Below are 65,837 nucleotides of genomic sequence, written 5' to 3'. Positions count from 1 at the left end.
GCGTTAAAATTAGAATTAAAAATCACAATAAACTCACCAATACCTCAACGCCAGAAATATCACAATAAACTCACCAATACCTCAACGCCAGAAATATCACAATAAACTCACCAATACCTCAACGCCAGAAATATCACAATCACAATAAACTCACCAATACCTCAACGCCAGAAATATTACAATAAACTCACCAATACCTCAACGCCAGAAATATCACAATAAACTCACCAATACCTCAACGCCAGAAATATCACAATAAACTCACCAATACCTCAACGCCAGAAATATCACAATAAACTCACCAATACCTCAACGCCAGAAATATCACAATCACAATAAACTCACCAATACCTCAACGCCAGAAATATCACAATAAACTCACCAATACCTCAACGCCAGAAATATCACAACCACAAACTCACCAATACCTCAACGCCAGAAATATCACAATAAACTCACCAATACCTCAACGCCAGAAATATCACAATAAACTCACCAATACCTCAACGCCAGAAATATCACAATAAACTCACCAATACCTCAACGGCAGAAATATCACAATAAACTCACCAATACCTCAACGCCAGAAATATCACAATAAACTCACCAATACCTCAACGCCAGAAATATCACAATAAACTGACCAATACCTCAACGCCAGAAATATCACAATAAACTCACCAATACCTCAACGCCAGAAATATCACAATAAACTCACCAATACCTCAACGCCAGAAATATCACAATAAACTCACCAATACCTCAACGCCAGAAATATCACAATAAACTCACCAATACCTCAACGCCAGAAATATCACAATAAACTCACCAATACCTCAACGCCAGAAATATCACAATAAACTCACCAATACCTCAACGCCAGAAATATCACAATAAACTCACCAATACCTCAACGCCAGAAATATCACAATCACAATAAACTCACCAATACCTCAACGCCAGAAATATTACAATAAACTCACCAATACCTCAACGCCAGAAATATCACAATAAACTCACCAATACCTCAACGCCAGAAATATCACAATAAACTCACCAATACCTCAACGCCAGAAATATCACAATAAACTCACCAATACCTCAACGCCAGAAATATCACAATCACAATAAACTCACCAATACCTCAACGCCAGAAATATCACAATAAACTCACCAATACCTCAACGCCAGAAATATCACAACCACAAACTCACCAATACCTCAACGCCAGAAATATCACAATAAACTCACCAATACCTCAACGCCAGAAATATCACAATAAACTCACCAATACCTCAACGCCAGAAATATCACAATAAACTCACCAATACCTCAACGGCAGAAATATCACAATAAACTCACCAATACCTCAACGCCAGAAATATCACAATAAACTCACCAATACCTCAACGCCAGAAATATCACAATAAACTGACCAATACCTCAACGCCAGAAATATCACAATAAACTCACCAATACCTCAACGCCAGAAATATCACAATAAACTCACCAATACCTCAACGCCAGAAATATCACAATAAACTCACCAATACCTCAACGCCAGAAATATCACAATAAACTCACCAATACCTCAACGCCAGAAATATCACAATAAACTCACCAATACCTCAACGCCAGAAATATCACAATAAACTCACCAATACCTCAACGCCAGAAATACACTCACACACACACACACACACTTTTGTCTTGCACTCTACACACAGCTTCGTCCCAGATTCACCAGCTGAAAATCATTCCCACCAAACAATAACACCTGATTTATCTAACTATATATAGAGACAGTTCATCATTTACCAATAATTTACATAAAAAACACCATTTATATAAACATCAACATTGCACTTCTGATTTAAACGACGGCTGTTTAAACTAGATGTTGGTTGAGAGTGTGTGTGTTTTCTGTGTGTGTCTGACCATTTTTACAATATTGTCCAATAAACGAGTGTATACTTAACCCCCCACACACACACACACACACTACTACTGTCCACACACACTACTACTGTTCCCACACACACACTACTACTGTTCCCACACACACACACTACTACTGTCCACACACACACACACACTACTACTGTCCACACACACACACACACTACTACTGTTCCCACACACACACACAACTACTACTATTGTTCCCACACACACACTACTACTGTCCACACACACACACACACTACTACTGTTCCCACACACACACACAACTACTACTATTGTTCCCACACACACACACTACTACTGTCCACACACACACACACACTACTACTGTCCACACACACACTACTACTGTCCACACACACACACACACTACTACTGTTCCCACACACACACACAACTACTACTATTGTTCCCACACACACACTACTACTGTCCACACACACACACATACTACTACTGTCCACACACACACACACACACACACTACTATTGTTCCCACACACACACTACTACTGTCCACACACACACACAACTACTACTATTGTTCCCACACACACACTACTACTGTCCACACACACACACACACACTACTACTGTTCCCACACACACACACAACTACTACTATTGTTCCCACACACACACACTACTACTGTCCACACACACACACATACTACTACTGTCCACACACACACACACACACACACTACTATTGTTCCCACACACACACTACTACTGTCCACACACACACACACACACTACTACTGTTCCCACACACACACACAACTACTACTATTGTTCCCACACACACACTACTACTGTCCACACACACACACAACTACTACTATTGTTCCCACACACACACTACTACTGTCCACACACACACACACACTACTACTGTTCCCACACACACACACAACTACTACTATTGTTCCCACACACACACACTACTACTGTCCACACACACACACACACTACTACTGTCCACACACACACACACTACTACTGTTCCCACACACACACACAACTACTACTATTGTTCCCACACACACACACTACTACTGTCCACACACACACACACACTACTACTGTCCACACACACACACTACTACTGTCCACACACACTACTACTGTCCACACACACACACACTACTATTGTTCCCACACACACTACTACTGCCCCCCCCCCCCCCCCCCCCCCCCCCCCCCCCCACACACAGATGTTCCGAGAAGTGTAAAAATAAAGACCATTTCCATATTCAGAGTCATAGACAGGAGGAGTGTTTATCTAACCCTGGGGAACAGCCCCGACACACACACACTACTACTGTCCCCCCTACACACACTACTGTCCCCCCCTACACACACTACTGTCCTCCCCCCCCCCACACACACACACACTACTACTGTCCCCCCCTACACACACTACTGTCCCCCCCCCCCCCCCCCCCCACACACACACACACACTACTATTGTTCCCACACACACTACTACTGTCCCCCCCTACACACACTACTGTCCCCCCCTACACACACTACTGTCCCCCCCCCCCCCCCACACACACACACACTACTACTGTCCCCCCCTACACACTACTACTGTCCCCCCCTACACACTACTACTGTCCCCCCCTTACACACACTACTGTCCCCCCCTACACACACTACTACTGTCCCCCCCTACACACACTACTGTCCCCCCCTACACACACTACTGTCCCCAACCACACACACTACTGTCCCCCCCTACACACACTACTGTTCCCCCCTACACACACTACTGTCCCCCCACTACACACACTACTGTTCCCCCCTACACACACATACACACACACACTACTACTGTCCCCCCCCTACACACACTACTGTTCCCCCCTACACACACATACACACACACACTACTACTGTCCCCCCCTACACACACTACTGTTCCCCCCTACACACACATACACACACACACACTACTGTCCCCCCCCCCACACACACTACTGTTCCCCCCCTACACACACTACTGTCCCCCCCCTACACACACTACTGTCCCCCCCTACACACTACTACTGTCCCCCCCTACACACACTACTGTCCCCCCCTACACACACTACTGTTCCCCCCCTACACACTACTACTGTCCCCCCCTACACACACTACTGTCCCCCCCTACACACACTACTGTCCCCCCCTACACACACTACTGTCCCCCCCTACACACACTACTGTCCCCCCCTACACACACTACTGTTCCCCCCTACACACACTACTGTCCCCCCCCTACACACACTACTGTTCCCCCCTACACACACATACACACACACACTACTACTGTCCCCCCCTACACACACTACTGTTCCCCCCTACACACACATACACACACACACACTACTGTCCCCCCCCCCCACACACACTACTGTTCCCCCCCTACACACACTACTGTCCCCCCCCTACACACACTACTGTCCCCCCCTACACACACTACTGTCCCCCCCTACACACACTACTGTCCCCCCCCCCACACACACTACTGTTCCCCCCTACTCACACTACTGTCCCCCCCTACACACACTACTGTTCCCCCCCTACACACACTACTGTCCCCCCCTACACACACTACTGTCCCCCCCCCACACACACTACTGTCCCCCCCCCCACACACACTACTGTTCCCCCCTACTCACACTACTGTCCCCCCCTACACACACTACTGTTCCCCCCCTACACACACTACTGTCCCCCCCTACACACACTACTGTTCCCCCCCTACACACACTACTGTCCCCCCCCCCACACACACTACTGTCCCCCCCTACACACACTACTGTTCCCCCCTACTCACACTACTGTCCCCCCCTACACACACTACTGTCCCCCCCTACACACACTACTGTTCCCCCCCTACACACACTACTGTCCCCCCCCTACACACACTACTGTCCCCCCCCTACACACACTACTGTTCCCCCCCCCACACACACTACTGTCCCCCCCTACACACACTACTGTTCCCCCCTACACACACTACTGTCCCCCCCTACACACACTACTGTTCAACAGCTTTCTCTGGCTCTGACACACACACACACACACACACACACACGTCAGTTCTACCACTATACAACGTGTCAGTTCTACCACTATACAACGTGTTAGTTCTACCACTATACAACGTGTTAGTTCTACCACTATACAACGTGTCAGTTCTACCACTATACAACGTGTCAGTTCTACCACTATACAACGTGTTAGTTCTACCACTATACAACGTGTCAGTTCTACCACTATACAACGTGTCAGTTCTACCACTATACAACGTGTCAGTTCTACCACTATACAACGTGTTAGTTCTACCACTATACAACGTGTCAGTTCTACCACTATACAACGTGTCAGTTCTACCACTATACAACGTGTCAGTTCTACCACTATACAACGTGTCGTGTTAGTTCTACCACTATACAACGTGTCGTGTTAGTTCTACCACTATACAACGTGTCAGTTCTACCACTATACAACGTGTCAGTTCTACCACTATACAACGTGTCAGTTCTACCACTATACAACGTGTCAGTTCTACCACTATACAACGTGTTAGTTCTACCACTATACAACGTGTCAGTTCTACCACTATACAACGTGTCGTGTTAGTTCTACCACTATACAACGTGTTAGTTCTACCACTATACAACGTGTTAGTTCTACCACTATACAACGTGTTAGTTCTACCACTATACAACGTGTCAGTTCTACCACTATACAACGTGTCAGTTCTACCACTATACAACGTGTTAGTTCTACCACTATACAACGTGTCAGTTCTACCACTATACAACGTGTTAGTTCTACCACTATACAACGTGTTAGTTCTACCACTATACAACGTGTCAGTTCTACCACTATACAACGTGTTAGTTCTACCACTATACAACGTGTCAGTACTACCACTATACAACGTGTCAGTTCTACCACTATACAACGTGTCGTGTTAGTTCTACCACTATACAACGTGTTAGTTCTACCACTATACAACGTGTCAGTTCTACCACTATACAACGTGTCAGTTCTACCACTATACAACGTGTCAGTTCTACCACTATACAACGTGTCAGTTCTACCACTATACAACGTGTCAGTTCTACCACTATACAACGTGTTAGTTCTACCACTATACAACGTGTCAGTTCTACCACTATACAACGTGTTAGTTCTACCACTATACAACGTGTTAGTTCTACCACTATACAACGTGTCGTGTTAGTTCTACCACCATACAACGTGTTAGTTCTACCACTATACAACGTGTCGTGTTAGTTCTACCACTATACAACGTGTCGTGTTAGTTCTACCACTATACAACGTGTCGTGTTAGTTCTACCACTATACAACGTGTTAGTTCTACCACTATACAACGTGTTAGTTCTACCACTATACAACGTGTCAGTTCTACCACTATACAACGTGTCAGTTCTACCACTATACAACGTGTTAGTTCTACCACTATACAACGTGTTAGTTCTACCACTATACAACGTGTCAGTTCTACCACTATACAACGTGTTGTTAGTCCTACCACTATACAACGTGTTAGTTCTACCACTATACAACGTGTTAGTTCTACCACTATACAACGTGTTAGTTCTACCACTATACAACGTGTCAGTTCTACCACTATACAACGTGTCAGTTCTACCACTATACAACGTGTCGTGTTAGTTCTACCACTATACAACGTGTCGTGTTAGTTCTACCACTATACAACGTGTCGTGTTAGTTCTACCACTATACAACGTGTCGTGTTAGTTCTACCACTATACAACGTGTTAGTTCTACCACTATACAACGTGTCAGTTCTACCACTATACAACGTGTTAGTTCTACCACTATACAACGTGTTAGTTCTACCACTATACAACGTGTTAGTTCTACCACTACAGAGGTGACTGAAGACAGACAACAGAAAACACACACAACTACAAAAACTAAACCTCTGGATAAAAAAAAAACTTCTAATAAACAAAAATATAAAAACGCAACATGTAAAGTGAAATAAAAGACCCCAGAAAATTAACATACGCACAAAAAGATTGTTACTCTGACGTTTTGTGCCGACATTTGTTGACATCCTTGTTAGTGAACATTTCTCCTTTGCCCAGATATATCGATCCACCTGACAGGTGTGGCATATCAAGAAAGCTGATTTAAACAGCATGATCATTCCACAGGTGCACCTTGTGCTGGGGGGGGGGGGGGGGGGGGGGGAACAATAAAAAGGCAACTCTAAAAAAAATTTGCAGTTTTGTCACACAACACACAATTGCCACAGATGTCTCATGTTTTGGGGGAGCATTGAAATTGACTTTGCTGACTTGCAGGAATGTCTGCCGGAGCTGTTGCCCGGATAATCGAATGTTCATTTCTCTACCATAAGCCGCATCCTAACATTGTTTTAGAGAATTTGCCAACTACGTCCCACTGGCCTCACAACCGCTCATCACGTGTTTGGCATCGTGTGTGGGCGAGTGATTTGCTGAACAGGGAGCCCCACGGTGGAGGTGGAGTTATGGTATGGTGGTTGCTGATGTCAACGTTGTGAACAGGGGGCCCCACGGTGGAGGTGGGGTTATGGTATGGTGTTTGCTGATGTCAACGTTGTGAACAGAGGGCCCCACGGTGGAGGTGGGGTTATGGTGTTTGCTGATGTCAACGTTGTGAACAGAGGGCCCCACGGTGGAGGTGGGGTTATGGTGTTTGCTGATGTCAACGTTGTGAACAGAGGGCCCCACGGTGGAGGTGGAGTTATGGTATGGTGTTTGCTGATGTCAACGTTGTGAACAGGGGGCCCCACGGTGGAGGTGGGGTTATGGTGTTTACTGATGTCAACGTTGTGAACAGGGGGCCCCACGGTGGAGGTGGGGTTATGGTGTTTGTTGATGTCAACGTTGTGAACAGGGGGCCCCACGGTGGAGGTGGGGTTATGGTGCTTGTTGATGTCAACGTTGTGAACAGAGGGCCCCACGGTGGAGGTGGAGTTATGGTATGGTGTTTGCTGATGTCAACGTTGTGAACAGAGGGCCCCACGGTGGAGGTGGGGTTATGGTATGGTGGTTACTGATGTCAACGTTGTGAACAGGGGGCCCCACGGTGGAGGTGGGGTTATGGTGTTTGCTGATGTCAACGTTGTGAACAGGGGGCCCCACGGTGGAGGTGGGGTTATGGTGTTTGCTGATGTCAACGTTGTGAACAGGGGGCCCCACGGTGGAGGTGGGGTTATGGTGTTTGTTGATGTCAACGTTGTGAACAGGGGGCCCCATGGTGGAGGTGGAGTTATGGTGTTGTCAACGTTGTGAACAGGGGGCCCCACGGTGGAGGTGGAGTTATGGTATGGGGGCAGGCGTAAGCTACGGACAACGGACACAATTGCATTTTATCGATGGCAATTTGAATGCACAGAGATACCCGTGACGAGATCCCGAGGCTCATTGTGAGGCCAATTTGTTTATTTTTACGGTATCTGTGACCAACAGATTCATATCTGTATTCCCAGAGTCATGTGAAATCCATAGATTAGGACCTAATTCATATATTTATTGCAATTTAAACTGCTTTCCTTCTATGAAACTGTAACTCTGTAAAAATCTATTAAATTGTTGCGTGTTTCATTTATATATTTTTTTGTGTTCGGTATAAATATCAAACTACAAAACTAAACAGTGGATAAAAAAAAAAAAACGAAATAAACGAAGTAACATTGTAGTAGATTATTAGACGTGCTACAAAACAGCTTGTTCATGAAGGAGCTTGAACAACATTTTTTTTAAACAATTAAATCAATTACATTTCCACGGTGAATCTTTTAAAAGAAGATAATAATAATAATAATAATAACAGATAATCAAAGATATATCATGTGTGTGGACAGACGGATGTCTGTAAAAATCTAAAAATGTCTCTTGCTCGGTAATCAAACGGTCTGAAGAAATAACTATCGACACGGTGAAGGACTCTTTATGGGATCGTCAATATTTCTGATGGGGGGGGGTTTAATGGGTCTAATGGGTTTAATGGGTCTAATGGGTTTAATGGGTCTAATGGGTTTAATGGGTCTAATGGGTTTAATGGGTCTAATGGGTTTAATGGTGGGGTTTAATGGGTCTAATGGGTTTAATGGTGGGGTTTAATGGGTCTAATGGGTTTAATGGTGGGGTTTAATGGGTCTAATGGGTTTAATGGTGGGGTTTAATGGGTCTAATGGGTTTAATGGGTCTAATGGGTTTAATGGGTCTAATGGGTTTAATGGTGGGGTTTAATGGGTCTAATGGGTTTAATGGTGGGGTTTAATGGGTCTAATGGGTTTAATGGTGGGGTTGAATGGGTCTAATGGGTTTAATGGGTCTAATGGGTTTAATGGGTCTAATGGGTTTAATGGGTCTAATGGGTTTAATGGGTCTAATGGGTTTAATGGTGGGGTTTAATGGGTCTAATGGGTTTAATGGGTCTAATGGGTTTAATGGTGGGGTTTAATGGGTCTAATGGGTTTAATGGGTCTGTAGATCCTGTTTGACGTGTCTGAACGAGTGATCAGTTGATAAAGGAGACAAACTCTGTGTGGGTTTTTATTACATTTAAAACGCTGATTTAAAAAATAAAATCTTATTTCAAACTTCTCTTGAATGATTACGTTTTTTATTTTTTTAAACACAGATTTAAAAAAATGTTTTTATTTATTTAATGTCAAACATAGTCTGTCGTGGGAAATATTGTATTAAATATTAATTAATTAAATATTATAGCAAAATGAAGACGGCTTTTAACAGATAAAAAATTATAGAAATTCCAATCTGAAATCTCTCTAAACACCTTGAAATGCCATTCAGATTATTTTCTCTTTGATTCGATATGAAGTAAATATCTTCCTGGTGTGAGGATCCTCTGTTATCTGTGTTGCCCAGGGCCACACGAGGTGGAACTGTCCCTACCCATACTACCACACAGCGTGTTTAAACAGGCACCCCCCCCCCCCCCCACACACACACGCCTCCTCCCGCACCTAACCACCCACACACACACACGCCTCCTCCCTGCACCTATCCTCCCACACACATGCCTCCACCCTGCACCTAACCGCCCACACACACACACGCCTCCTCCCTGCACCTATCCTCCCACACACACACACACACGCCTCCACCCTGCACCTATCCGCCCACACACACGTACAAAGCCCCCTACCTAAGCTTCCAGCAACCCCACTCCCCCTCCATAAACACACACAACTACCAACCACGTCCCCTATCCTAATCTCATCACACCAATCCAATGCCCGACACACACACAGACACACACAGGTCTGACAAACCCCTTGCTTGCTGGTGAGTGTTTCCAGTCAAATGACAGTTAGGAAGCAGGTTCTGTTTCTGCTGGGGAGAAACGGGAGGTGGTTGGATTAAAACCAGGTGAGAGAGAGAGAGAGAGAGAGAGGGAGAGAGGGAACAAGAGAGAGAACGAGAGAGAGAGAGGGAACAAGAGAGAGAACGAGAGAGAGAGAGGGAACAAGAGAGAGAACGAGAGAGAGAGGGAGGGAACGAGAGAGAGAGAGAACGAGACAGAGCGAGGGAGAGCGAACGAGAGAGAGAGAGGGAGAGCGAACGAGAGAGAGAGAGGGAGAGCGAACGTGAGAGAGAGGGGGAGAGCGAACGAGAGAGAGAGAGAGGGAGAGCGAACGAGAGAGAGAGAGAGAGGGAGAGCGAACGAGAGAGAGAGAGGGAGAGCGAACGAGAGAGAGAGAGAGAGGGAGAGCGAACGAGAGAGAGAGGGAGAGCGAACGAGAGAGAGAGAGAGAGAGAGAGAGAGAGAGAGAGGGATGAAAAGATAGAAAGGGATAAGTGAAACCTGGGTGTAGGAAAAGGGGAAACAAGGAAAGGGGCAGAGCTGTAGGAAGGGTAAAGTTTTGAGAGGCAGGATAGGAGAGGAGATAAGCCCAGGACCCAACACCCTGCCTGGGTCCAAACTAGGCCTCTAGCCCCTACTACTACCAGAGAACCAGAGGAGAGAGGAGAGGACCCACCCTGCCGGGGTCCAAACTAGGCCTCTAGCCCCCTACTACTACCAGAGAACCAGAGGAGAGGACCCAACACCCTGCCGGAGTCCAAACTAGGCCTCTAGCCCCTCCTACTACCAGAGAACCAGAGGAGAGGACCCAACACCCTGCCGGGGTCCAAATTAGGCCTCTAGCCCCTACTACTACCAGAGAACCAGAGGAGAGAGGAGAGGACCCACCCTGCCGGGGTCCAAACTAGGCCTCTAGCCCCCTACTACTACCAGAGAACCAGAGGAGAGGACCCAACACCCTGCCGGAGTCCAAACTAGGCCTCTAGCCCCTCCTACTACCAGAGAACCAGAGGAGAAGACCCAACACCCTGCCGGGGTCCAAACTAGGCCTCTAGCCCCTACTACTACCAGAGAACCAGAGGAGAGAGGACCCAACACCCTGCCGGGGTCCAAACTAGGCCTCTAGCCCCTACTACTACCAGAGAACCAGAGGAGAGAGGAGAGGACCCAACACCCTGCCGTGGTCCAAACTAGGCCTCTAGCCCCCTACTACTACCAGAGGAGAGGACCAACACCCTGCCGGAGTCCAAACTAGGCCTCTAGCCCCTACTACTACCAGAGAACAAGAGGAGAGAGGAGAGGACCCAACACCCTGCCGTGGTCCAAACTCTACTACTACCAGAGAACCAGAGGAGAGAGAAGATGTCTTACCTTTCTCCCCTGTAAGTGAGTGAAGAGAAACATTTTCCCCCCCAAAACGCTCGCAGGAAGACGAGACACAGATCCGCTCGCCCACCCCGACAGACGCGGGCAGACGCGGCCTTTAAGCCTCAAACAAAGTTTGGTGTGCACAGGACCAAGACCAAGGGGACAACAAGAGGGTGAGAGAAAGAGGAGGGAGAATAGAGGAGAGAAAAGGAGAGAGTCTGAACCCCCCCCCCCCCCCCCCCAGTGACTGCTGGGGTTTTATTATCCAGTTCCATCTGGCTGCTGCTGGAAGAGACAGACACACCCGGGTTCTCCGATTGGGCTGTGTGTGTGTGTGTGTGTGTGTGTGTGTGTGTGTGTGTGTGTGTGTGTGTGTGTGTGTGTGTGAGACAATGAGAAGTTCGTCCTTCGTCGGACTCTGAGTACAAATAGAATACTGAAGCGACTGGGCCTTTTCATCTCCACCTCCCCCCCGCCTCCCCCCTTACCCCTCCACCTCCTCCCCCTTACCCCTCCACCCCCCTTACCCCTCCACCTCCTCCCCCTTACCCCTCCACCCCCTTACCCCTCCACCTCCTCCCCCCGCCTCCCCCCTTACCCCTCCACCTCCTCCCCCTTACCCCTCCACCTCCTCCCCCTTACCCCTCCACCCCCTTACCCCTCCCCCCTCTACACCTCCCCCCCGCCTCCCCCTTACCCCTCCACCTCCTCCCCCCTTACCCCTCCGCCGCCTCCCCCCTCACCCCGCCTCCCCCCTGTCCTTGTTCCTGCCCAAACACCAAACTACAAGACAGTGGACTGGCAGAACCACTGTGTGTGTGTGTGTGTGTGTGTGTGTGTGTGTGTGTAACATGTTTTCACAGAGCGACTAATAGTATTTAAATGCTTAAAAGTCTCACAGCAAAAAAAACACTAAATCAACCTTCACTATACTCACTGTGGAGACCTCTGTCTATATTCAGACCTCATTCACTATACTCACTGTGGAGACCACTGTCTATATTCAGACCTCATTCACTATACTCACTGTGGAGACCTCTGTCTATATTCAGACCTCATTCACTATACTCACTGTGGAGACCTCTGTCTATATTCAGACCTCATTCACTATACTCAGTGTGGAGACCTCTGTCTATATTCAAACCTCATTCACTATACTCACTGTGGAGAACTCAGTCCTCCTCCTCTCTGTCTATATTCAGACCTCATTCACTATACTCACTGTGGAGACCTCTGTCTATATTCAGACCTCATTCACTATACTCACTGGGGAGACCTCAGTCTATATTCAGACCTCATTCACTATACTCACTGTGGAGACCTCAGTCCTCCTCCTCTCTGTCTATATTCAGACCTCATTCACTATACTCACTGTGGAGACCTCTGTCTATATTCAGACCTCATTCACTATACTCACTGTGGAGACCTCAGTCCTCCTCCTCTCTGTCTATATTCAGACCTCATTCACTATACTCACTGTGGAGACCTCTGTCTATATTCAGACCTCATTCACTATACTCACTGTGGAGACCTCTGTCTATATTCAGACCTCATTCACTATACTCACTGTGGAGACCTCTGTCTATATTCAGACCTCATTCACTATACTCACTGTGGAGACCTCTGTCTATATTCAGACCTCATTCACTTTACTCACTGTGGAGACCTCAGTCCTCCTCCTCTCTGTCTATATTCAGACCTCATTCACTATACTCACTGTGGAGACCTCAGTCCTCCTCCTCTCTGTCTATATTCAGACCTCATTCACTATACTCACTGTGGAGACCTCTGTCTATATTAAGACCTCATTCACTATACTCACTGTGGAGACCTCAGTCCTCCTCCTCTCTGTCTATATTCAGACCTCATTCACTATACTCACTGTGGAGACCTCTGTCTATATTCAGACCTCATTCACTATACTCACTGTGGAGACCTCTGTCTATATTCAGACCTCATTCACTATACTCACTGTGGAGACCTCTGTCTATATTAAGACCTCATTCACTATACTCACTGTGGATACCTCTGTCTATATTCAGACCTCATTCACTATACTCACTGTGGAGACCTCTGTCTATATTCAGACCTCATTCACTATACTCACTGTGGAGACCTCAGTCCTCCTCCTCTCTGTCTATATTCAGACCTCATTCACTATACTCACTGTGGAGACCTCTGTCTATATTCAGACCTCATTCACTATACTCACTGTGGAGACCTCAGTCCTCCTCCTCTCTGTCTATATTCAGACCTCATTCACTATACTCACTGTGGAGACCTCTGTCTATATTCAGACCTCATTCACTATACTCACTGTGGAGACCTCAGTCCTCCTCCTCTCTGTCTATATTCAGACCTCATTCACTATACTCACTGTGGAGACCTCAGTCCTCCTCCTCTCTGTCTATATTCAGACCTCATTCACTATACTCACTGTGGAGACCTCTGTCTATATTCAGACCTCATTCACTATACTCACTGTGGAGACCTCAGTCCTCCTCCTCTCTGTCTATATTCAGACCTCATTCACTATACTCACTGTGGAGACCTCTGTCTATATTCAGACCTCATTCACTATACTCACTGTGGAGACCTCAGTCCTCCTCCTCTCTGTCTATATTCAGACCTCATTCACTATACTCACTGTGGAGACCTCAGTCCTCCTCCTCTCTGTCTATATTCAGACCTCATTCACTATACTCACTGTGGAGACCTCTGTCTATATTCAGACCTCATTCACTATACTCACTGTGGAGACCTCAGTCCTCCTCCTCACTCAGTCCTCCTCCTCTCTGTCTATATTCAGACCTCATTCACTATACTCACTGTGGAGACCTGTCTATATTCAGACCTCATTCACTATACTCACTGTGGAGACCTCAGTCCTCCTCCTCTCTGTCTATATTCAGACCTCATTCACTAAACTCACTGTGGAGACCTCTGTCTATATTCAGACCTCATTCACTATACTCACTGTGGAGACCTCAGTCCTCCTCCTCTCTGCCTATATTCAGACCTCATTCACTATACTCACTGTGGAGACCTCAGTCCTCCTCCTCTCTGCCTATATTCAGACCTCATTCACTATACTCACTGTGGAGACCTCAGTCCTCCTCCTCTCTGTCTATATTCAGACCTCATTCACTATACTCACTGTGGAGACCTCAATCTATATTCAGACCTCATTCACTATACTCACTGTGGAGACCTCTATCTATATTCAGACCTCATTCACTATACTCACTGTGGAAACCTCAGTCCTCCTCCTCTGTCTATATTCAGACCTCATTCACTAAACTCACTGTGGAGACCTCTGAATATAGACAGAGAGGAGGAGGACAGACATTCACTATACTCACTGTGGAGACCTCTGTCTATATTCAGACCTCATTCACTATTCTCACTGTGGAGACCTCTGTCTATATTCAGACCTCATTCACTATACTCACTGTGGAGACCTCTGTCTATATTCAGACCTCATTCACTATACTCACTGTGGAGACCTCAGTCCTCCTCCTCTCTGTCTATATTCAGACCTCATTCACTATACTCACTGTGGAGACCTCTGTCTATATTCAGACCTCATTCACTATACTCACTGTGGAGACCTCTGTCTATATTCAGACCTCATTCACTATACTCACTGTGGAGACCTCTGTCTATATTCAGACCTCATTCACTATACTCACTGTGGAGACCTCTGTCTATATTCAGACCTCATTCACTATACTCACTGTGGAGACCTCTGGCTAGCCTGTCTATATTCAGACCCCGCTCCCTTTACTCTGGCTAGCCGTTCTATATTCAGACCCCGCCCCCTTTACTCTGGCTAGCAGTTCTATATTCAGACCCCGCCCCCTTTACTCTGGCTAGCCGTTCTATATTCAGACCCCGCCCCCTTTCCTCTGGCTAGCCGTTTTATATTCAGACCTCGCCCCCTTTCCTCTGGCTAGCCGTTCTATATTCAGACCCCGCCCCCTTTACTCTGGCTAGCCGTTCTATATTCAGACCCCGCCCCCTTTTCTCTGGCTAGCTGTTCTATATTCAGACCCCGCCCCCTTTCCTCTGGCTAGCAGTTCTATATTCAGACCCCGCCCCCTTTACTCTGGCTGGCCGTTCTATATTCAGACTCCACCCCCTTTCCTCTGGCTAGCCTGTCTAGCCTGCCCCTTTCCTGTTGCCTTTCCACTCCCAAAACGTAGCTACAGCCTTCTCCTCCCCCCCCCCGTGACCCCCGTGTGCAGACATGAGGTCAAGCTCCAGAGATCACAGGGGGTGGGGGTAAGATCAGCCCAAACATACAGCACCATACCAGCTCTTGAACCTCTCCCTCCACCCTGTGTGTGTGTGTGTGTGTGTGTGTGTGTGTGTGTGTGTGTGTGTGTGTGTGTGTGTGTGTGTGTGTGTGTGTGTGTGTGTGTGTGTGGTGTGTGTGTGTGTGGTGTGTGTGTGTGTGTGGTGTGTGTGTGTGTGTGTGGTGTGTGTGTGTGTGCGTGTGTGTGTGTGTGTGTGTGTGTGTGGTGTGTGCAGGGGCACTCTTGCAGAAACCTCAGCCCAGGGAAATTCAAATGAGGGAGTAACAGAGTGAGAACAAGAGAAAGAGAGAGAGAATGGGAGAGAGAGAGAATGGGAGAGAGAGAGAATGGGAGAGAGAGAATGGGAGAGAGAGAGAGAATGGGAGAGAGAGAGAGAGAGAGAGAGAATGAGAGGGGAGAGAGAGAGAGAAAAAAAGAGATAGAATGAAGGGGAGAGAGCGATAGAATGAAGGGGAGAGAGAGACAGAGAGAATGAGAGGGGAGAGAGAGACAGAATGGGAGAGATAGAATGAGGGGGTAAGAGAGAGAATGAGAGGGGAGAGAGAGAGAGATAGAATGAAGGGGAGAGAGAGACAGAGAGACAGAATGGGAGATAGAATGAGAGGGGAGAGAGAGACAGAATGGGAGAGATAGAATGAGAGGGGAGAGAGGTTGCTGAGGTTGCAGGTTTGCTAATGTGTAGATCTGAAGAGATTTGCAGAGAACATTTTTACTCTCTTCCCTCTCCCTCTCTCTCTCTCCCTCTTGGTGTATCTGTTGTTAGTTTATGGCATTAGCGTTACGAGCAGTGTGTGTGTACATGCTGATTAGAATCCAGTTCTCCACACACATCAACACAACACTAACAGGTAGATGGGATGTTCTGAACCAACACAACACTAACAGGTAGATGGGATGTTCTGAATGTTGTCGACCAACACAACACCCTCCCTTTAATGTCTCCTTCTCCCTCACTCCCTCCCTTTAATGTCTCCTTCTCCCTCACTCCCTCCCTTTAATGACTCCTTCTCCCTCACTCCCTCCCTTTAATGTCTCCTTCTCCCTCACTCCCTCCCTTTAATGTCTCCTTCTCCCTCCCACCCTCCCTTTAATGTCTCCTTCTCCCTCACTCCCTCCCTTTAATGTCTCCTTCTCCCTCCCTCCCTCCAATGTCTCCTTCTCCCTCCTTCCCTTTAATGTCTCCTTCTCCCTCCCTCCCTCCCTCCAATGTCTCCTTCTCCCTCCCTCCCTCCCTCCAATGTCTCCTTCTCCCTCCCTCCCTTTAATGTCTCCTTCTCCCTCCCTCCCTCCCTTTAATGACTCCTTCTCCCTCCCTCCCTTTAATGTCTCCTTCTCCCTCCCTCCCTCCCTTTAATGTCTCCTTCTCCCTCCCTCCCTCCCTTTAATGTCTCCTTCTCCCTCCCTCCCTTTAATGTCTCCTTCTCCCTCCCTCCCTCCCTTTAATGTCTCCTTCTCCCTCCCTTTAATGTCTCCTTCTCCCTCCCTTTAATGTCTCCTTCTCCCTCCCTTTAATGTCTCCTTCTCCCTCCCTCCCTCCCTTTAATGTTCCTTCTCCCTCCCTCCCTCCCTTTAATGTCTCCTTCTCCCTCCCTTTAATGTCTCCTTCTCCCTCCCTTTAATGTTCCTTCTCCCTCCCTCCCTCCCTTTAATGTCTCCTTCTCCCTCCCTTTAATGTCTCCTTCTCCCTCCCTCCCTCCCTTTAATGTTCCTTCTCCCTCCCACCCTCCCTTTAATGTCTCCTTCTCCCTCACTCCCTCCCTTTAATGTCTCCTTCCTCCTCACTCCCTCCCTTTAATGTCTCCTTCTCCCTCACTTTAATGTCTCCTTCCTCCTCACTCGCTCCCTCCCATGTCTCCTTCTCCCTCCCTCATTCCCTCGTTTCCTCCCTACCTTTAATGTCTCCTCCCTCCCTTTCCTCCCTCCCTCCCTCCCTCCCATGTCTCCTCCTCCCTCCCTCCTTTCCTCCCTACCTTTAATGTCTCCTCCCTCCCTCCATCCCTACCTTTAATGTCTCCTCCCTCCCTCCATCCCTACCATTAATGTCTCCTTCTCCCTCCAGGTTCAGTATGATGCCCTGGTCTCCATCTTGTTTCCCGCTGTCTAGAATCATCCAGCTCTCCAGACTGTCAGAATCAGAGTCCGATCCAGACTTCGCTCCGGATCCTGAGTCCAACACCACCACCGAGTCAGAGCCCACACTGGACCTCCCCTTCTTTGGGGCGGGGTTTCTCTAAGGGGGAGGGGACAACATAATAAATGGTATTATTCATTGATGACTGTTAGTCGGCTAGTTAATCAGAACCAGCGTGGAGTTGGTTGTGGACCATGCTGTATCTGGGTCTGGAGTACTGCCACCTAGGCTGCCTTTACACAGGCCGTCCAATTCTGATATCGCCTCTTAATTGCTCTTTTGACCAATCACATCAGATATTTTTCAGAGCTGATCTGATTCTAGAAGGGGTTGGTGTTTCTAGAGATCAATACTGTCCCCGGGGGGGGGGGTCGTTATGTTACTGTCTAGAAGGGGTTGGTGTTTCTAGAGATCAATACTGTCCCAGAGGGAGTCGTTATGTTACTGTCTAGAAGGGGTTGATCAATACTGCCCCAGAGGGAGTCACTATGTTACTGTCTAGAAGGGGTTGGTGTTTCTAGAGATCAATACTGCCCCAGAGGGAGTCACTATGTTACTGTCTAGAAGGGGTTGGTGTTTCTAGAGATCAATACTGTCCCAGAGGGTTGTTATGTTACTGTCTAGAAGGAGTTGGTGTTTCTAGAGATCAATACTGTCCCAGAGGGAGTCGTTATGTTACTGTCTAGAAGGGGTTGGTGTTTCTAGAGATCAATACTGTCCCAGAGGGGAGTCGTTATGTTACTGTCTAGAAGGAGTTGGTGTTTCTAGAGATCAATACCGTCCCAGGGGGAGTCGTTATGTTACTGTCTAGAAGGGGTTGGTGTTTCTAGAGATCAATACTGTCCCAGAGGGGAATCGTTATGTTACTGTCTAGAAGGGGTTGGTGTTTCTAGAGATCAATACTGTCCCAGAGGGGAATCGTTATGTTACTGTCTAGAAGGGGTTGGTGTTTCTAGAGATCAATACTGTCCCAGGGGGGAGTCGTTATGTTACTGTCTAGAAGGGGTTGGTGTTTCTAGAGATCAATACTGTCCCAGGGGGGAGTCGTTATGTTACAGTCTAGAAGGGGTTGGTGTTTCTAGAGATCAATACTGTCTCAGAGGGGAGTCATTATGTTACTGTCTAGAAGGGGTTGGTGTTTCTAGAGATCAATACCGTACCAGGGGGTCGTTATGTTACTGTCTAGAAGGGGTTGGTGTTTCTAGAGATCAACACCGTTCCAGGGGGAGTCGTTATGTTACTGTCTAGAAGGAGTTGGTGTTTCTAGAGATCAATACTGTCTCAGAGGGGAGTCGTTATGTTACTGTCTAGAAGGGGTTGGTGTTTCTAGAGATCAATACCGTCCCAGGGGGAGCCGTTATGTTACTTTCTAGAAGGAGTTGGTGTTTCTAGAGATCAATACTGTCCCAGAGGGTCGTTATGTTACTGTTTCTAGAGATCAATACCGTTCCAGGGGGTAGTCGTTATTAAGATTTTTGGTACAACGTAACGTGGCCACTAGGAAGAAGCCGAAGACACACTCTGTCGTCGTACCTGTTGTCCCGGGGTCGAGGCCTGCAGGGGTCCTTTCTTTAACCTCTGACCTTTCAAGCTACACACCCCGTCATCTTCCTCCGTGTTGTCTGACACCGTGATGACGTCATCTTGACTCGAGTCGATGACTATGACCTCCTGGAACAACCTTTGACGTCTGGGGTCACCTTCGGGAACGATAGAGGAGAGTTATGGGGTTGTTTGTTTTTTTGCAACGCAGGAAATGGACACCAAAATAATGAGTGATAAACCCGTTGCAACAATGATTATGCATCATAATTAGGGCTATAGAGGTATTTACACCGAACCGTTCAGGGACCTCGATTCAGTCCGCTGTGAACCCCAATGAATGAATGAATATATATGTATGATGGGACTAGAATGACGGAACTAGAATGTTGGAACTAGAATGATGGGACTAGAATGACAGAACTAGAATGATGGAACTAGAATGATGGAACTAGAATGATGGAACTAGAATGTTGGAACTAGAATGATGGGACTAGAATGTTGGAACTAGAATGATGGGACTAGAATGTTGGAACTAGAATGTTGGAACTAGAATGATGGGACTAGAATGATGGGACTAGAATGACGGAACTAGAATGTTGGAACTAGAATGATGGGACTAGAATGTTGGAACTAGAATGTTGGAACTAGAATGACGGAACTAGAATGTTGGAACTAGAATGACGGGACTAGAATGACGGAACTAGAATGTTGGAACTAGAATGACGGGACTAGAATGACGGAACTAGAATGTTGGAACTAGAATGACGGGACTAGAATGACAGAACTAGAATGATGGAACTAGAATGATGGAACTAGAATGTTGGAACTAGAATGATGGGACTAGAATGATGGGACTAGAATGATGGGACTAGAATGTTGGAACTAGAATGATGGGACTAGAATGATGGGACGAGAATGACGGAACTAGAATGTTGGAACTAGAATGATGGGACTAGAATGTTGGAACTAGAATGTTGGAACAAGAATGACGGAACTAGAATGTTGGAACTAGAATGACGGGACTAGAATGACGGAACTAGAATGTTGGAACTAGAATGACGGGACTAGAATGACGGAACTAGAATGTTGGAACTAGAATGACGGGACTAGAATGACGGAACAAGAATGACGGAACTAGAATGACGGGACTAGAATGTTGGAACTAGAATGTTGGAACTAGAATGACGGAACTAGAATGTTGGAACTAGAATGACGGAACTAGAATGACGGAACTAGAATGTTGGAACTAGAATGACGGGACTAGAATGTTGGAACTAGAATGTTGGAACTAGAATGACGGAACTAGAATGACGGAACTAGAATGTTGGAACTAGAATGACGGGACTAGAATGACGGGACTAGAATGACGGGACTAGAATGTTGGAACTAGAATGTTGGAACTAGAATGACGGAACTAGAATGTTGGAACTAGAATGTTGGAACTAGAATGACGGAACTAGAATGTTGGAACTAGAATGTTGGAAGTATATTGTACAAGGAACAAGAGCCAACGTGTGGCTGCTAGTTATTCATCTGAATGGAGGTGGTGTTATTTGTAACTGTAGAACAGGAAGAAAGTCACGCAGACTCCATTAGTCTCGCTAGCCGGCTAGCTCACTACAAGGTAGTTAGTTTTACAGAAGGGATTACATCAACGGTGGACTGACTAGTGGACAAAATACTACAAGGTAGTTTTACAGACGCAGACAGTGAGTGGACGTCCACGCACCTTTGGATAAAGCCCTGTGTAAACAAACACACCGTAGTGGTCTGTCTGTTCTCCTCCACTCACCTTTGGAGAGACCTCTCTGCAGTTTCCTACCCTGTGTAAACAAACACACAGTAGTGGTCTGTCTGTCTGTTCTCCTCCACTCACCTTTGGAGAGACCTCTCTGCTGTTTCCTACCCTGTGTAAACAAACACACAGTAGTGGTCTGTCTGTCTGTTCTCCTCCACTCACCTTTGGAGAGACCTCTCTGCTGTTTCCTACCCTGTGTAAACAAACACACAGTAGTGGTCTGTCTGTCTGTTCTCCTCCACTCACCTTTGGAGAGACCTCTCTGCAGTTTCCTACCCTGTGTAAACAAACACACAGTAGTGGTCTGTCTGTCTGTTCTCCTCCACTCACCTTTGGAGAGACCTCTCTGCTGTTTCCTACCCTGTGTAAACAAACACACAGTAGTGGTCTGTCTGTCTGTTCTCCTCCACTCACCTTTGGAGAGACCTCTCTGCCGTTTCCTACCCTGTGTAAACAAACACACAGTAGTGGTCTGTCTGTCTGTTCTCCTCCACTCACCTTTGGAGAGACCTCTCTGCTGTTTCCTACCCTGTGTAAACAAACACACAGTAGTGGTCTGTCTGTCTGTTCTCCTCCACTCACCTTTGGAGAGACCTCTCTGCTGTTTCCTACCCTGTGTAAACAAACACACAGTAGTGGTCTGTCTGTTTGTTCTCCTCCACTCACCTTTGGAGAGACCTCTCTGCTGTTTCCTACCCTGTGTAAACAAACACACAGTAGTGGTCTGTCTGTCTGTTCTCCTCCACTCACCTTTGGAGAGACCTCTCTGCTGTTTCCTACCCTGTGTAAACAAACACACAGTAGTGGTCTGTCTGTCTGTTCTCCTCCACTCACCTTTGGAGAGACCTCTCTGCTGTTTCCTACCCTGTGTAAACAAACACACAGTAGTGGTCTGTCTGTTCTCCTCCACTCACCTTTGGAGAGACCTCTCTGCTGTTTCCAACCCTGTGTAAACAAACACACAGTAGTGGTCTGTCTGTTCTCCTCCACTCACCTTTGGAGAGACCTCTCTGCCGTTTCCTACCCTTGTGGGTTTTCAGTTTGACTTTCTGTTGTTTCTGCTCTGTGTCCCCCAGCAGGTTTTGCCGTAGATCTCTGTTACTATGATCATTTGACAGGGGTGGCCGCTGTCGTTTGGCCTTGCTCCCATCTTCCTCCTCCTCCTCCTTCTCTCCGTGGCTGGAGGAGAGGCGCCTGTCTCCCACCTCCTCCTCCTTCTCTCCGTGGCTGGAGGAGAGGCGCCTGTCTCCCACCTTCTCCTCCTTCTCTCCGTGGCTGGAGGAGAGGCGCCTGTCTCCCACCTCCTCCTCCTTCTCTCCGTGGCTGGAGGAGAGGCGCCTGTCTCCCACCTTCTCCTCCTTCTCTCCGTGGCTGGAGGAGAGGCGCCTGTCTCCCACCTTCTCCTCCTTCTCTCCGTGGCTGGAGGAGAGGCGCCTGTCTCCCACCTTCTCCTCCTTCTCTCCGTGGCTGGAGGAGAGGCGCCTGTCTCCCACCTCCTCCTCCTCCTCCTCCTCCTCTCCGTGGCTGGAGGAGAGGTGCCTGTCTCCCACCTCCTCCCTCTCTCCGGGGTTAGAGGAGTAGTGGAGTTGGCTGTAGAGTCTGAACTCTAGTTCACTGTCGTCACCCTCTGACCCCTCGGACTCCTCCGCGTACAGCTCATCCTCTAGCTCCGCCCTGTCCGCGTAGCCCCCGAACATCACCACGGAGGTCACAACACCCTGCGGAGAGGAGGAAGAGACAGAGAGAGAGAGAAACAGAGAGAGAGAGACAGAGAGAGAGAGAGATACAGAGAGACAGAGAGAGACAGAGAGAGACATAGAGAGAGAGAGAGAGACAGAGAGAGACAGAGACAGAGAGAGAGAGAGACAGAGAGAGACAGAGAGAGAGACAGAGAGAGAGAGAGAGAGACAGAGAGAGAGAGAGAGAGACAGAGAGAGAGAGAGAGACAGAGAGAGACAGAGAGAGAGACAGAGAGAGAGAGAGAGACAGAGAGAGAGAGAGAGAGAGAGAGAGAGAGAGAGAGAGAGAGAGAGAGACAGAGACAGAGAGAGAGAGAGAGAGAGACAGAGACAGAGAGAGAGAGAGAGAGAGACAGAGAGAGAGAGAGAGAGAGAGGATCTTTGGATCTTGTGTGAGTGTAACATTTACTGTTAATTATTTTGTTATTGTTTATTATCTATTTCACTTGCTTTGGAAATGTTTACATATGTTTCCCATGTCAATAAAGCCCCGACATCTGAGAGAGAGGAGAAAATCTGGCATTATCATCAAACTAATGTGAACTCCACCCTACTCATTATCATCAAACTAATGTGAACTCCACCCTACTCATTACCATCTAAACTAATGTGAACTCCACCCAACTCATTATCATCAAACTAATGTGAACTCCACCCTACTCATTATCAAACTAATGTGAACTCCACCCTACTCATTATCATCAAACTAATGTGAACTCCATCCTACTCATTACCATCAAACTAATGTAAACTCCACCCTGCTCATTATCATCAAACTAATGTAAACTCCACCCTGCTCATTATCATCAAACTAATGTGAACTCCACCCTGCTCATTACCATCAAACTAATGTGAACTCCACCCTGCTCATTACCATCAAACTAATGTGAACTCCACCCTGCTCATTACCATCAAACTAATGTGAACTCCACCCTGCTCATTACCATCAAACTAATGTGAACTCCACCCTACTCATTATCATCAAACTAATGTGAACTCCACCCAACTCATTATCATCAAACTAATGTGAACTCCACCCTACTCATTATCATCTAAACTAATGTAAACTCCACCCTACTCATTATCAAACTAATGTGAACTCCACCCTACTCATTATCATCAAACTAATGTGAACTCCATCCTACTCATTACCATCAAACTAATGTAAACTCCACCCTACTCATTATCATCAAACTAATGTGAACTCCACCCTGCTCATTACCATCAAACTAATGTGAACTCCACCCTGCTCATTATCATCAAACTAATGTGAACTCCACCCTGCTCATTACCATCAAACTAATGTGAACTCCACCCTGCTCATTACCATCAAACTAATGTGAACTCCACCCTACTCATTATCATCAAACTAATGTGAACTCCACCCAACTCATTATCATCAAACTAATGTGAACTCCACCCTACTCATTATCATCAAACTAATGTGAACTCCACCCTGCTCATTATCATCAAACTAATGTGAACTCCACCCAACTCATTATCATCAAAACTAATGTGAACTCCACCCTGCTCATTATCATCTAAACTAATGTGAACTCCATCCTACTCATTATCATCAAACTAATGTAAACTCCACCCTGCTCATTATCATCTAAACTAATGTAAACTCCATCCTACCTCCTGTCACCTATTTGTGCTCAATGTCAGGTGGTGTGTGTGTGTGTGTGTGTGTGTGTGTGTGTGTGTGTGTGTGTGTGTGTAAGAGAGAGAGGGAAAGGGGTTGTGAGGTCCATTGCCCTGGCCAGTGCTGCGTATCTGTGCCATGATGGCCAGAGATGATTGGCTCCTAGACCGCCATTGCCCTGGAAACGCCACGCTGACCGCTCACAGACTGCCACCCAGGGAATAAGGATAGAGGACAGAGCGTGTGTGTGTGTGTGTGTGTGAGAGAGAGAAGAGACCTAGGACGGAGAAACGATGAGGTGTGTGTGTGGAGAGAAGAGACCTAGGACAGAGAAATTATGAGGTGTGTGTGTGGAGAGAAGAGACCTAGGACGGAGAAATGATGAGGTGTGTGTGTGGAGAGAAGAGACCTAGGACAGAGAAATGATGAGGTGTGTGTGTGGAGAGAAGAGACCTAGGACGGAGAAATGATGAGGTGTGTGTGTGGAGAGAAGAGACCTAGGACAGAGAAATGATGAGGTGTGTGTGTGGAGAGAAGATGGGGGGTGGGGGGGGGGGGGGGGGGGATTCCTTTACATTTCAGTGTTAATCGTTATCTCCTGATCAACGGTCGGGTGTGTGACAGATCATCTGAAAAGTCTGGAGGGTTTCTACCAGCAGCCCAGGGTGATTCATGACTCATTATGTACTGATACTGTAGGGGACTGGAGAGGTGAAAACCACCTGAACACGGCTGACTAACATCACCCACCTGAACACAGCTGACTAACATCACCCACCTGAACACAGCGGACTAACATCACCCACCTGAACTACCTGAACACAGCTGACTAACATCACCCACCTGAACTACCTGAACACAGCTGACTAACATCACCCACCTGAACACAGCGGACTAACATCACCCACCTGAACACAGCGGACTAACATCACCCACCTGAACTACCTGAACACAGCTGACTAACATCACCCACCTGAACACAGCGGACTAACATCACCCACCTGAACACAGCTGACTAACATCACCCACCTGAACACAGCTGACTAACATCACCCACCTGAACACAGCGGACTAACATCACCCACCTGAACTACCTGAACACAGCTGACTAACATCACCCACCTGAACTACCTGAACACAGCTGACTAACATCACCCACCTGAACACAGCGGACTAACATCACCCACCTGAACACAGCGGACTAACATCACCCACCTGAACTACCTGAACACAGCTGACTAACATCACCCACATGAACACAGCGGACTAACATCACCCACCTGAACACAGCTGACTAACATCACCCACCTGAACACAGCGGACTAACATCACCCACCTGAACACAGCGGACTAACATCACCCACCTGAACACAGCTGACTAACATCACCCACCTGAACACAGCTGAATAACATCACCCACCTGAACACAGCTGAATAACATCACCCACCTGAACACAGCTGACTAACATCACCCACCTGAACACAGCTGACTAACATCACCCACCTGAACACAGCGGACTAACATCACCCACCTGAACACAGCGGACTAACATCACCCACCTGAACACAGCGGACTAACATCACCCACCTGAACACAGCGGACTAACATCACCCACCTGAACACAGCTGACTAACATCACCCACCTGAACACAGCTGAATAACATCACCCACCTGAACACAGCTGACTAACATCACCCACCTGAACACAGCTGACTAACATCACCCACCTGAACACAGCTGACTAACATCACCCACCTGAACACAGCGGACTAACATCACCCACCTGAACACAGCGGACTAACATCACCCACCTGAACTACCTGAACACAGCTGACTAACATCACCCACCTGAACTACCTGAACACAGCTGACTAACATCACCCACCTGAACACAGCTGACTAACATCACCCACCTGAACTACCTGAACACAGCTGACTAACATCACCCACCTGAACACAGCGGACTAACATCACCCACCTGAACACAGCTGACTAACATCACCCACCTGAACACAGAAGACTAACATCACCCACCTGAACTACCTGAACACAGCTGACTAACATCACCCACCTGAACACAGCTGACTAACATCACCCACCTGAACTACCTGAACACAGCTGACTAACATCACCCACCTGAACTACCTGAACACAGCTGACTAACATCACCCACCTGAACACAGCGGACTAACATCACCCACCTGAACACAGCTGACTAACATCACCCACCTGAACACAGCTGACTAACATCACCCACCTGAACACAGCTGACTAACATCACCCACCTGAACACAGCTGACTAACATCACCCACCTGAACTACCTGAACACAGCTGACTAACATCACCCACCTGAACACAGCTGACTAACATCACCCACCTGAACTACCTGAACACAGCGGACTAACATCACCCACCTGAACACAGCTGACTAACATCACCCACCTGAACACAGCTGACTAACATCACCCACCTGAACTACCTGAACACAGCTGACTAACATCACCCACCTGAACACAGCTGACTAACATCACCCACCTGAACTACCTGAACACAGCTGACTAACATCACCCACCTGAACTACCTGAACACAGCTGACTAACATCACCCACCTGAACACAGCTGACTAACATCACCCACCTGAACACAGCTGACTAACATCACCCACCTGAACTACCTGAACACAACTGACTAACATCACCCACCTGAACTACCTGAACACAGCGGACTAACATCACCCACCTGAACTACCTGAACACAGCTGACTAACATCACCCACCTGAACACAGCTGACTAACATCACCCACCTGAACACAGCTGACTAACATCACCCACCTGAACTACCTGAACACAGCGGACTAACATCACCCACCTGAACTACCTGAACACAGCTGACTAACATCACCCACCTGAACACAGCTGACTAACATCACCCACCTGAACTACCTGAACACAGCTGACTAACATCACCCACCTGAACACAGCTGACTAACATCACCCACCTGAACTACCTGAACACAGCGGACTAACATCACCCACCTGAACACAGCTGACTAACATCACCCACCTGAACTACCTGAACACAGCTGACTAACATCACCCACCTGAACACAGCTGACTAACATCACCCACCTGAACTACCTGAACACAGCTGACTAACATCACCCACCTGAACACAGCTGACTAACATCACCCACCTGAACACAGCTGACTAACATCACCCACCTGAACTACCTGAACACAGCTGACTAACATCACCCACCTGAACTACCTGAACACAGCTGACTAACATCACCCACCTGAACACAGCGCACTAACATCACCCACCTGAACACAGCGGACTAACATCACCCACCTGAACACAGCTGAATAACATCACCCACCTGAACACAGCTGACTAACATCACCCACCTGAACTACCTGAACACAGCTGACTAACATCACCCACCTGAACACAGCGGACTAACATCACCCACCTGAACACAGCTGACTAACATCACCCACCTGAACACAGCGGACTAACATCACCCACCTGAACACAGCTGACTAACATCACCCACCTGAACACAGCTGAATAACATCACCCACCTGAACACAGCGGACTAACATCACCCACCTGAACACAGCTGAATAACATCACCCACCTGAACACAGCTGACTAACATCACCCACCTGAACTACCTGAACACAGCGGACTAACATCACCCACCTGAACACAGCGGACTAACATCACCCACCTGAACACAGCTGACTAACATCACCCACCTGAACACAGCTGACTAACATCACCCACCTGAACACAGCTGACTAACATCACCCACCTGAACACAGCTGAATAACATCACCCACCTGAACACAGCGGACTAACATCACCCACCTGAACACAGCTGAATAACATCACCCACCTGAACACAGCTGACTAACATCACCCACCTGAACTACCTGAACACAGCGGACTAACATCACCCACCTGAACACAGCGGACTAACATCACCCACCTGAACACAGCTGACTAACATCACCCACCTGAACACAGCTGACTAACATCACCCACCTGAACACAGCTGACTAACATCACCCACCTGAACTACCTGAACAACATCACCCACCTGAACACAGCTGACTAACATCACCCACCTGAACACAGCGGACTAACATCACCCACCTGAACACAGCGGACTAACATCACCCACCTGAACACAGCTGACTAACATCACCCACCTGAACACAGCTGACTAACATCACCCACCTGAACACAGCGGACTAACATCACCCACCTGAACACAGCTGACTAACATCACCCACCTGAACACAGCTGACTAACATCACCCACCTGAACACAGCTGACTAACATCACCCACCTGAACACAGCGGACTAACATCACCCACCTGAACACAGCTGACTAACATCACCCACCTGAACACAGCTGACTAACATCACCCACCTGAACACAGCTGACTAACATCACCCACCTGAACACAGCTGACTAACATCACCCACCTGAACACAGCTGACTAACATCACCCACCTGAACACAGCTGACTAACATCACCCACCTGAACACAGCGGACTAACATCACCCACCTGAACACAGCTGACTAACATCACCCACCTGAACACAGCTGACTAACATCACCCACCTGAACACAGCTGACTAACATCACCCACCTGAACACAGCTGACTAACATCACCCACCTGAACACAGCAGACTAACATCACCCACCTGAACTACCTGAACACAGCTGACTAACATCACCCACCTGAACACAGTGGACTAACATCACCCACCTGAACACAGCTGACTAACATCACCCACCTGAACTACCTGAACACAGCTGACTAACATCACCCACCTGAACACAGCGGACTAACATCACCCACCTGAACACAGCTGACTAACATCACCCACCTGAACACAGCTGACTAACATCACCCACCTGAACACAGCCGACTAACATCACCCACCTGAACACAGCTGACTAACATCACCCACCTGAACTACCTGAACACAGCGGACTAACATCACCCACCTGAACACAGCTGACTAACATCACCCACCTGAACACAGCTGACTAACATCACCCACTGGTGACCAGATCTGTCCAGCCTCCTGAACTACCTGGTGACCAGATCTGTCCAGCCACCTGAACTACCTGGTGACCAGATCTGTCCAGCCACCTGAACACAAACTACCTGGTGACCAGATCTGTCCAGCCTCCTGAACTACCTGGTGACCAGATCTGTCCAGCCACCTGAACACAAACTACCTGGTGACCAGATCTGTCCAGCCTCCTGAACTACCCGGTGACCAGATCTGTCCAGCCTCCTGAACAACCTGGTGACCAGATCTGTCCAGCCTCCTGAACACAAACTACCTGGTGACCAGATCTGTCCAGCCACCTGAACTACCTGGTGACCAGATCTGTCCAGCCTCCTGAACTACCTGGTGACCAGATCTGTCCAGCCACCTGAACTACCTGGTGACCAGATCTGTCCAGCCACCTGAACTACCTGGTGACCAGATCTGTCCAGCCAGCTGAACTACCTGGTGACCAGATCTGTCCAGCCACCTGAACTACCTGGTGACCAGATCTGTCCAGCCTCCTGAACTACCTGGTGACCAGATCTGTCCAGCCACCTAAACTACCTGGTGACCAGATCTGTCCAGCCTCCTGAACTACCTGAAAACAGCTGACATTAACGTGGCCCACCTGTGAATCTCTGGAGCGGGGAGAAGACAGCTTCAGGTGTCCCTCTTTAAGAGCGTTACATGGGAACGGCCCAAGTGGCTTCGCTAACACAATAACAAACGGCCAAACGGAGTTCAGAAACAGATCAGAAGTCTGTTTCAATACATATGACATCTCTGCTGTTGAGACATGATTATACATATGTGATTTGACGACTGCAGTCCATATATATATATGTATAACTGGTTACAAAACGGAACACAACGAGCTTGTCAGTAAACTTGCCAATAAAGGCACATTGTGGGATACAGACACACAACATTAACACGTGTAGCCCGGACCCCAGATTTTGGTGAGAGTCCTGAAGCAGACTGGCCCACAGGTTACTACTAAACCTGTATGTACTGTAAACATGACCATCTAACGTTACCGGCTACAACAAACAGCCAGGTTTGACAGGCACAACATAACATAACAAGGCATGCTCACATTGTAGCTAGCTAACTGGCTAACAAACCTCTACTAAACATCCACTAACACTAAAAGTGGGACATCTGAACGGAGATGTTATACAACGTGATGTTCAACTAGCCTGTAATTTCAGTTACGACAAGCGGACGTACTTATTAAATTAGTTTGATGCTATCGAAAGTGTAGTTGGCTAATGTGTTAGCATCGGTCTCTGTGCACCCCACGTGTTTATGAAATGCCGACGGTATGTAAACAAAGCACTCTCGCGACGGATTCACACTCAACCGGCACCTCTCTGGTTCTCTTAAACTACGGCAACAAAAAAAATGTACATGCACATATCTCGTTGGTTCCAACGGATGAAAATCAACTCACCTGTTTATAACTTAGCAGGACTCACGAGAGGACTTTGCTCGCACGCTAACCACTTCCGGGGTTGTCGAGAGAGAAATGGTTTGGGCCAACCGTGACCTTTCCCAGGGAGCCGACTGTGGCGTGTCTGCGTTCAGACAGTGTCGAGACATTTTGATGAACGGTCTACAGTAGCCTAGTAAACTTTGATTCGATGTCGCCCGAAAATATATGTGGAGTCTTCATGTTTAATATAACGTCACCGTTGATCAATTTATTAATATTTATCATAGACTATTCTATACTACTATTCATATCACATTAAACCCCTATAAATATCCGTTTGTTTTTTTAAACAAGGGTTCTTCAAAGATCCTAACTCAGTGCTAGAGATGTCACTACAGACCCTGGTTCAATTTCTAGGCTGTATCACAACCCGACCGTGATTGGGAGTCTCATAGGGTGGAGACACAATTGGCCCAGCGTCATTCTGGGGTTTGACCAAGGCAGGCAGCCATTGCAAATAAGAATTTGTTCTTAACTGACTTGCCTGGTTAAATAAAATAAATTAAGAAATAACTGTAGGTTTCTTGGCACTGAAAAATGCTTGGCTGTGTGAACCTTCACCCCAGTCTGAGGTCCTGAGCGCTCTGAAGCAGGTTTTCATCAAGGATCTCTCTGTACTTTACTCCGTTCATCTTTCCCCTCGATCCTGACTAGTCTCCCAGTTCCCTGCCGCTTGAAAATCATCCCCACAGCATGATGCTGCCACCACCTTCCTTCACCGTAGGGATGGTGCCAGGTTTCCTCTAGACGTAAGGCCTGATTGTTGGAGTGCTGCAGAGATGGTTGTCCTTCTGGAAGGTTCTCCCATCTCCACAGAGGAACTCTGGAGCTCTGTCAGAGTGACCATTGGGTTCTTGGTCATCTCCCTGACCAAGGCCCTTCCCCGATTGCTCAGTTTGGCCGGGCAACCAGCTCTATGAAGAGTCTTGGTGGTTCCAAACTTCTTCCATTTAAGAATGATGGAGGCCACTGTGTTCTTGGGGATCTTCAATGATGCAGAAATGTTTTGGTACCCTTTCTCGGATCTATGCCTCGACACAATCCTGTCTCTGAGCTCTACGGACAATTCCTTCGACCTCTTGGCTTGGGTTTTTGCTCTGACCTGCACTGTTAACTGTGTGCCTTTTCAAATCACGTCCAATCAATTGAATTTACCCCAGGTGGACTCCAATCAAGTTGTAGAAACATCTCAAGGATGATCAATGGAAACAGGATGCACCTGAACTCAATTTAGAGTCTCATAGCAAAGGGTCTGAATACATACGTAAAGAAGGTTTGATATTTGTTTTTATACATTTGCTAAAATTTCTAAAAAAAACTGTTTTCGCTTTGTGATTATTGGGGTATTGTGATGTCATTATGGGGTATTGTGATGTCATTATGGGGTATTGTGATGTCATTACGGGGTATTGTGATGTCATTATGGGGTATTGTGATGTCATTACGGGGTATTGTGTGTAGATTGATGAGGAAAATGTTTAATTTAATCGATTTTAGAATAAGGCTGTAACGTAGAAAAATGTGGATAAAGTGTAAGAGGTCTGAATACTTTTCCGAATGCACCGTATGTGTCTGCCTGTGTCTACGGGTATACTGACCAGCAGACACACAACGGTACAATCGGTATTAGTTTGTCTCATAATGTTATACGGCATCATCTACAGTGGATTGTAATGAACGGTCTCTCTAGAACCTTCCAGGACTCAGTCACAGCAGCCATTTTTCCTCGTCCCTGTTTAATGAAGATCCCAGAGTCCTTTTCATTACGGACAAGGTGTGAAAACAGTTTTTCATTCACATCATTTTTACCACACAAAAAAAAAACAGAACAAATATGCATATTTTGTTAATTATTTGTATAATTATATATGTTTTGTATTCACAGACTTCCCCCTCCATACGCCTCTGATGAATATAACAGGAAACCTATTTGGTCACCAGGCTCTGCCATAGTATTCTGTCTACGGACGGCCTATAGATGACACATCAACACATCAACATCAACACGACAGACCTACTGAACTTGGGGCTGGGAGTTTACCTCATTTTTACGATTTTATGAATTCTGCTTTGCCACTAAAATCATAATAAACACCGACAACTAAAATATTGGTGTTATTGTTATTATTTTTGTTAATATTATTATTGTTGTTGTTGTTGTTGTTGTTGTTATTATTATTGTTATTATTATTATTATTATTGTTGTTGTTATTATTGTTGTTGTTATTGATATTGTTATTGTTGTTGTTGTTGTTATTATTATTATTGTTATTGTTGTAATTATTATTGTTGTTGTTATTATTATTATTGGTATTATTATTGTTATTATTATTGTTGTTGTTATTATTGTTGTTGTTATTGATATTGTTATTATTGTTGTTGTTATTATTGTTGTTGTTATTGATATTGTTATTATTGTTGTTGTTATTATTGTTGTTGTTATTATTGTTATGCTGATTATTATTTATAATTATGAGGGGGACAAATATTTACCCCCCAAAAGTTTTTTTTTTTTGAGGAACCATTAATGGGGGTTCTTTGAAGAATGTGTTCCCCCCCCAGTTTGAATTTAAAGAACCCCTAATGGACCCTCCAGGAGCCTTGATATATCAATGATTTGATTGACATTGTTAATATGCTAACATAATAATGTGGTGGGGTGGGGGTGGGGGGGGGGGGGGGGGGGGGGGGGTTAAACCTTATTTAGTGTAGCTAGGCCTAGGCTATAGTACACCCATTATCTTCTTGTCTAGGTTTCATTTTGTCTAAACAGGAAGCGATCCAAAGTTAAAGGTTAAAAGCAAAGAAGAACATCAGGAATACACGTCTGGCAGGTAGGTGATAAATAGGAGCTCTACCTGTGAAGACAGAGCACATGTCCCTCTGCCTCCCCAGTCTCCTAAATACACGTCTGGCAGGTAGGTGATAAATAGGGGCTCTACCTGTGAAGACAGAGCACATGTCCCTCTGCCTTCCCAGTCTCCTAAATACACGTCTGGCAGGTAGGTGATAAATAGGGGCTCTACCTGTGAAGACAGAGCACATGTCCCTCTGCCTTCCCAGTCTCCAAAATACACGTCTGGCAGGTAGGTGATAAATAGGGGCTCTACCTGTGAAGACAGAGCACATGTCCCTCTGCCTTCCCAGTCTCCTAAATACACGTCTGGCAGGTAGGTGATAAATAGGGGCTCTACCTGTGAAGACAGAGCACATGTCCCTCTGCCCTCCCAGTCTCCAAAATACACGTCTGGCAGGTAGGTGATAAATAGAGGCTCTACCTGGGAAGACAGAGCACATGTCCCTCTGCCCTCCCAGTCTCCAAAATACACGTCTGGCAGGTAGGTGATAAATAGAGGCTCTACCTGGGAAGACAGAGCACATGTCCCTCTGCCCTCCCAGTCTCCAAAATACACGTCTGGCAGGTAGGTGATAAATAGGGGCTCTACCTGTGAAGACAGAGCACATGTCCCTATGCCTTCCCAGTCTCCTAAATACACGTCTGGCAGGTAGGTGATAAATAGGGGCTCTACCTGTGAAGACAGAGCACATGTCCCTCTGCCCTCCCAGTCTCCAAAATACACGTCTGGCAGGTAGGTGATAAATAGTGGCTCTACCTGTGAAGACAGAGCACATGTCCCTCTGTCTTCCCAGTCTCCAAAACACCCTTTTGGGTGGTGGTACAATTTACCCCACAAAGTGATTTTTTTTTGTATCAATGTTTTGTGATGTTTGTTTGGACACTAGTTGTCAAGTTCGCCACCACCACCACCACCACCACCTACCAAATTATTAGGGTGAGGTACATGGGCTACTAACACCTTCTATACAACCTACACTTAGTATTACTTTGTTACCTACAGTATACATATCTCCTTGACATATTACATACTTGATGCAGAAGCATACAATACATTTTTTTGGACTCACCTTGTTGTGCTGTCCTACGGTTGTTTATGCTTGTTGATCTGCCTTCCCCTGTACGGAGCTCGGGTGCACCATTTTCGCGCAATTTTCCCCGCAGTCTGTTCTGTCAGCCCAGCCTCACATCCAACACGAATTAAGAAGCACATAAATTCGTGTCTTTTCTCACGAATTAAGCCACAAAAAACGCACGAAATTTGCTGAAATGCATTTTGTACATATATGCACGAATTGATTGTGAGACTGTGTTGGGCCTTGTACGGAAAAGATTGCGCACCGGTATCCAAACATGCCATGGCTTGAGAGATGCAGTCACCGGTCGAGTGTTTGGAGCTACTTCGTTTTTAAATATCAACAATACTGCTACAAACGCGTCACATTTGATTTAACAGTTGATTTAGCGTACACCATCGTTAATATTCGGGTCCGGTTGGCTGATGCGTGCAGCAACAGGCAGAAAGACAAAGAGGTAAACCACGATCAGTAAACGGAGATAGCTAACTTGACAGATGTACATCCTGTCATCAACATCAATAACCTGCTGAAATAAATAGGCTTTAAAAATTTGAAAATGTTCACTACAGGGACATTTGCTATGGGGGAGGGGGGAATGTAAAATTGACAAGAATGTAAAATGATAGGCTATCATAGATATAAATGGGCCCCTATATCTCCAGATGTGTTTATTGACTATAGCCTACATGTTGTATATTGTGACATTTGTCCTCGTCTTATTTCTCCGTAGAGGCCCTGCCATCATACATTGAGCTGCGTTCTCCGGTAGTCTAGAGAATAGTTTGATATTCTAGAGAATCCCGAGTTTGAATGCCATCTGATTTCTAGGTGGGGTTCCCATGCGTGTCAGAGCACAGGCACAGCCAGGAAAAGGCCATCACGTCAGATTGTTTTCCTTACAAAAGGTTAACCTACCTTTCCCCGTCCCCATCCGAAACCCCAACCTAACCCCCCCTCGGTCCCCCGTCGTCGCATCCCATCCACCCCGCACTAGTTTTGCTTTGGTGAGCAGACCGAGGGGGACGGGACTCTCCCTCCCCCTTTCTCTCTCTCTGTCTCTGTCTCTGTCTCTCTCTCTCTCTCTCTCTCTCTCTCTCTCTCTCTCTCTCTGTCTCTCTCTCTGTCTCTCTCTCTGTCTGTCTCTCTCCCCCTCTCTCTCTGTCTCTCCATCTCTCTCTCTCCCCCTCTCTCTCTCTGTCTCTCCGTCTCTCTCTCTCTCTCTCTCTCTCTCCCCCTCTCTCTCTCTCTCTCTCTCTCTCCCCCTCTCTCCGTCTCTCCCCCTCTCTCCGTCTCTCCCCCTCTCTCTCTCTCTCTCTCTCTCTCCCCCTCCGTCTCTGTCTCTCCCTCTGTCTCTCTCTCTCCCCCTCTCTCCGTCTCTCCCTCTCTCTCTCTCTCTCTCTCCCCCTCCGTCTCTGTCTCTCCCTCTGTCTCTCCCTCTGTCTCTCTCTCTCTCTCCCCCTCTCTCCGTCTCTCCCCCTCCGTCTCTCTCTCTGTCTCTCTATGAGATGCAGGTCAGAATACCTCCCAATACCTCCAGGTAAATTGCGATGCGGCTGTCTGATTTCTGTCCCATCTATTGAGCGTCATTTACCCGTTATAGTTTCTAGGTGGAGATGCCTCGATGTGAAAGACGCGCTGAACGTCGGGAGATATGCGCCAATTCAAACCAGTGGCCTGGTAAAGATGGAATAGCGTCTCGAGCATTTTTTTTTTTGTGTGTGTGTGTGTGTGTGTGTGGTCTTCCGTTATTTCCAATCAGACATTCCAAAGTGTCGGTTCTGCCTGACAAGGATTCTTATTGGAGACAGAGAAGGAGCCATAAGAAGCACATCATTGTCCTCATTTATTGGTGCTTAGTGTGTCTGGGTACTGTTGTGTTGTGTTGTTTTTTTTTGGGGGGGGGGCGTTGTTCTGTGGTCCATGCACTTTTGAAGGACTCTTGTCTATTCCTGGGAGAGGGGAGAGAGAAAAAAAATAAGGATTTTCAGGAGAAGCTATTCTGATATGGGCAGCATTTGACCCATGATTGTTGTCATTTGTGTCGAATAAATACTAATCTGAAGTCTAAGCCATCCTAAAAGGTGTGTTAAGTCAGGTGGGACAGAATTTAGAAGATAGCAAACAATAATTATAATTTAGATGGACTCATCTGTGGACTGAGGACCCTTCTATGGTCTCTAGACTGAGGACCATTCTTTGGTCTCTAGACTGAGGACCATTCTTTGGTCTCTAGACTGAGGACCATTCTATGGTCTCTAGACTGAGGACTGAGGTCTCTAGACTGAGGACTATTCTTTGGTCTCTAGACTGAGGACCATTCTTTGGTCTGTGGACTGAGGAACATTCTTTGGTCTCTAGACTGAGGACCATTCTTTGGTCTCTAGACTGAGGACTGAGGTCTCTAGACTGAGGACTGAGGTCTCTAGACTGAGGACTATTCTTTGGTCTCTAGACTGAGGACTATTCTTTGGTCTGTGGACTGAGGACCATTCTTTGGTCTGTGGACTGAGGACCATTCTTTGGTCTCTAGACTGAGGACTATTCTTTGGTCTGTGGACTGAGGACTATTCTTTGGTCTGTGGACTGAGGACCATTCTTTGGTCTGTGGACTGAGGACCATTCTTTGGTCTCTAGACTGAGGACCATTCTTTGGTCTGTGGACTGAGGACCATTCTTTGGTCTGTGGACTGAGGACCATTATTTGGTCTCTAGACTGAGGACAATTCTTTGGTCTCTAGACTGAGGACCATTCTTTGGTCTCTAGACTGAGGACCATTCTTTGGTCTCTAGACTGAGGACCATTCTTTGGTCTCTAGACTGAGGACCATTCTTTGGTCTCTAGACTGAGGACCATTCTTTGGTCTCTAGACTGAGGACCATTCTTTGGTCTCTAGACTGAGGACTGAGGTCTCTAGACTGAGGACCATTCTTTGGTCTCTAGACTGAGGACCAGTCTTTGTTGTCTGTGTATTGTGCGATCTTTGTCCGTCCGTCCGTCCTCCCGCCCGCCCGCTCGTCCGTCACACACACACACACACACACACACACACACACACACACACACACACACACACACACACACACACACACACACACACACACACACACACCAACAATGCCTGCACAACACGTCTTGTCTCCTGTGAGTAAAACCACATTGACAGGAGTGTGTGTGTGTGTGTGTCTCATGAGTATAAAGCTAGTCACGGGAGACCCTTGTCCTCTCTTGTCGAATGGTCACGGCAAGATGTTTACCTTTACATACAAATAGACCCGGTGCGGAGTGGTGTCACAAAACGTGTCATGGATAAATAACGTTCCTCACTTTTCAATCTAGTGGCCAGACTTCCTGTGCTAGCCGACTGTGGAGCTGTGGCTGAGATAGACCCTTGTTGGGCTGGTCTACTGGGGGACTTCCTGTGCTAGCTGACTGTGGAGCTGTGGCTGAGATAGACCCCTGTTGGGCTGGTCTACTGGGGGATATAGGCTGGTCTACTGGGAGATATAGGCTGGTCTACTGGGGAACTTCCTGTGCTAGCCGACTGTGGAGCTGTGGCTGAGATAGACCCCTGTTGGGCTGGTCTACTGGGGGATATAGGCTGGTCTACCGGGGGACTTCCTGTGCTAGCCGACTGTGGAGCTGTGGCTGAGATAGACCCCTGTTGGGCTGGTCTACTGGGAGATATAGGCTGGTCTACTGGGGGATATAGACTGGTCTACTGGGGGATATAGGCTGGTCTACTGGGGGATATAGGCTGGTCTACTGCGGGATATAGGCTGGTCTACCGGGGGACTTCCTGTGCTAGCCGACTGTGGAGCTGTGGGTGAGATAGACCCCTGTTGGGCTGGTCTACTGGGGGATATAGGCTGGTCTACTGGGGGGATATAGGCTGGTCTACTGGGGGATATAGGCTGGTCTACTGGGGGATATAGGCTGGTCTACTGGGGGATATAGGCTGGTCTACTGGGGGATATAGGCTGGTCTACTGGGGATATAGGCTGGTCTACTGGGGATATAGGCTGGTCTACTGGGGGATATAGGCTGGTCTACTGGGGGATATATTTTCTGGTCTACTGGGGATATAGGCTGGTCTACTGGGGATATAGGCTGGCCTACTGGGGATATAGGCTGGCCTACTGGGGATATAGGCTGGTCTACTGGGGATATAGGCTGGTCTACTGGGGATATAGGCTGGTCTACTGGGGATATAGGCTGGTCTACTGGGGATATAGGCTGGTCTACTGGGGATATAGGCTGGTCTACTTGGGTATATAGGCTGGTCTAATGGGGGATATAGGCTGGCCTACTGGGGGATATAGGCTGGTCTACTGGGGGATATAGGCTGGTCTACTGGGGGATATAGGCTGGCCTACTGGGGGATATAGGCTGGTCTACTGGGGGATATAGGCTGGTCTACTGGGGGATATAGGCTGGTCTACAAGGAGATATAGGCTGGTCTACAAGGGGATATAGGGGGATATAGGCTGGTCTACTGGGGGATGTAGGCTGGTCTACTGGGGATATAGGCTGGTCTACTGGGGATATAGGCTGGTCTACTGGGGGATATAGGCTGGTCTACTGGGGGATATAGGCTGGTCTAATGGGGGATATAGGCTGGCCTACTGGGGGATGTAGGCTGGTTTACTGGGGGATATAGGCTGGTCTACTGGGGGATATAGGCTGGCCTACTGGGGGATATAGGCTGGTCTACTGGGGGATATAGGCTGGTCTACTGGGGGATATAGGCTGGTCTACTGGGGGATATAGGCTGGTCTACTGGGGGATATAGGCTGGTCTACTGGGGGATATAGGGGGATGTAAAAAAAAAACATCTACAAAGGAAGACACTTTCTAGCCTAAATGCAAAGCCTCATGTTTGGGGCAAATCCAACACAACACATCACTGAGTAACTGCCTCCTTATTTTCAAGCATGGTGGTGGCTGCATCATGGTATGGGTATGCTTGTCATCAGCAAATACTGGCGAGTTTTTCAGGATGAAAATAAACAGAACAGAGCTAAGAACAGACAAAATCCTAGAGGAAAACCTGGTTCAGTCTGCTTTTACACCAGACACTGGGAGAGGAATTCACCTTTCAGCAGGACAATAATCTACAAAACAAGGTCAATTCTACACTGGAGTTGCTTACCAAGAAGAAATCGAATGTTCTTGAGTTGCCTAGTTACAGTTTTTACTTAAATCGTCTTGAAAATCTATGGCAAGACTTGGAAATGGCTGTCTAGCGATGATCAACAACAAACTTGACAGAGCTTGAAGAATTTTAATAAGAATAATCCACGTTTGCAAAGCTCTTAGATATTTATCCAGAAAGACTCAACAGCTGTAATCGCTGCCAAAGGTGCTTCTACAACATATTGACTCGGGGGCTGTAAATACTTATGTAAATAAGACATTTCTGTATTTCATTTTCAATACATTTGAAAATCATGTCTAAAAAAACAACAACATGTTTTTCACTTTGTCATTATGGGGGTATTGTGATGTCTTTATTGGGGTATTGTGATGCCATTATTGGGGTATTGTGATGTCATTATTGGGGTATTGTGTGTGTCAAAAGTCAATATAATTTTAAATTCAGGTCGTAACACAACGAAATGTGGAATAAATCGAGGGGTATGAATAGTCTCTGAAGGCGCCTGTATGTGTGTGTGTGAGAGAGAGATAGTGTTTCATCTTCTGTAAATTACAATGGCCTCACATCCCGAAAAAAGACGGTTCAGACAGTATTACCCTATATGTTATATAATATATATATATATTAGTCAATATGTTTATAGTGTGTAAGTGATGTTTTGTCGACCACAACAAATGTATTGAGTACATTGCCGCTGGGCTGTATCAGTTTGAGGATATGATTGCGCTGCATTAGCAAGTTAATGTAGGTACCGAAAACATGTGTAGACTTCCCCTTTGAAACCGCTTTATATTGAGGACTGGCGGCTGGATGAAAGCCGCAGAGACGGACGAGGACCCACAAACAAACAAAGTATGCATTTGTTTTGTTTACGTTTCTCTTCTAATTGTTCCCTTTAGTTCTTCTGTCTCGCGCTCTTAATGCGATTCTTTCCGGTTCCGCTCGGTCAGACCGGGGGGGTCACAGAAACAATATCCCTTTCCACCCCAACCCCCGCCTCGCTCTAATCACATTCATTAACCAGAAAAATAAAAGGAAAACCAACAAACAATAATAATAATAATAATAATAATTAATATCACCCAAACTAATGCGAATTTACTGGCTAAAGGTGGTCCTAATGAAGTAGAATGATGTGCAGGCCTACATTAAATGCATTAAGTAGAATGATACGCAGGCCTACATTAAATACATGAATGAAGTAGAATGATACGCAGGCCTACATTAAATACATGAATGAAGTAGAATGATACGCAGGCCTACATTAAATACATGAATGAAGTAGAATGATACGCAGGCCTACATTAAATACATGAATGAAGTAGAATGATACGCAGGCCTACATTAAACACATGAATGAAGTAGAATGATATGCAGGCCTACATTAAATACATGAATGAAGTAGAATGATACGCAGGCCTACATTAAACACATGAATGAAGTAGAATGATACGCAGGCCTACATTAAATACATTAATGAAGTAGAATGATACGCAGGCCTACATTAAATACATGAATGAAGTAGAATGATACGCAGGCCTACATTAAATACATTAATGAAGGGGTTTCATCTGTATGTGACATAGCTACTGTAGGCGACTGTTTTGGATCCAAAATCGGCCTAAATTACACTGCGACAGCAAATGCGCAGTGGAGATCCAGCACTTTACATAAACCTCACTATTGTTATTTTAATGCTGCACTTTAATTATTTATTACTTTTATTTTCTTTCTTTAGGTATTTTCTCTTAAAACTGCATTGTTGGTTTAAGGGCTTGTAAAGGAAGCGTTTGCGACTGTAAGGTCCTGTCGGTGGGATTTTGTATTCGGCGCACGTCATAAACACAATTTGATTTGATCGATCAAGAAAAACGTGAATGTATCGGGACCATGATTATATGACGTTAACATATGTTATAAATTCAGTTCAGTTATTGGGTATTACTCTCCCCAATAGTATTTTATTTTAGGATCTTTCTCCCAGAAGGAACATGAGAAAAAATTGGATGCAAACTCAGTTATTGTCTCGTTGTAGCGTTTGATAAAAATAAAAAACGATATGTTTTAAGTATTATTTATTTATTTATATATAGAGGAAATTGTTTCATGTTTCGTTATCCGAAATCATTGCAACAAAAACGAAATATACCCCTATAATAATGGTACTAATAATAATAATAATGAATAGGTAATAATAATAGTTATTAACACATTACCACTTATATGTTTTCATGGTTTGAAAATAAATCCCTGGTATGTTTTTCGGATAAAGGCCTATAGAATTGACTAATGTGTGGCCTGCAGAGAGAAAAGATTCAAACGCTGTAAAACCGTTTTAATAAGGCTGTTAAGACCCGACTTTTATCATCAAATATTTTCTTTCTCACAAAATAATATAATCAGTATATTTTCCAACTTTGACGCAGTGGGTTTTGTATTATTTTAATCGAAGATATTTTATATGTTCCCCCCCTTTTTAGTCCTTCTGCTATATCCTACGACAGTTAACCCACTGTTTCTAGACCGTCATTGAAAATAAGAATTTGTTCTTAAACTGACTTGCCTAGTTTAAATAAAGGTAAAATAAAAATAAAATAAACATGCGCTTTGTTATGCCGAGAAGTAGAAATGACATCACTATAAAATCATAAACGTAAATGATCCTCCTCTCCTAAACTAGGCGGAGAAAGAAACGGACGGTTTGTTTGCACTTCACAAACTCCTGTCTGTTTTTTTATGTAGGCCGAATAACGGTTGTTTTAATGTTGTTGTTCTGTTCAGGGAGACAACTCCAATAGAGGTCACTTCAGAGCCAAAGACACCAATGGAGGGTTCTGAGTTTATGGGCATATTGTGTAAGAGTGAAAGAGTGAATTGAATATTGTGTTTAAGTGCTTCTTTATGTCTTTATAAATATCCATGCAAGGTGTTTAAACAGCCTTTAGAGAGGTTTTAACTGTCTGGTATAACACGATGCACACATCTCAGTCACAATATTACTCATTTTGATGATTGATTTCAATTATTTACAAGTATTGATTGAATGAATAATTGATATTGAAACAACAACAACAACAAACCAAAAAAAAACGATATTTTACAAGGTGTTTTTCAAAAAAAATTTACACGGTATTTACGACAAGGAAACGACGTCACAATGACATCAAGTCAATATATTTTCTGTCTTATTGCGCTCTGGTGAATGGCTTCTTAAACGTCACTATGAATAAAATACATTTAAAAAAAAAGACAAAACGTCGCTATTTATGTCGTGTTTTGTTTCGCCCGCCCCGTTGTCGCGGGAGGCAGAAGGGTCAGGGTCGCGGAGGGGGGGGGGGGGGGGGGGGGGAGCAGAGCGAGACAAGGCGAGTAAAATTGGTCGCTGTCTCAACGCTTTGTTCTGCACTCAATTGTCTCTGTGTCGCTCGTGAACCCTGGGACCCGAACTACCAACCGACCAGCGCTCTGATGATGTTTTCCAGAGAGAGAGTGAGTGAGAGTGAGAGAGAGAGAGAGAGACAGAGAGAGACAGAGAGAAAGACAGAGAGAGACAGAGAGAGAGAGAGGAGAGAGAGACAGACAGAGACAGAGAGAGAATGAGAGACAGAGAGACAGAGAGAGGGTAGAGGAGAGAGACAGCGACAGAGAGAGAGAGAGAGAGAAACACACGTCTGTCTGATGCCTCCCTACTCTCTCGTTGCTGCTCTAAGGCCAAGTCATGGTTGATTTACATACCTAATAATACGTTGAGTTCTTCCTCTCCTGACATGGACCGGGCTTCAGTTCAAAGCCAAACTAACCAGCACGTTAACACAGGGTACAGTCTATACGCCTAATAAACACACACACACACACACACACACACACACACACACACACACACACACACACACACACACACACACACACACACACACGGTGCCTGTAGATCAGAACACTATAACGTAGTCAGAGGTAGTCTGAGGTATTTATAAACCACTAGGCGACAGTCTCAAAGGGGATCGAGGCTCAAAAGTTGTCGTGCTTTAACAACAACAGGTGGGTGATGACGCTGAGAAGAGCTAGAAGTTTCCCCCCCTATAGGTACCGATCTAGGATCAGTGCCCCCACCCCACCCCAAAATCGGTTATTTTTTTCCTAAAAGTGCAGGATCCGGATGACAGACAGTTGTTGCCGTCATTCATTCGTCTGTGCCATTACTACAAGCAGTCGACTCAACGACGAGTCGCGTTTAACGTTGTGTTCGTTGGCCGTTGGATAGAGAGAGTATCATGGGGAAGGCTGGTGAGAGGCAGAGAGAGATGGGGGGGGGGGGGGGGGTAGTTTGGTAAAGTGGAAATCCGTGACAGATGCGCAAGCGCGTGGGGACCACAGCCTTGCAGGTGCACGTGTGTGCGTGTGACGTGCCAGTGTGTGTGTGTGTATATTGATACCATTGTGTGTCTCGTTGTGCGTTCGTGCGTGTGTAGGAAAGAGAGAGAGAGTGAAAGAGGGGGAGGGGGAGGGGGGGACATGAGCGCACATTGAGAGCGCGGCTCTTTTGACTCCCTCTCGGTGTGATCATTTCACGCTCCCCTCCAAGGCCTTTCCACCTAAAGTGTTTAGTCTCAGATCACTGCGCCCTGTGCAGTGTCGCAATAGGGAGCGGAAGGGTCGAATTATTTCACCCCTTTATACAACTCACCAAAAGTTACTGTTGCGAGAGAGAGAAAAGAGAGAAAGGAGAAAAAAAAGTGTGTGAGGAGGGAGAGAGGAGGAAGAGGGGAAGCGTTAGAGAAAAGTTTTTTGTTCTTTCTACCCCCCCCCACCCCAACACCCCCCCACACATCCATCGCTTCCCCCGCCCAGCTCCAAGCCCAACGGGAGCAGAATGGAAGTAGAGGCCGAGGGTCATGTGTTGAGGCCGGGACGAGCAGGTAGGTAAGGGCCGTTGGCTGCTTCTCTCTATGCTAACAACTCTCATAGACCTGACGCTTTTAGGCGACTTACTAATGATGAAGTATTACCACACAACGATATTATCATTGTCAAACAGGAATGCGTTTTTAGCTTTGGCTTCAGTTTTCTCCAATGTGAAGTTTCCAACAGGGTGAGTTAATTTTTTTGTTGACGTTCAATCTATAACTTTTTCTGAAGTAATTTAACTCGATTTCCGATTGAACTTTTTTTTAATTAAGGGGCCTATATTTTTTAAGTGGCGCGTGTAGCACATGTTTTTGGTGAGCAGGCAGAGATTCTCCAAGAGACGTTTCAACCAGCCAGACTCTAGATACAGTCAGTGTTGTCAGGCTACTTACTTATAGTTTGCATTGGGGCTGTTCTTGAATTCAGTAATTGATGCATCCTGTATATATTCCGCATTGCTTTAAGGCCGTTGTGTAACGTTCAGACTTGTGTTATATGCAGATGATAAAAGTCGGTGTTTTATGAAGTCGATTCGTGTGTGTTTGTTTTTTTATTTTTTGACGGTATAGTAGGTGTTTTACGCGTGACGCGTGACGCGTACAGAAGACAGACCTGCGACAGGTGTGCTGCTAGGATGACTTGGCAGATGTTAAATATGATTTTGGGAATCTGAACAAGTGGCTAATCTAGTTCGGTTAATCTCAAACTCGGCTAATCTAATCTATGCATCTGTTCATATGTATTTCTCCATTTTATAGGGAGGAGGGGGGGACATGAGCACACATTGAGAGAGGGGGGGGGGGGGGGTTATATCAGTATTACCCACGTGTATGGTGTCAATGCACTGTACAAAATACAGGATCAATCACAGCAGTCTGTCGAGGAGAGGACAGAGGCTCATTGGGTGGGGTGAAGGTCTTGTCTTCACACACAAACGCACGCAACAGTGGAGAAAGGGCCTCTGCAAGCCACACGCACACAGGCACACACACACACACACACACACACACAAACGCTTTAACCAAGTCGCCTCACTGGTGTCATGGAATATATTGAGTCTCTTGTTGTTGTCGACTGTAATATTTACATCCTAAATCAGAGCGTGATCTGCTGAAACGTTTACCGTGTTTACTGTGTTCACGCGTTACCATGGTCCCCGACTCGGGTTCGGCTTTTTCATATCATTCATTTGAATGTAGGCTACAAATAGCTCTTCCTAATTATACTTAATTATTTTTGATGCTTCAAATTATGTCGAGATTATGACAAAAAAATTATAATATACAGGTTTGACACGTTTAAAAAGAAAACAAAAGGACCCCCTAGTTAAATGTGTATGAATCCTATTGTGTTGATTCAGAGGGAATACATATTAGCGATAACAGACATCAGTTCATTTTCGATTCGTTGCTTAATATATATATATATATATATATTTTTTTTTAAAGTATGTTTGAGAAAAATGTGAAAATGTCTGATAGTGTCGCCATTGCATGTTATAACATAGCCTCTAGTCTAGACATATTTATACTGGCCAAACCAAAAAAAAAATGATGCACGTGTTGTTGTCTTGCCTTCCGGGTTGCACTTTTTATAACATTTAAAATAGTCTAATTTTAAATTCTTGAATTTGCATGCTCGTGACAAACACACACATCTGCAACAACTGATCGAAGTTCCTACTTCTCTTGTGGTCTGAGGTGCTTTTTCCGTTGCAATCTATTTTTTTTTTTGGGGGGGGGGGGGGGGGGGGTGGTAAACAGCGCCAACATTAGCAATAGTTATCGATTAGTTATATTAGTAATAGTGATCAATATATATATTCTCTGGGTTCTAACGACGGTTGATTATCTAAATAAATATCTGCATTTTTTTAAAACTCAAAACTAGGCCTACCTACTCCAACTTTACAGAAACCCCCTTAGATTCTATTGATACCACTAAAGACATATAGTGAGTTTAAGTGAAACCAGGTCTAAGCGTCGTTTCCCCCCCCCCCCCCCCTTCCTCCTAAATTAATATTGGTTCAGAATATTCATAAAAACCAACAGGGTTGTCTTAACTGTGGGTTTTTTATGTTAAACTACGGCAACACAGAAGAACAAGGCGATCGAACCTCACGCGCATCAATTCCATACCGGAAACCCGCTGAGGTGACATTTTGATACAAACGTCCGTTTTTTTGTTGTTGTCATTATTATGACGTGTATAGACATTCCAAAATGGTGCTCATTATTTACGACGCCACGCGTAAAGGGGCGTCAGGTACTAACTGTACTAACAGGCGTGGTTAGGCCTGTCACGTAATACGACGTGTTATTATAGGCCCCCCTCGCTTCTAACTGGCCTATTCATTTGTGCCGGTCTCAACAACGTCGCGTCACTGCATTCATTACACAACCATGACACCGTTATAAACCCATTACGTATTACTGAAAGTAGCCCGTAATATAGTCTATGTCGTGTATTTTAAGTTCTTCGATTTAGCCAAACAATCGATTATTTACTTTGACTAACCTCTTCTTGTTTCTTTACGGTGATTGATTGTAAGAGTTGTGATTATCATGATGGATAATGTTGTATTGTGAAAGGATGCCCGGTCCCTATACGTCAATGCAAATATATTTCATTCATTGATAATGTAATGCGCGATAACACGTGTTGAGGGATGCGAAGGGGGGGGGGAGGGAGGTGTATAGAAACCGACAGAACCTTCTCTCGCTTTCATCTGGTTGTGGGGTTCAGGACTGGGCCTCCGGTCTACAGAAGGAGAGGTAATAGGATTTGTGTGACTGAATAACCTTTGAACCCCACGGTGCTCTGCAGAGAGCTAAATGAAACGGACCTCCCTAGATGGCCTGTGTGTACGCCTTCCTCTGAGTGTGTGTGTGTCTCTTCACACGACTTCCTCTCACTTTAATTACGACAGGGAGGGTAGAGACAGGGAGGGTATAGACATGGAGGGTAACGACAGGGAGGGTAACGACAGGGAGGGTATAGACAGGGAGGGTATAGACAGGGAGGGTAAAGACAAGGAGGGTAAAGAGAGGGAGGGTATAGACAGGGAGGGTATAGACAAGGAGGGTATAGACAGGGAGGGTAACGACAGGGAGGGTATAGAAAAGGAGGGTATAGACAGGGAGGGTAAAGACAGGGAGGGTAACGACAGGGAGGGTATAGACAGGGAGGGTATAGACAGGGAGGGTAAAGACAAGGAGGGTAAAGAGAGGGAGGGTATAGACAGGGAGGGTATAGACAAGGAGGGTATAGACAGGGAGGGTAGAGACAGGGAGGGTATAGACATGGAGGGTAACGACAGGGAGGGTAACGACAGGGAGGGTATAGACAGGGAGGGTATAGACAGGGAGGGTAAAGACAAGGAGGGTAAAGAGAGGGAGGGTATAGACAGGGAGGGTATAGACAAGGAGGGTATAGACAGGGAGGGTAACGACAGGGAGGGTATAGAAAAGGAGGGTATAGACAGGGAGGGTAAAGACAGGGAGGGTATAGAGGGGGAGGGTAAAGACAGGGAGGGTATAGAGGGGGAGGGTAATGACAGGGAGGGTATAGACAGGGAGGGTATAGACGGGGAGGGTATAGACAGGGAGGGTATAGACAGGGAGGGTATAGACAGGGAGGGTATAGACAGGGAGGGCAAAGACAGGGAGGGTATAGACAGGGAGGGTATAGAGGGGGAGGGTATAGAGGGGGAGGGTAATGACAGGGAGGGTAACGACAGGGAGGGAATAGACAGGGAGGGTAAAGAGAGGGAGGGTATAGACAGGGAGGGTAACGACAGGGAGGGAATAGACAGGGAGGGTAAAGACAGGGAGGGTATAGACAGGGAGGGTATAGAGAGGGGGAAATCTAAGCCTAGCTTGGTATCTGCCAACATAATGGAAACACTTGAGTAATTGACGGAGACAAAGTATATTGAAAGCAGGTGTTGCTCCTGAGTTAATGAATCAATCTCCTCATTCTTAGGGTCATGCTGCTGTTGCAGGCCATTATTTTGGCCACTATGTCTATGGATGGCAATGCTTCTGAACAGCTTCTATCCCCAAGACATAGGACTCCTGAACACCTAATCAAATGGCTACTCAGACTATTTACATTCCCCCCCCCCCCCCCCCCTCCCCCCTCCCCTTCTTCAATGCAGCTGCTACTCTCTGTCGTTGTCATCTATGCATAGTCACTTAATTAACTCTACCTACATGTACATATTACCTCAACTAACCGCACATTGACTCTGTACCGGTACCCCCCTGTATATAGTCTCACTATTGTTATGTTACTGCTGCTCTTTAATTACTTGTTACTTTTATTTCTTATCCGTATTTTTTTTTCAACTGAATTGTTGGTTCGGGCATTTCACCGTAAAACACCTGTTGCATTCGGCGCGTGTGATTAATAACATTGGATTTGATTTGAATGCCCCCATCCCATCGTACAGGACACCAGTGGTCACTGAATGGTGTTTTGAGGAAGATGAAAACCCATGTAAACCATACGCCAATGGTCATATATCAGTCACCAGATCTCAACCCACCGTCAAAAAACCAAAACACCAAACGACGGAATGTAATTATAGTTAGAATGTTGTCACGTCCGTCCCGATAAGAGTTCCAGATTAGAATCACGGAGCGTCGAAGCTGTTCTAGATGCTGATGACGAAACAATGCAGAGTAGCAGGAAAAACAACAACACGTTGACACATTTTGACGTCCGGAGTAACTTCGACATTTTATGTTTGGAGAACGTGGGTTTGAGCGTCTAATTGCGCAGTTAAAGCTTGTCTATTAATAAGACCAGTTTACCTGTATGTAGGTCGTTAGTAGTTCGGGGTTTTCTGTCTCTCAACCCGTCTCATGGCGCTAATCCAACGGGTTCTGGAGAGGGTGAATTTCGTCTACAACAGGTCCAAGTTCAGACCCTTGTTAAGCCCAGGTTCTGTCAAATACAAATAAAAATGTATTGGTCACGTACACATGTTTAGCAGATGTAATTGCCGGTGTAATGAAATGCTTGTGTTTCTAGCTCCAACAGTGCAGTAATATCTAACAAGTAATATCTAACAATTTCACAACAATACACAACAATACACACACACCCGGTTGGTCACATGTACCCACACACACACACACACACACACACACGTTCGCTCTGTGATTGACAGGACCCCCTGGTAACGCTCTGTGTGCGCGGGCGTGTGATAGTGCGCGTCCCTCCGCTGCCGTCTCTGACCCGTGAAATAATAATTTATAGAATTGTCTATTGAAGGAGGTGCACCGTGGGCACGTTACTCTGTTACTCCCTCCCCATCCGCAGCGGGTCCGTGGTTTATACCGTGGGGTAGACTATCGGTTACAGACCCGGAAGTCAACGAGGAAAGAGAAGGGAGGAACGTCATATTGTTGACGGAACTACTAACCTTTGATAAGGAGGACGAGCCAGAAGACAACATATATGAATGTTTATTTTGTTGCCTTTAATTTAAGAGTTTGTAAAATGTCTCCCACAAATATTATTTTTGTGGAAGCGTTTATTTTTTTAACTAGGAAAGTCAGTTAAGAACAAATTCTTATTTACAATGACGGCCTACCGGGGAACAGTGGGTTAACTGGTATAGGAACAGTGGGTTAACTGGTCTAGGAACAGTGGGTTAACTGCCTTGTTCAGAACAACAGATTTTTACCTTATCAGCTCGGGGATTCGATCTTGCAACCTTTCAGATACTGGCCCAACACTCTAACCACTAAGCTACCTGTCGCCCCAACACTCTAACCACTAGGCTACCTGCCACCCCAACGCTCTAACCGCTAGGCTACCTGCCGCCCCAACACTCTAACCACGAGGCTACCTGCCACCACGAGGCTACCTGCCGCCCCAACACTCTAACCACTAGGCTACCTGCCGCCCCAACGCTCTAACCACTAAGCTACCTGCCTCCCCAACGCTCTAACCACTAGGCTACCTGCCGCCCCAACACTCTAACCACTAGGCTACCTGCCGCCCCAACACTCTAACCACTAGGCTACCTGCCTCCTCTACACTCTAACCACTAGGCTACCTGCCGCCCCAACACTCTAACCACTAAGCTACCTGCCTCCCCAACGCTCTAACCACTAAGCTACCTGCCTCCCCAACGCTCTAACCACTAGGCTACCTGCCGCCCCAACACTCTAACCACTAGGCTACCTGCCGCCCCAACGCTCTAACCGCTAGGCTACCTGCCGCCCCAACGCTCTAACCGCTAGGCTACCTGCCGCCCCAATGCTCTAACCACTAGGCTACCTGCCGCCCCAACACTCTAACCACGAGGCTACCTGCCACCACGAGGCTACCTGCCACCACGAGGCTACCTGCCACCCCAACACTCTAACCACTAGGCTACCTGCCGCCCCAACACTCTAACCACTAGGCTACCTGCCGCCTAAACACTCTATACGCTAGGCTACCTGCCGCCCCAACGCTCTAACCACTAGGCTACCTGCCGCCCCAATGCTCTAACCACTAGGCTACCTGCCACACTCTAACCGCTAGGCTACCTGCCCCCCAACACTCTATACGCTAGGCTACCTGCCACCCCAACACTCTAACCGCTAGGCTACCTGCTGCCACAACGCTCTAACCGCTAGGCTACATGTCCCCCAACGCTCTATCCGCTAGGCTACCTGCCCCGCCAACGCTCTAACCACTAGGCTACCTGCTGCCCCAACGCTGTAACTACTAGGCTACCTGCTGCCCCAACGCTCTAACCGCTACGCTACCTGCGTAGCTACCTGCCGCCCCAACGCTCTAACCACTAGGCTACCTGCTGCCCCAACGCTGTAACTACTAGGCTACCTGCTGCCCCAACGCTCTAACCGCTACGCTACCTGCTGCCCCAACGCTCTAACCACTAGGCTACCTGCTGCCCCAACGCTCTAACCACTAGGCTACCACACCGGTGGTGACTCAAATGGGCCCTATTCACCATCTAGTGCACTACATTAAAGAAAGACAGGTAGCCTAGTGGTTAGAGTGTAGAGGAGGCAGGTAGCCTAGTGGTTAGAGTGTAGAGGAGGCAGTTAGTCTAGTGGTTAGAGTGTAGAGGAGGCAGGTAGTCTAGTGGTTAGAGTGTAGAGGAGGCAGGTAGTCTAGTGGTTAGAGTGTAGAGGTGGCAGGGTAGCCTAGTGGTTAGAGGAGGCAGGTAGTCTAGTGGTTAGAGTGTAGAGGAGGCAGGTAGTCTAGTGGTTAGAGTGTAGAGGAGGCAGGTAGTCTAGTGGTTAGAGTGTAGAGGTGGCAGGGTAGCCTAGTGTTTAGAGTGTAGAGGAGGTAGGTAGTCTAGTGGTTAGAGTGTAGAGGAGGCAGGTAGACTAGTGGTTAGAGTGTAGAGGAGGCAGGTAGTCTAGTGGTTAGAGTGTAGAGGAGGCAGGTAGCCTAGTGTTTAGAGTGTAGAGGAGGTAGGTAGCCTAGTGGTTAGAGTGTAGAGGAGGCAGGTAGACTAGTGGTTAGAGTGTAGAGGAGGCAGGTAGTCTAGTGGTTAGAGTGTAGAGGAGGCAGGTAGCCTAGTGGTTAGAGTGTAGAGGAGGCAGGTAGACTAGTGGTTAGAGTGTAGAGGAGGCAGGTAGTCTAGTGGTTAGAGTGTAGAGAAGGCAGGTAGCCTAGTGGTTAGAGTGTAGAGGAGGCAGGTAGCCTAGTGGTTAGAGTGTAGAGGAGGCAGGTAGCCTAGTGGTTAGAGTGTAGAGGAGGCAGGTAGTCTAGTGGTTAGAGTGTAGAGGAGGCAGGTAGCCTAGTGGTTAGAGTGTAGAGGAGGCAGGTAGACTAGTGGTTAGAGTGTAGAGGAGGCAGGTAGTCTAGTGGTTAGAGTGTAGAGGAGGCAGGTAGTCTAGTGGTTAGAGTGTAGAGGAGGCAGGTAGTCTAGTGGTTAGAGTGTAGAGGAGGCAGGTAGTCTAGTGGTTAGAGTGTAGAGGAGGCAGGTAGTCTTGTGGTTAGAGTGTAGAGGAGGCAGGTAGACTAGTGGTTAGAGTGTAGAGGAGGCAGGTAGCCTAGTGGTTAGAGTGTAGAGGAGGCAGGTAGCCTAGTGGTTAGAGTGTAGAGGAGGCAGGTAGACTAGTGGTTAGAGTGTAGAGGAGGCAGGTAGCCTAGTGGTTAGAGTGTAGAGGAGGCAGGTATACTAGTGGTTAGAGTGTAGAGGAGGCAGGTAGTCTAGTGGTTAGAGTGTAGAGGAGGCAGGTAGTCTAGTGGTTAGACTGTAGAGGTGGCAGATAGCCTAGTGGTTAGAGTGTAGAGGAGGCAGGTAGACTAGTGGTTAGAATGTAGAGGAGGCAGGTAGCCTAGTGGTTAGAGTGTAGAGGAGGCAGGTAGCCTAGTGGTTAGAGTGTAGAGGAGGCAGGTAGTCTAGTGGTTAGAGTGTAGAGGAGGCAGGTAGCCTAGTGGTTAGAGTGTAGAGGAGGCAGGTAGTCTAGTGGTTAGAGTGTAGAGGAGGCAGGTAGCCTAGTGGTTAGAGTGTAGAGGAGGCAGGTAGCCTAGTGGTTAGAGTGTAGAGGAGGCAGGTAGCCTAGTGGTTAGAGTGTAGAGGAGGCAGGTAGCCTAGTGGTTAGAGTGTAGAGGAGGCAGGTAGTCTAGTGGTTAGAGTGTAGAGGAGGCAGGTAGCCTAGTGGTTAGAGTGTAGAGGAGGTAGGTAGCCTAGTGGTTAGAGTGTAGGAACGGCAGGTAGTCTAGTGGTTAGAGTGTAGGAACGGCAGGTAGTCTAGTGGTTAGAGTGTAGAGGAGGCAGGTAGTCTAGTGGTTAGAGTGTAGAGGAGGCAGGTAGTCTAGTGGTTAGAGTGTAGAGGAGGCAGGTAGCCTAGTGGTTAGAGTGTAGAGGAGGCAGGTAGCCTAGTGGTTAGAGTGTAGAGGAGGCAGGTAGCCTAGTGGTTAGAGTGTAGAGGTGGCAGGTAGCCTAGTGGTTAGAGTGTAGAGGAGGCAGGTATTCTAGTGGTTAGAGTGTAGAGGAGGCAGGTAGCCTAGTGGTTAGAGTGTAGAGGAGGCAGGTAGCCTAGTGGTTAGAGTGTAGAGGAGGCAGGTAGCCTAGTGGTTAGAGTGTAGAGGAGGCAGGTAGACTAGTGGTTAGAGTGTAGAGGAGGCAGGTAGTCTAGTGGTTAGAGTGTAGAGGAGGCAGGTAGTCTAGTGGTTAGAGTGTAGAGGAGGCAGGTAGCCTAGTGGTTAGAGTGTAGAGGAGGCAGGTAGACTAGTGGTTAGAGTGTAGAGGAGGCAGGTAGCCTAGTGGTTAGAGTGTAGAGGAGGCAGGTAGACTAGTGGTTAGAGTGTAGAGGAGGCAGGTAGTCTAGTGGTTAGAGTGTAGAGGAGGCAGGTAGTCTAGTGGTTAGAGTGTAGAGGAGGCAGGTAGCCTAGTGGTTAGAGTGTAGAGGAGGCAGGTAGACTAGTGGTTAGAGTGTAGAGGAGGCAGGTAGCCTAGTGGTTAGAGTGTAGAGGAGGCAGGTAGACTAGTGGTTAGAGTGTAGGGGAGGCAGGTAGCCTAGTGGTTAGAGTGTAGAGGAGGCAGGTAAGCCTAGTGGTTAGAGTGTAGGGAAGGCAGGTATTCTAGTGGTTAGAGTGTAGAGGAGGCAGGTAGCCTAGTGGTTAGAGTGTAGAGGAGGCAGGTAGCCTAGTGGTTAGAGTGTAGAGGAGGCAGGTAGCCTAGTGGTTAGAGTGTAGAGGAGGCAGGTAGCCTAGTGGTTAGAGTGTAGAGGAGGCAGGTAGCCTAGTGGTTAGAGTGTAGAGGAGGCAGGTAGTCTAGTGGTTAGAGTGTAGAGGAGGCAGGTAGCCTAGTGGTTAGAGTGTAGAGGAGGTAGGTAGCCTAGTGGTTAGAGTGTAGAGGAGGCAGGTAGCCTAGTGGTTAGAGTGTAGAGGAGGCAGGTAGACTAGTGGTTAGAGTGTAGAGGCGGCAGGGTAGCCTAGTGGTTAGAGTGTAGAGGCGGCAGGGTAGCCTAGTGGTTAGAGTGTAGAGGAGGCAGGTAGTCTAGTGGTTAGAGTGTAGAGGAGGTAGGTAGTCTAGTGGTTAGAGTGTAGAGGAGGCAGGTAGTCTAGTGGTTAGAGTGTAGGGGAGGCAGGTAGCCTAGTGGTTAGAGTGTAGAGGTGGCAGGTAGCCTAGTGGTTAGAGTGTAGAGGAGGCAGGTAGTCTAGTGGTTAGAGGAGGCAGGTAGTCTAGTGGTTAGAGTGTAGAGGAGGCAGGTAGTCTAGTGGTTAGAGGAGGCAGGTAGTCTAGTGGTTAGAGTGTAGAGGAGGCAGGTAGCCTAGTGGTTAGAGTGTAGAGAAGGTAGGTAGTCTAGTGGTTAGAGTGTAGAGGAGGCAGGTAGTCTAGTGGTTAGAGTGTAGAGGAGGCAGGTAGACTAGTGGTTAGAGTGTAGAGGAGGCAGGTAGCCTAGTGGTTAGAGTGTAGAGGAGGCAGGTAGCCTAGTGGTTAGAGTGTAGAGGAGGCAGGTAGTCTAGTGGTTAGAGTGTAGAGGAGGCAGGTAGTCTAGTGGTTAGAGTGTAGAGGAGGCAAGCTAGTGTTCCCCTGGGTAACTATACTCCACATGCGGAAATATTAGTGGAATTTATCCTACTTGTACGAACATATATTTACGTCAGGTTGAATGTGTTTCCTAGGCAACGTATAGGTTAGAATGGCGACACGTTTTTTTTTTATTTTAATGCCCAAGCCGTTCACTTTCCTGTCAGTGACATATCGACTGTATTTTATTAGTTATGCCTTTATTTTTATTTTTAATAAACGAAGGCATACTTAAAGCGGAGAGATATCGTGCGGGTTTTTTTCTCTCATTATGTTGACAATCACGCGGGCGTGTAATAAAGGAACGCGGAGTGAACATGCGCTATTAATTTTTCATTGCTTTTTTTTTCGTTTAGGGGGTTCACCCACCCAAAAAAACGAGAGAGAGAGAGAGAGAGAGAGAACTTGTCATAAGTACAAAATAAAGGAAATGGGGAAAAGGAATGGATGGAACTAAAACCAAAACAACAATTCTGGCTCGAATTCTCTGCAATCATTATAAACACTTTTTAAAGAAGCACCCCTCCTCCTCTCCTCTCCTCTCCTCCTCTCCTCTTTCTTCTCCTCCTCTCCTCTTTCTTCTCCTCCTCTCCTCCTCTCCTCTTTCTTCTCCTCCTCTCCTCTCCTCTCCTCTCCTCCTCTCCTCTTTCTCCTCCTCTCCTCTCCTCTCCTCCTCTCCTCTTTCTTCTCCTCCTCTCCTCTCTCTTCTCATCCTCTCCTCTCCTCTCCTCTTCTCTCCTCTCCTTTATTCCTCTGTTCTGATTGGGGTAGAGGTAATGAATTATGGTAATAGATCAGAACGCCTTGGATTAAAGTCACCGTATCCTGACAGGAGTTAGTTCTCCTCTCCCAAATATCCCCAGCCTAAAGCAACAATCATTTTGTATACATGATTGGCTGTTGTGTTGGGTTTTTTACATTTTTACATTTTTTTTATTTAATTGCTTATGTATTTAATTTTCTAATCGGAGGACGAAGAGACAAGGATAAGGAACTGCAATTATTTTTTTTTTAATTACAATTTTTATTTCCGGGGGAATATTTGTAAAAGCTTGTAGGCCTATAAAACTTGAGAGGTCACAACAACAACAACAACAACAACAACAATAATAATAATAATAATAATAATAAAAAACATCCGTAAATAAAATAGTTGAAGATGTGGTTTCTTCAGGCTTGTGCTTTGTGTCTAAACATGGAGCTTTTGGACCGCTTTTTCAGAGGCCAAAATGCAGGCAGAGTAAACCGCCCGGTATGACGAGGAATTAGAACGACACACACGTACATGTATTTTAAGCTCTTATATATATATATATTGTTTTCTCCTCCAAGAGTACATGAGACGTTGTGAAAAGAAGTTATGATTGTGTATAAACTGTATATTTTTTTATTTTTTTATTTTTCATTTTTTTACTGCTGCTCTTTAATTACTTGTTACTTTTATCTCTTATTCCCATCCGTCTTTCTTTGAAACGGCGTTGTTGGTTAAGGGGCTCGTAGAGGAAGCCTTTCACTGGTAGGTCTACACCTGTTGTATTCTGGGCAATTGACTAATACAATTCGATTCGATTTGAACTGGTTGTAATGATATTTAATTGATTTCTTTCTGTGAATTGAATACAATCCTTAGTTTAGGGTGTTCTTCGCCGCTTCGAGCGGTTAAGACTCATTAAGAACCCGAATAGGCTCCGTGTCCCGTTACATTTCCTCGTCATAACCACGTCTGTTTGAACGTTTCCCGCCATAATCCTTATGAGAACAAGCCGTTGAAAAAGACGTATTTTATCTCATTTTGCTCGCTGTGCACAAACAATAAAGTAACAAAATATGAACGGCCATTGATATTATTTTTTATTTAACTAGACAAGTCTGTTAAAGAACTAATTCTTATTTTCAATGACGGTCTAGGAACAGTGGGGTTCAATGCCTTGTTCAGGGGTACAAGGAGAGATTTTTTAAGTTCTCAACTCGGGGATTCGATCCAGCAACCTTTTATTTCCCGGGTCAACGCTCTAAACCACTAGGCTACCCTGCCTATGTTATAACCAGGTTGTATTAACCACCACAACAGGTATATTCACGCCATAGCTGCAGTCCTGTCAGTTCGTCCAGACGTGACTTCCCAATGGCAGTCACATGTTCCCAATGTCCCTTATGGGCCCCGGTAGAAAGTAGTGCACTATATAGGGAATAGAGCACCATTTTGGGACGTAGAAAAACCCCAGCGACATAAGAACCTATAATTTAATACCTTATTATCTTGTAATATATCCGTTTCAAACTGCTGTAAACATCCCAAATAAAACGTTGGTCACTATAGCTGTCGATCTGTCAGGCTACGTGACAATCTCAAGTAACCGTCGCAGGGTAACATAATACAATTCTTCACCTGTCTTGAACTTTAAAACATTTTTAATTTTTTTTTTGCTGCCTTGAAATGTAATTAAAAATAAAGATGAAATTAGATTCCCCCTCCCCCTCCTCCTCCTACAGATGTACACAACATTACTCCTCAAGGTGAAAGTTGAAGAACATTTAGCAAATGAAGAAAGAGAAACTAGTAACCGAAAGGTTGCAAGTTCAAATCCCCGAGCTGACAAGGTACAAATCTGTCGTTCTGCCCCCTGAACAAGGCAGTTAACCCACTGTTCCTAGACCAGTTAACCCACTGTTCCTAGACCAGTTAACCCACTGTTCCTAGACCAGTTAACCCACTGTTCCTAGACCAGTTAACCCACTGTTCCTAGACCAGTTAACCCCACTGTTCCTAGACCAGTTAACCCACTGTTCCTAGACCAGTTAACCCACTGTTCCTAGACCAGTTAACCCACTGTTCCTAGACCAGTTAACCCTACTGTTCCTAGACCAGTTAACCCACTGTTCCTAGACCAGTTAACCCTACTGTTCCTAGACCAGTTAACCCACTGTTCCTAGACCAGTTAACCCTACTGTTCCTAGACCAGTTAACCCACTGTTCCTAGACCAGTTAACCCCACTGTTCCTAGACCAGTTAACCCTACTGTTCCTAGACCAGTTAACCCACTGTTCCTAGACCAGTTAACCCACTGTTCCTAGACCAGTTAACCCACTGTTCCTAGACCAGTTAACCCTACTGTTCCTAGACCAGTTAACCCCACTGTTCCTAGACCAGTTAACCCACTGTTCCCAGACCAGTTAACCCACTGTTCCTAGACCAGTTAACCCTACTGTTCCTAGACCAGTTAACACACTGTTCCTAGACCAGTTAACCCCACTGTTCCTAGACCAGTTAACCCCACTGTTCCTAGACCAGTTAACCCCACTGTTCCTAGACCAGTTAACCCACTGTTCCTAGACCAGTTAACCCCACTGTTCCCAGACCAGTTAACCCACTGTTCCTAGACCAGTTAACCCACTGTTCCTAGACCAGTTAACCCACTGTTCTTAGACCAGTTAACCCACTGTTCCTAGGCCAGTTAACCCACTGTTCCTAGACCAGTTAACCCCACTGTTCCTAGACCAGTTAACCCACTGTTCCTAGACCAGTTAACCCACTGTTCCTAGACCAGTTAACCCCACTGTTCCTAGACCAGTTAACCCCACTGTTCCTAGACCAGTTAACCCACTGTTCCTAGACCAGTTAACCCCACTGTTCCTAGACCAGTTAACCCACTGTTCTTAGACCAGTTAACCCACTGTTCCTAGGCCAGTTAACCCACTGTTCCTAGGCCATCATTGAAAATAAGAATTTGTTCTTAATTAACAGCCTCGTTAAATAAAGGTAATATAGACATCTGCTAAATATGAGTATGTGACCAATAACATTTGATTTGATTTGACAAGCGACGTTTAAACCTTGTGATGTGATTATTATTTTTTATTTTTTTGTAAGCAGATTTAAGTGACTAGATCGCTCAGGAACACTCAACACCTCTTGGAAAGCCATTCTGGAGTGTGACTTTTGTATAAACATGCGTGTAATTGTCTCACTGAATAATAATAAAACTATACCAGGGTTTTCAGAAGACCGAGGTGGGTTCTTATCTGGGTATTGTGATGTCATTTTGGGGTATTGTGATGTCATTTTGGGGTATTGTGATGTCATTACGGGGTATTGTGATGTCATTACGGGGTATTGTGATGTGGGTTTTCAGAAGATGGAGAGGCGGGTCGTTTCCTCTTAACTTTTTACCCGTTCCTTTAATATTTATTTTTGATCCTGACAAACTCCCTGTCGGTGACAAGCATACCCATAACATGACACTGCCAACCTCAACCCGCCTCAGTCTTCTGAAAACTTAACCCTGGTTAAAGAGTTGTAATGTTAATGCCAAAGACACACCAGAATGGGTCTTTCAAGTGGTTGGCTGGATGTCCTTTGGGTGGTGGACCATTCTTGGTACACAGGGGAAACTGTTGAGAGTGAAAAAATCACAGCAGCGTTGCAGTTCTTGGACACACAAACGCCTGGCACCTGCTATCACATCCCGTTCAAAGGCACTTACATTGGTTTTTGTCTTAACTGTTCACCCTCTGAATGGTACACATCCACAACCACATCCACAACCACATCCACATCCACAATCCACAACCACAACCACATCCACATCCACATCCACAACCACAACCACAACCACATCCACAACCACAACCACATCCACAATCCACATCCACATCCACAATCACATCCACATCCACATCCACAACCACAACCACATCCACATCCACATCCACATCCACATCCACAACCACAACCACATCCACATCCACATCCACAACCACAATCCACAACCACATCCACAACCACATCCACATCCACAACCACAACCACATCCACATCCACATCCACAATCACATCCACAATCACATCCACATCCACATCCACATCCACAACCACATCCACAACCACAACCACATCCACAACCACATCCACATCCACAACCACATCCACAACCACAACCACATCCACAACCACATCCACAACCACATCCACATCACATCCACAACCACATCCACAACCACAACCACATCCACATCCACAACCACATCCACAACCACATCCACATCCACAACCACATCCACAACCACATCCACATCACATCCACATCCACAATCACATCCACATCCACAACCACATCCGCAACCACATCCACATCCACATCCACAACCACAACCACATCCACATCCACATCCACATCCACAACCACAACCACATCCACAACCACATCCACAACCACATCCACAACCACAACCACATCCACATCCACAACCACATCCACATCCACATCCACAACCACATCCACAACCACATCCACAACCACATCCACGTCCACATCCACATCCACAACCACAACCACAACCACATCCACATCCACATCCACAATCACATCCACATCCACAACCACATCCACAACCACATCCACATCCACATCCACATCCACAACCACAACCACATCCACAACCACATCCACATCCACAACCACAACCACATCCACATCCACATCCACATCCACAACCACATCCACAACCACATCCACAACCACATCCACAACCACATCCACATCCACATCCACAACCACATCCACATCCACATCCACAACCACATCCACAACCACAACCACATCCACATCCACATCCACAACCACATCCACATCCACAATCCACAACCACAACCACATCCACAACCACATCCACATCCACAACCACATCCACATCCACAACCACATCCACAACCACATCCACAACCACATCCACATCCACAACCACATCCACAACCACATCCACAACCACATCCACAACCACAATCACATCCACATCCACATCCACAACCACATCCACATCCACAACCACATCCACAACCACATCCACAACCACATCCACAACTACATCCACAACCACATCCACAACCACATCCACATCCACAACCACATCCACATCCACAACCACATCCACATCCACATCCACATCCACAACCACAACCACATCCACAACCACATCCACAACCACAATCACATCCACATCCACATCCACAACCACATCCACATCCACAACCACATCCACATCCACATCACATCCACATCTACATCCACATCCACATCCACAACCACATCCACAACCACATCCACATCCACAACCACATCTACATCCACAACCACATCCACATCCACAACCACATCCACATCACATCCACAACCACATCCACATCCACATCCACATCCACATCACATCCACATCCACAACCACATCTACATCCACAACCACATCCACATCACATCCACAACTACAATCCACATCCACAACCACATCCACATCCACAACCACATCCACATCACATCCACATCCACATCACATCCACATCCACATACACATCACATCCACATCCACATCTACATCCACATCCACATCCACAACCACATCTACATCCACAACCACATCCACATCCACATCACATCCACAACTACAATCCACATCCACATCCACAACCACATCCACATCCACATCCACATCCACAACCACAATCACATCCACAATCACATCCACATCCACAACCACATCCACATCCACAACCACATCCACAACCACATCCACAATCCACAATCCACATCCACATCCACAACCACAACCACATCCACAACCACATCCACATCCACATCACATCCACAATCCACATCCACATCCACATCCACAACCACAACCACATCCACATCCACAACCACATCCACATCCACATCCACAACCACAACCACAACCACATCCACAACCACATCCACAACCACATCCACAACCACAACCACATCCACATCCACAACCACAACCACATCCACATCCACAACCACATCCACAATCACATCCACAACCACATCCACAATCACATCCACATCACATCCACAACCACATCCACATCACATCCACATCCACAACCACAACCACATCCACAATCACATCCACATCCACATCCACATCCACATCACATCCACATCCACAATCACATCCACATCCACATCCACATCACATCCACAATCCACAACCACAACCACAACCACATCACATCCACATCCACATCCACAATCCACATCCACATCCACAACCACATCCACAATCCACATCCACATCCACAACCACATCCACAATCCACATCCACATCCACATCCACAATCCACATCCACAACCACATCCACATCACATCCACAACCACATCCACAACCACATCCACATCCACAATCCACATCCACAACCACATCCACATCCACAACCACAACCACATCCACAATCCACAACCACATCCACAACCACATCCACATCCACAATCCACAATCCATGTCTCAATTGTCTCAATTGTCTCAAGGCTTAAAAAATAATGATTTAACCTCGTCTCCTCTCCTTCATCTACACTGATTGAAGTGGATTTAACACTCGGCATCAATAAGGGATCATAGCTTTCACCTGGATTCACCTGGTCAGTCTGGGTCATGGTGAGAGCAGGTGTTCTTCGTGTTTTTTTACTCTGTGTATATTGCTCTATGAGTTGTGCAAAGTTGGAGGAATCTTAATGAAAATGATTCACAAATATCTCTCTCTCACTCTCTCTCTCTCTCTAAACCATCTATACCCAGCTCTCTCTCTCTCTAAACCATCTATACCCATCTCTCTCTCTCTCTCTAAACCATCTATACCCAGCTCTCTCTCTCTCTAAACCATCTATACCCAGCTCCCTCTCTCTCTAAACCATCTATACCCAGCTCTCTAAACCATCTATACCCAGCTCTCTCTCTCTCTCTCTCTAAATCATCTATACCCAGCTCTCTCTCTCTCTCTAAACCATCTATACTCAGCTCTCTCTCTCTCTAAACCATCTATACCCAGCTCTCTCTCTCTCTAAACCATCTATACCCAGCTCTCTCTCTCTCTCTCTCTCTCTCTCTAAACCATCTATACTCAGCTCTCTCTCTCTAAACCATCTATACCCAGCTCTCTCTCTCTCTAAACCATCTATACCCAGCTCTCTCTCTCTCTAAACCATTTATACCCAGCTCTCTCTCTCTCTCTAAACCATCTATACCCAGCTCTCTCTCTCTCTAAACCATCTATACCCAGCTCTCTCTCTCTCTCTAAACCATCTATACCCAGCTCTCTCTCTCTCTAAACCATCTATACCCAGCTCTCTCTCTCTCTAAACCATCTATACCCAGCTCTCTCTCTCTCTCTAAACCATCTATACCCAGCTCTCTCTCTCTCTAAACCATCTATACCCAGCTCTCTCTCTCTCTCTAAACCATCTATACCCAGCTCTCTCTCTCTCTAAACCATCTATACCCAGCTCTCTCTCTCTCTAAACCATCTATACCCAGCTCTCTCTCTCTCTCTAAACCATCTATACCCAGCTCTCTCTCTCTCTAAACCATCTATACCCAGCTCTCTCTCTCTCTAAACCATCTATACCCAGCTCTCTCTCTCTCTCTAAACCATCTATACCCAGCTCTCTCTCTCTCTAAACCATCTATACCCAGCTCTCTCTCTCTCTAAACCATCTATACCCATCTCTCTCTCTCTCTCTCTAAACCATCTATACCCAGCTCTCTCTTTCTCTATACCACCTATACCCAGCTCTCTCTCTCTCTCTCTAAACCATCTATACCCAGCTCTCTCTCTCTCTCTAAACCATCTATACCAGCTCTCTCTCTCTCTCTCTCTCTCTCTCTAAACCATCTATACCCAGCTCTCTCTCTCTCTCTCTAAACCATCTATACCCAGCTCTCTCTCTCTCTCTCTCTCTAAACCATCTATACCCAGCTCTCTCTCTCTCTCTCTAAATAATCTATACCCAGCTCTCTCTCTCTCTCCCTCTCTCTCTCTCTCTAAACCATCTATACCCAGCTCTCTCTCTCTCTCTCTCTCTCTCTCTCTAAACCATCTATACCCAACTCTCTCTCTCTCTCTCTCTAAACCATCTATACCCATCTCTCTCTCTCTCTCTCTCTCTCTAAACCATCTATACCCAGCTCTCTCTCTCTCTCTCTCTAAACCATCTATACCCAGCTCTCTCTCTCTAAACCATCTATACCCAGCTCTCTCTCTCTAAACCATCTATACCCAGCTCTCTCTCTCTAAACCATCTATACCCAGCTCTCTCTCTCTAAACCATCTATACCCAGCTCTCTCTCTCTAAATCATCTATACCCAGCTCTCTCTCTCTCTCTCTAAACCATCTATACCCAGCTCTCTCTCTCTCTCTAAACCATCTATACCCAGCTCTCTCTAAACCATCTATACCCAGCTCTCTCTCTCTCTAAACCATCTATACCCAGCTCTCTCTAAACCATCTATACCCAGCTCTCTCTCTCTCTAAACCATCTATACCCAGCTCTCTCTCTCTCTCTCTCTCTCTCTAAACCATCTATACCCAACTCTCTCTCTCTCTCTCTCTAAACGATCTATACCGAGCTCTCTCTCTCTCTCTCTCTCTCTCTCTAAACCATCTATACCCAGCTCTCGCTCTCTCTCTCTCTAAACCATCTATACCCAGCTCTCTCTCTCTCTCTCTAAACCATCTATACCCAGCTCTCTCTCTCTAAACCATCTATACCCAGCTCTCTCTCTCTAAACCATCTATACCCAGCTCTCTCTCTCTAAATCATCTATACCCAGCTCTCTCTCTCTCTCTCTAAACCATCTATACTCAGCTCTCTCTCTCTCTAAACCATCTATACCCAGCTCTCTCTATCTCTAAACCATCTATACCCAGCTCTCTCTCTCTCTCTCTAAACCATCTATACCCAGCTCTCTCTCTCTCTCTCTCTAAACCATCTATACCCAGCTCTCTCTCTCTCTAAACCATCTATACCCAGCTCTCTCTCTCTCTAAACCATCTATACCCAGC

General features: G+C 46.4%; 1 protein-coding gene and 2 long non-coding RNA genes across 4 annotated transcripts in view; 1 reads left to right on the top strand and 2 right to left on the bottom strand.

Moving 5' to 3' along the window:
* Nucleotides 1-14,758: 14,758 nt before the first annotated feature.
* On the bottom strand, nt 14,759-15,500 carry LOC118936939. Its single transcript, XR_005034365.1, has 3 exons — nt 15,171-15,500; nt 14,966-14,980; nt 14,759-14,875 (listed from the first exon to the last, which is right to left on the bottom strand). It is a non-coding gene; the product is annotated as an uncharacterized LOC118936939 (long non-coding RNA).
* A 21,796-nt stretch (nt 15,501-37,296) lies between these two features.
* On the bottom strand, nt 37,297-50,439 carry LOC118936822. The gene is made up of 2 exons (XR_005034276.1): nt 50,280-50,439; nt 37,297-37,350 (listed from the first exon to the last, which is right to left on the bottom strand). It is a non-coding gene; the product is annotated as an uncharacterized LOC118936822 (long non-coding RNA).
* pax-5 (Pax-5 protein) overlaps nt 45,374-65,837 on the top strand; it is a 132,514-nt gene continuing 112,050 nt past the window's right edge. Inside the window, exon 1 of one of the 2 annotated variants that reach the window (XM_036989322.1) lies at nt 45,374-45,473. In XM_036989322.1, coding sequence (XP_036845217.1) covers nt 45,428-45,473 — 46 coding nt within the window. In that variant the 5' untranslated portion in view covers nt 45,374-45,427. Of the gene's footprint in view, nt 45,475-65,837 lie in introns of both variants that reach the window. The other variant, NM_001124682.1, reaches the window with a different exon arrangement.

Source organism: Oncorhynchus mykiss, chromosome 10 (assembly GCF_013265735.2).
Source record: "Oncorhynchus mykiss isolate Arlee chromosome 10, USDA_OmykA_1.1, whole genome shotgun sequence".
Taxonomy (NCBI): domain Eukaryota; kingdom Metazoa; phylum Chordata; class Actinopteri; order Salmoniformes; family Salmonidae; genus Oncorhynchus; species Oncorhynchus mykiss.
The sequence above is the reverse complement of the archived record's forward strand: the minus strand, read 5'-3'. Positions and strand labels throughout refer to the sequence as shown.